The sequence below is a fragment of the Sinohyriopsis cumingii genome, chromosome 11, assembly GCF_028554795.1.
Source record: "Sinohyriopsis cumingii isolate HCF-2022 chromosome 11, ASM2855479v2, whole genome shotgun sequence".
NCBI lineage: Eukaryota > Metazoa > Mollusca > Bivalvia > Unionida > Unionidae > Sinohyriopsis > Sinohyriopsis cumingii.
In genome coordinates this window covers 93934436-94001061 of record NC_142971.1, presented here as the reverse complement: position 1 = coordinate 94001061, position 66626 = coordinate 93934436, and the positions used below count along the sequence as shown (strand labels likewise).

At 35.4% G+C, this 66626-nt stretch overlaps 1 protein-coding gene across 1 annotated transcript; it reads right to left on the bottom strand.

Annotated features, from left to right (window-relative positions):
• Positions 1-14321: 14321 nt before the first annotated feature.
• On the bottom strand, positions 14322-58671 carry LOC149789023 (haloacid dehalogenase-like hydrolase domain-containing 5). Its single transcript, XM_089975185.1, has 8 exons — positions 58514-58671; positions 53853-54065; positions 53317-53520; positions 50917-50953; positions 50026-50200; positions 40286-40331; positions 29336-29475; positions 14322-24828 (listed from the first exon to the last, which is right to left on the bottom strand). Exons 1-8 carry the CDS (start codon positions 58637-58639, stop codon positions 24423-24425), a joined length of 1347 nt encoding a protein of 448 aa, XP_089831311.1. The 5' UTR covers positions 58640-58671; the 3' UTR covers positions 14322-24422.
• Positions 58672-66626: the final 7955 nt, after the last annotated feature.

Below are 66626 nucleotides of genomic sequence, written 5' to 3'. Positions count from 1 at the left end.
GTTTAGTTTTGTTTTCTTAACTCGCCTAATCATAAGACAAAGTGAATGTATGATATGGCTCTGGCCCCATCATGCATCCATCATCAGTAACTTGTACCAACTTCTCAAATATCACTGGATACGTTTTTACCTACCTAATATACTTGCATAAAGGGCTTTCAGATTTGTACAAATGATGTCAAAATGCTATCATGCCATTACTACTAAAAAGTGTTAAAAACCCTTTATGGTATAACGGTACCAATTGCGCAAGTCCAGGTGGGCGGCGCTTAAGGTGTATGGAACATTGTATTCAGAATTAAAGAACAACACTAGCTGTGATTGGTGCATGGCTTAAAAAAATGTTGAGCCTCTTGGCAACATGTGAGTTTGTGTTAATTTCTATCTAGATCATATTTTGTATTTTTTATGATTTTTTTAAAATATGGTACACATGGCTGAAAATGTGCTTGTTGTGACTAGATAACTCTTACCCCTGTCTAGTTCCAGTAGAGTTATCTCTCTTAAATGCAATGGAGTACCTGGTTATGTCATTGTCAAATTGACAATCTAGCATTGTTCTATATGACAGTGTGTGACATGCATGCCCAAGTAGGACAGAAAGTATATTTATTTCACAAAACATTAGCATTGAGGTATATGGAAAAACAATTGGTACCGTGATACCTAAAGGAAAGAATAGCCTCACAGTGTATCCATAGAAACGCATACATGTGGGCGGCATTTATGAACTATACTAGTTTGATGTAGGAAAACAAATGTGTACTGAACAGTTTTGGCCAAATATTGAAAGTTCTTTAAGAATAAAATGTATGAAATCTTCAGAAAATAGCACAAGTTGGCTTTGGATGGGGACTTTGATAACTATAGCTATGATAGATATAGGCTTGTGTTACCTGATGCCTTTATGTATGTGCTGTTACCTCCTAGATTGGAATGCATGCAACAAAATAAGTTATGTAAACATAATATAATTGATTTTGGCCAAATATTGGCTATTTTACCTGCAAAAGATGAAAAAGCATGTGTACAAAAACAGCTATCTTGTTCTTGTAAGGCATGCCATAAACCAGGATAGAGAACACTCTAAGTACACTTGTAGATAGATCACTTGTACCATGTGGGATGTTCTGGCATGAGTAATTTTTAGGTAATTTATTAAGGATATGGTATTTCTTCCCACTTTGATTTGAATTGTCCTGCTCTAATTGTCCTTTTTTTTTTACACTTTCCTGCTTTGAAATTGTTCATGTAGTTAGTTCAGTTCTCTTGCATTCTCTTTTGTTGAAGTAGCAGTGAATACCAACAAACAAGAACAGTTTCCTTAAGTCAGCATTTGCCATTGGCACTTGTATAAGCCCAATTATAATCTACTATTGACTTTCAATTAATCCTATTTCTTTGTGTCAAGCTGCTCTTGTGGAATTTCCATGTTTGGTCCAACATTACAGAATGATAACCATTTTAGTCACACAGTGCGTATTCATTCCATTCAAATCCACACTGTTCTTGAAACTTTGCATCTCATCACAAGAATCCAAATTGGCATAAGATGATATCTGCATGGTTATGGAAGGCTGCACTCTACATGCTGGCATTGTAGAAAATATGAACTATGTGATATGAAAGAGCTGCGTCATCTTAGAAATTAAAATTACATGACTCTTGAGGTCTCCACTAAATATAGGAGTCTAAATGTTGGGTTCTCACTTTATCAGTAATGTGTTTTGAGATAATTTAATTGCAATGAAGTTAATACAGGTTGTTGATGAACTCATCTATATTACATGGATACTGTATTAGAGGTTACCACACCTTATGTATATCATTCAGTTATCTCCCTTACACCAGTCATAACATTTTAAGGAAATAAAATCTCACATTTTCAGTAACTGGTTGTGAAAATAAAGAGAAGATTTGTGAAGCGTTATATTAGCCCTCTATCTTGATGCAAATGTAAGTAGAAGCAATTTAATAATTTCTCACAGTAAAGTTTACAAGTTTGAAAACTGATAAGGTATCTTCTGTTTGGATCTGAGATAAGTTTCTCTCTATCTTATGCCAATTATTATTAAATTCTTATGTAGAAGAAATATACTTTATATGTATCTATATTATCTAAATTATTCACCCTTTCATATTAGATGGAAATGAACACAACTTCACTTGAAATTTGGGTACCTGTAAGGGATGTTATAGCACAGTTGCCATTGGGCTGTCCTTGGACCTGTTGGGCCCTGCCCCATATATTTGTCCAAGGTAAGGTCATCAAACTTTCACTTCTCATTTTCAGCATTGCTGATTTTGCCTCCTTTAATTCCTTTATCATAAGCTACCTCTCCCTTTTAGATAAACACTTTCCTCCTGTTTTTAACTCCATTTGATGTGCTATACTTAGTGTTTATATTTGGCATTTTTCTGTATTTTATTCCCCTAAGTTCACCCCCCAATCCAACATAACCACTTAGAGGCTGTGATTTACTATATTTGGTGACTGATTGGCTTATTGAAACAATTTTGTTCACATTACAAAGGAGGAAAGCTTACTATTTGTGTTACAAAGAGGATGGGTAGGTGGACCTTTGTGTCAGGACTGGTGGTTAGTGACCTCTTGTATCTGCAGATAGTGTAAAGTGGTCAAAGCTTATACTTTATAATAAGATTCGGTCATGTCCACCTGTCTCTGATGTTAAGTTCTGCACCTACCAAACAAATATAAATTCCTTTCTTTTAGGTGAATTGTACATTTTGAAGTAGGACAGGTACATACTATTTGGTACATTGACCTTTGACCTAGTTATTACGTAATATGACATAATGTGATTTATCCCATATCACCTATGTGAAGTTCAATAAGTGCTGATAGGAATAAGATACAAGTCATAGTTGAAAGAATTCATTTTATTTCAAAAGATGATTTTGATGGTGAAGCAAAAGTATGAAAACAATAGTTCAAACAGCTCAATGACATTTCTATACACATTCATATAAGACATAGGTTAGTACCTCATCAAATTGTTTTTCACAAGTGAGACTAAGTATATTTGTTACTTATACAGTCCCGAACTATTTCACAGATTATTGGAAAAATTAAGGTTTGCTATAGGTATAACGGTACCAATTGCGCAAGTCCAGGTGGGCGGCACTTAAGGTGTATGGAACATTGTATTCAGAATTAAAGAACAACACTAGCTGTGATTGGTGCATTATGTAAGAGTTGTACTTTCTGTTTGGCTTAAAAAAATGTTGAGCCTCTTGGCAACATGTGAGTTTGTGTTAATTTCTATCTAGATCATATTTTGTATTTTTTATGATTTTTTTAAAATATGGTACACATGGCTGAAAATGTGCTTGTTGTGACTAGATAACTCTTACCCCTGTCTAGTTCCAGTAGAGTTATCTCTCTTAAATGCAATGGAGTACCTGGTTATGTCATTGTCAAATTGACAATCTAGCATTGTTCTATATGACAGTGTGTGACATGCATGCCCAAGTAGGACAGAAAGTATATTTATTTCACAAAACATTAGCATTGAGGTATATGGAAAAACAATTGGTACCGTGATACCTTATACAACATTTTAATATCAGTAATTCAGTAATACATTACTGTCTATACTCGCTTATAAGTCGAGCCCAACTGCAAACTGCAGAGTCAAATTTGGGTCTGTGCAGCTTGTTAGGAGAAATCAGTAAAACAAACAACATAGACCCTGACCTGCAGGTGTATTATGGTACTGGAGATCAGTATCTTTATTGTTTGCTCTTTGACTTATATAAGCAAATGTATGGTACCAGTCACTGTTGTTAAGCTGACTCTCCTCACAATGGAAAAAACATGTACGTGCTTAGTGCATGATTCTCCTATAGAAATTCATAGAACATGTGCATCAACCTCATCCAGCTTGCCTATATTAGCCCATGCACAGTAGCACATTGCAGTTTTTTTTTTAGACACTCTAAATCTGATATGGGAAAAAATGACTTGCTTGAGAAAAAATGTGTAACAACAGTTTTGCTTTATCATGACTTTTCATTCATATTTCTTTTTAGCTAAAAGTTATCTTGAAGTAGATAATAATCAAAAGTATTACTGATAGTCCAGTGATCATTTATTTTGCACAATGAGCCACCTACCCACCGTGGGTATGGTAAATTACTTGTAGCAATATGTATAATTTACTGACAGGTCATCAGAATTATCAATACAGTGTTTACATTTTAGTGCTTACATGTTGTTTTAGTCTCCTTGTTATTAATGCAATGAGTGTTAATAACATCAACTAATCTTGTAACGATACTTTGCAGAGTTTACCTTTTCCTCCCATTTGTAATTAGGGCTTTTATCATTGATATAATCCATACATAATGTTCCCATGTTTATAATTTGTTTAGTGAAATATGAATAAGCTCAGATGTTTCCCAGGCAAATATTTTACCAAGTCACATTAACATTAGGAATTAATTCTGCTCCTGCAGAATCCAGTCCTCCCATTATTAGCCATGAAAAGCTAGTTTTTATGTTGTATTGACAAAGGGAAGTAGCTCTTACATATTACCTCCCCTTACCCTAATTGGTGGTGCTCTGTTGACCAACTATTGCGTTTTAACTTTTACAGCAAACTGTCAACTGACATTTGAGAAGCTGTGGATTTCTATTGTTCCATCAAATATAGTACCCAATAATGTTAACATTAGTTATTCTGCTACCTCCAAAATTCAGTCCTCCCACAGACTGGAAAAAGTCTTAAGTGTATAAATAAAGGGAAGTAACGCATACACATTACCTCCCATTATCTGCTAGGTGCTGCCATATATACCAGATATTGCCAGTTTTAACTTCTGCTGCAAACTCAACAGGCATCAGACAGTCCTTGAATTTATATATTTTTTTCTGTTAGGTGGCGCTCTACAGTTTTGTATTTTGCATAGGGTTAGAATTTTAAAGAAAAAGAATTTACCTGGCTTTCCTCACTGGTTATACTGGCTATTTAAAAAAGACCTTGTATATCTTAGGTATAATTCAAAGAACCTTTAATTCCCTTTATTTTGATGCATGATTGATGGGTGTAATATGGATTATAGAGTGTACAGCTTGGCCTTACTCCAGATGTGCACCTTTCAAAAAAGTGTGAGCTTTACTTGGCCATTTTCACTTTCTGAACTTCAGAGGTAAGTTGTATAAATTAGAGCTGATAACGTTTTTTTACATTTGATGTATTTGGTAATTCATTCATTTTACTTTCAGAAGCTGGTATTGTCTAGTCTGGCAAAATTCATTTTCCAATTTTAATAGCTGCTATAGATAGTGTACTTTAGACTAATTCAGGCTGATTTTTTTAGCACAAGGGAGCATTCATTTTAGTTAGCAGTGTGCTTAAATCATGTATAATTTCCAAAAGTACAATATCCAAAGAAAAATCATCCACATTACATTAATATAGCATAGAGGTATGCCAACATTCTCTCCATTGTGCATGTTTTAAATGCGAACAACTTCACCGTACATATGTCACTCTCAAAAGTACATAATAACTGGTGAGTGCTCCCATAAAGGGAACATAGGTATTATTATTGTATGATTTAATTTTGATTGTATGGCTGAAACATTTAAGTCGCAAGCATCAAAACAGTCCTTTTGAATAATTCTCCTGCATTTCCCCCAACAGAACAGTATTTATTAGTGCCAGAGTCTCCAACAAATCGAGCCCCCCCCCCCCCCTTTATGATAACAAGTGAGCTATTTTAAAAATGCACATTACATTTTGTAAACATAGCAACCAATGTTAAGCTGAATGACAGGAAGATGAAACTAGCCAGAAGTATTTCTGAGTTATCAAAAATGAATTTTTCAGTTTGAAAAGGGATGGAACAGATCAGGTTCATAAGGTTCAAAGGTCAAAGTGTAAAATATTTGCCTACTGTTTAATATAGAAGAAGCGAATTCGTTTCCTCATCATTTATTATTTCATTGCAAACAATTGAAAAAAAACATTTTCACTATATATTTATTTTACTTATTGCAACAGTTTTAAATTTAGGTTGACTCTATTCCTACATTCTAAGACTTCTAATTTCCCCATAATTATGGTCACTACTCACACAAACATGCCTCATGGCAAATTATGTAAGCAAGAGCAAAACGAGCATAATAGCTTATTTTCATGCTTAACATCAATATGAATATACCATTTTATTCAGAACATCATACATAATTATAAGAAAATTAAAAAAATAATTCCATACATTTTTATATTTGCTTTAAGGTGGCGCTCTACAGTTTTGTATTTTGCAAAGGGTTAGAATTGTAAAGAAAAATTTACCTAGCTTTCCTCACTGGTTATACTGGCTATTTAAAAAAAGACCTCGTATAACTTGAGTATAATTCAAAGAACCTTTAATTCCCTTTATTTTGATGTATGATTGATGGGTGTAATATGGGTTATAGAGTATACAGCTTGGCCTTATTCCAGATGTGCACCTTTCAAAAAAGTGTGAGCTCTACTTGGCCATTTTCACTTTCTGAACTTCAGAGGTAAGTTGTATAAAATAGAGCCGATAACGTTTTTTTACATTTTATATATTTAGTAATTTATTCATTTTACTTTCAGAAGCTGGTATTGTCTAGTCTGGCAAAATTCATTTTCCCTATTTTAATAGCTGCTATGGATAGTGTACTTCAGACTAATTAAAGGCTGATTTTTTTAGTACAAGGGAGCATTCATTTTAGTTAGCAGTGTACTTAAATCATGTATAATTTCCAAAAGTACAATATCCAAAGAAATATCATCCACATTACATTAATATAGCATAGAGGTATGCCAACATTCTCTCCATTGTGCATGTTTTAAATGCGAACAACTTCACCTTACATATGTCACTCTCTCAAAAGTACATAATAAGGTGAGCGCCCCCTTAACCATCCAACACCTATTTTGGTGGTACAGTAAGTGAATCAATCATACTGTATACGGTATACAACCTTTTGTGCAGATTAGTGAAATTTCAGATATTTTGTTCCAATTTGTGACTACTTCATGACATGCATACATGCCAACTTTTATGGTAATTAAAGTTGGCCTGTTGGTCATTTAAAGTGGGAGACTGGGTTTGTAAAGTGTCATTTTTGTCACTCACCAAGTAATTTTATCACTAGTTATATTAATGGAATTCTTCCAATGCATTTCAACATCGTTTTTCTCTCCATGTCAGAAATATTTTGAGGTTGGAATTGCAAACTATACAAAATGCATATTGTTCACCTTTTTTACTCTGGTTATATGCCTACCAGAGGTCTCATGAGGATATTAAAACTAGGAGTCTAGGACTCCTATTTTCGTAAATATACAAGGTCCACAGGAAAAGTTGCACTCCCCTCCCAGAAAATCCAGTCATTGCCACCGAGTTTAATTTTCTACAATCTTTACACCACTAACATATAGCTTCTGCGTGATACATAATTTTGTGAATCCAAGGAAAAAGACCGTATTCCAAAAACTAGGCCAGGCATCACACACTTTCTTGCACTTGGCTACTGTCCCATCTGACCTTAAGTTCTAGCAACATTAGCACTCTTCTCAATCTCATTACAATCTTTATCAACTTGCCATTTAACCCAAAATACTTATCTAAATGTGCAAATAGCATTTTGTCCAAGTCTTGATGTATCTTGATTTTGAAGTCACATGCACCACTTAATTGGTTATACTAGGAAACTTGTTATACTAGGTAAATGTATCTATTTGATGTATTCTTATGATGACCACATGTACATCTCTGGGTGTTTCTGTCTCTGAATGCAGTCATTGTATACATCAGCACATTTTTCCACGCAGCAGATAGTCAGTCTTTGAACTTGCTTGTTGTTGTTGTTGTTGGGTTTAACGCCATTTTTCAGCACAAGATAGGCTATGCATGGTGGCCAGTATAAATGGTGGAGGAAAAACCCTGGAAGACTCAGGGAAGAACCACCGACCCACGAGAAGCTACTGGCAAGCTTTCCCATCTACCCACATTGAACTTGCCACCCGGATATTGTCTCATGTTCTTTTTTATGTTCTCTTCTAATGACAACATGCACATCTAAGGGTCTTTCACCCAATCAATTCTGTCATTATACATTAATATTTTTACTTTTGATAGCCATTGTATTTACAGCTAGAGTGTTGTGTTCTTTGTATTTTCAGATAGTCAGCAACAACATTGTTATTACCATAAACATGCAGGCATTTTAAGATTCAGGAAGACAAATGTGAATCATCCAAAGCCTGGCAGGTGTACTCTTTGTGGACAAAAGACAAATGGTCCAAGGTTCTTCAAAACAGCTCAAGTGCAAAGTTAAAAAGTACTCAAACCAAATCTAATGTTCAAGATATTATAAGTTTAGAAACTCTCTCTTATCTACTTTATCAGGGAATATGCCTCCCCCTCTGCATCTTAAATTGCTTCAACTGGAGGACATATTGCAGAATGTTGACAAATGAATACAATGAAGTTGTGTTGTACAAATCTAGCCAACACACTGTGTACAAGTCCATCCCTGCCCCGACATGATTTAGGGAACAAAGCCATACATTTGGGAGTGTTTATTTTGCTGACAAATTAGGTCAATATTATTATTATGGTGAATTATTTACCTATCCAGCTGCTGACCAACCCATTCAGCCAACAAGCTGACCACAGTAATATATTTGCAGTCTGTGCCGTTTTCAAACATCAATCATTTGTACAATTAACAACGATGTATTGTGCTACCTGGACTGACCTGCCTTCCTTCCAATTTTACAACCAACCCAACAACAACCATAATAACTGTTCAATGTGCGCAAGCGCAGCAGTCTAACCAGCCAAGTCGGTTGGCCATACTGACCCAGCCAACTGTACCAGATCATTATTATAGTTATTAAGCAGTCCAGAATGTCCTAAAACCACCTTTTGTAGCCCTCAGTACAGAAGTATTTTGGCAATGCATGCTGATAAGATGGTGACATCTTTCCCATATAATATGATACGTGCAAGGACATACTCATTGGAGGAAGAGAATCATTCCAAATGTCTCCTGATAGTTCTGACCCTGCCATGGAAAATTTCAGTTTCAGAGGTGACATAAATTTTTTGTAATTCTACCATTTATGAAATGTCCCCAACTGCCAGTTGCAAATACAACAAAGTCATGGCTTTGACGGATACAAACAAAGATGACATGCATCTGTCCTTCTTAAATTTAACCCCGTCTTTGGGGATTATGGTTGTAGCCAGTTGCAAATCAGAAATAAAAGCAACCCTAGTAATATAAAGGATTAACTGTGAAGCCCCTGTTAAACTTGAAAATAGTATGTGTCCCCACCCATCTTCTCCCAATGAAATGGTGAGTCCCAAATGTGAGATGTATTCATTTTTTGATAGAGACAAGCATATATCGTGTCCAGACTGCATCGGATACAGTTTCCACAATGCTGACTTTGTGATGATTCAGAACAATTTGGTTCTGACCAGCACTTACTATGACTCCAGCAGAGAAGTTTGAACTCCAATACCATCCACTCTCTAGCAAGTGTAGTGAAGAACAATAATGATTTTTGCTGTTGTAGGGTTTAACGCCATTTTTTAGCACACAATAGGCTATACATGGTGGCCAGTATTAATGGTGGAGGAAGATCCAGGGAAAACCCCGGAAAGAACCACCGACAATACCAAGTCTGCAACTATTCTTTTCTTTTATGAAATGCTCTGAACAAGACATTTCCTATAGGATTATATGCAAAGTTAGCTTATCCTCAATTGGACAACATCACTTAACATCACACACAGACACATGCACACCCCCTGGGGGGGGCCTCAAACCCCCTCCTCATCGCTGAATATGGCAGGTATACTTGTCTGAGATTGTGGAATGAAGCCTTGTGTATTGATTGGGGGGCTAATTTCACTTTAAAGAGTGAAAGGAGAAAGCTGTTTGAGGTGCTGAGTTTTTTTTTTAATGAGGTATGGTGTTTACACTTGTGTCTCTATAAGAAAACTTTCTACTTCCTTTTGTATACTTTCAGAGTGGTGGGCCTTCTTGCCGGAGCAATTCTGTCCATGACTTTATTTGAGAACTGTTTTCCTCCAAGAGTTTGCTTTATATGAACTAGCTGTGCTGGTTCAACAATTCCATGTTTGATGAAATACCTGCAGTCACAGTTGCTTGGGTAGGTGAGGATAGAACAAAATTGTCATGCAATTTTCCACTGGTTAGCACATCATCTACTGTATCCATGATTTCTCCCACTTGAAGGTGCAATTAGGCATGAAGGGCACTCTGATTCCCTCACTTTCTGCAAGACTTTTTGCATTAGAGGGTTTGATGAAAGGAGTATGCAACTAAACCATTCCAGTTCATGGAAAAGACATCAATTGCTTAGGCTTTTGGATCAAGGACAAAAGAGACAAAGGTGGCCAGCAATGTATTCAACTTCATCACTGATAAATTCACAAGGGGTTAATCTCTGTGGATGAAGATTCATTTGAATTCTGAGGGTTGAAAAGACATTCAGTTTGAAATAAACTCCTCCAGTGGGATGAGTCTGTTAAGATGTCAAGTCTGCCCAGAATGCAGCATAGCTGGATGTAGATTTGTCGAGGATGACACCATCTGAGAAAATCCCAAACAGATGAGAGCTGGGGATTGGTTCCCCCTTGCCTTCTGATCTAATATGCCACAGTGAAGTTACATGACTGAAACAATTCACAATGGCCTTTATCTCCAGGAGACAATGTTCAACAGATGCTCCTACTTAGGGTCCCCACCTCACTGACTTCCCAAAATGAGGACTGGAGGATGGAATGCCTACTTGCCATGCAGAGTTCACTTCATGAAGGATAAATTTGCAATGGAATAGCCACTCTAAACAATGAAATTCTCTCATGAACTGAGATGGAACCTCATGTATCCCAAAAATGGGATTGCTTGATCCAGTTGGCAAAATTTCAGTCACCACTAGGACAGGAGAATCATATGCAGTGGTCTTAAATAAGGGTACTCAAAAAATGATGAGATCCACTGCTGATCTGAGAAGACTCAATGCATGAAAAAATTCCTTGGCCGAGACACGATTTTTTACAAGAACAGAAGACGCTATCAAGATGATCTGAAGGCATGCTATTGAGTGGAAGCATATCTTGTTCTGTCACTGGTAGGGTGGTGCCATTTTATGTGCTGACATATTTCCATTATGCAGATTATCGATGTACATAGACTTATCATCTGTTCAAATCCAGTTCTCATGCTTTAAAAGATAAAGAAACAAATACTTTCAAACTGACTACCTGTATACTGTCAGTGATTTTAATTAAACCTCTTAGGCAGTTTCAGGCTGCTCCATATGATCTGATGCAGGACTCAATGTTTTGCACTGCTTGACTGTTTTAAAAAACATATTATTTTATGTAATTACTTAAATTTGGAAAGCAGTATGGTGTTATCTTCAAAACAGAACAAATAATACAATTCCCTCCTGCATGGAAAATCTTATTAAGTCCAAGGATGTGGGTTATGATACTCAACAACCAAATGATCACAGTGTATTTACTGCAGATGCAAAACAGCTGACACAGCCACATCCACTCGTTTCTGCCAGTGAAAAAGGAAAATATCGAATGCTGTTCTTCCCTTCTACAAATTAAGACAAAGTGACTATAACTCGTATGGATTGGAACTGGCTCCCTTGCCAATTCTGGGCTAATGTTTATTTTATCCATCATTTTCAGTTGATGATTATATATATATATCTCAACATAAAAGGGGGGGCCCAAGTGGCAGAGTGGTCTAAAGCGCTCTCCATCATGCATCACTGCCATCTCACCTCTGTCTGCATAGGTTCAAGTCTCGGGCTTGGCCAATGTGGATATGTGAGAAAGCTTGCCGGTAGCTTCTCGTGGGTTGGTGGTTCTTTCTGGGGTTTTCCCGGGTTCTTCCTCCACCATTAATACTGGCCGCCATGTATAGCCTATCTTGTGCTGAAAAATGGCATTAAACCCTATAACAACAATAACATAAAAGAACACATCCCAAACATGTTCTCCATGTATGACTTAAGTACTTTACTGATCATTTTATGGCCACTTTTGTGTGAAGCTTATTTGTTGCTTTGTAGCCATTTGGATTGACCTTTGATACATTGCTTTCAGTATATCACATGATGAACAAGCTACAGTTAGTTCTGATTGGTAGTTATTATTTTACCCTGGACTCAAACAAACAATAACCACCAATCAGAACTGGATGTAACATTTCACTGTATGAAACATCAGAAATGTGTCCTTCAAATTCAATCTAAATAAAGTAAGGAAGCAAACAACGTATAAGCTTAGCGTAAAAGTGGTTGTTATATTGCTAGTCAAGTTTTGATTATTACACGAGGAACATGTCTGAAATGTCTCCTTTTTGTTGATATCTTATCAGTGACTGAGTTTGCTGCCAGTTTAAAATAACTGACATAGAATTGGCTGGGTGTGGTATGTTTCAAACCAAGCAATTCAGTCACCTTGTGTTAATCAGTAGAAGATGAGTAGTTATCACTAGTGTGTTTTTTAACTGACAGAAATAAGTGTACATGCCTGTGACATGAATTTTCAATTTAAAGAATAAAGAATAAAAAGGCAAACAAGTAATAATTATTAACAAGAAAGATTAAAGTAATTTGTATTGGGTAAGAGTTGTTTTTATTGATTCTTCATCTCTTCTATTGATGTGGGCATCAATATGGACGAAGTATTGGTATGTCAATACATGTATGCTGATTAATTATTTCACTGCCAGTTGTGACATATCCAGGGTTCGTGCCAAACCTGTCCAGGTTTCCACGAATCATCAATGATCCCAGAATGGTAGAGGGGTCATCTGGGACTGGATCATTGTCAAATCTGGTGCCTGAGGTAACATAGCTGGAGCCAGTGCTGAAGGCATGTTGGAGATGGAGATCATTCACTCTTCGATAGTATGCAGGGAATTCCTGAAGTCCAAAATACAGCCAGTGCTAAGGCTAATAATTAAGGATGTCAAGAGCTATCATTAATTATGCCAGGACAAGTTAAGACCAGATATTGATCAACGTACCAAGTCCTTCCTGGCGTATGTTGAGGCTGTGTCGGAGATGATGTTGACTGTAGCCTATCCATATGTAATACTAAAGTCCATTCCTGGTACAGATGGACCACAGGTCCAAGATGGTAATATTGCAATAGGTTCTGCTCAGAAGACATGTTACAGCTGAGGAGTCTGTTAACTGAGATGACACTGGCAGCAATACAGATGGTGTCCATTTATACAGTGGTGTGACTCAATCTTTTGCTCTGTTGTGTACATATGTTGCAGGTATGACCCCAAATGCACCTCATATAACAGCCTTGCCCATTGTGTTCATACCTGTGATTAGTAAGAGTCAGTTACTAGACAGTATTTATATACCAGGTCAAATACTTAGACTGAAATTGGAAAACTTGTCTCTGTTTTAGTGGAGAATGAAAAAGAAATATAGCTGGTGCATACTTTCCTGTATAAGAAGCTCCTTTCAGTCATTCCATATATGCAAAGGCACAATGAGCAAACAGTTTTACAAGGTCTCCAAAGAAAGTGTTTCCTGGCACAAGTAAGGATGGGATCTTCTGTTAGTCCTTATGTTCAAGGGGAGATCACTCATCTGACTTCCACTTATGTGGCATTTGAGTTTTAGCATCTTTGTTTTTGACAAGTTTTTGGAGGACTGTGTTTGTGAGGTAGTGGCTGTATCCCAGTGCATTGTGAATGGACAACGTAACAGATTTACACATGGAAATTAGTTTAATGAAAACAGAGCAAAGCATAATGGACTCCAAATAATCAAAATTTGAGTCTCAGCAGGCACTTGGGTTGAGGATTTTGATGAATATGATGCCTGGTCTCTCAAGACAGGTAGTCTCCCAAAGTAGTGGTCCTTCATATTAGTATATATTATGACTTTCTCCCTTTCAATCCTCAAGAAGGACCTGATAATTACAATGTGTTATAAAAGCGCTCTCCGTTACGGATCACTGCCATCTCACCTCTGTCTGCATGGGTTCGAGTCTCAGATTCAGCCAATGTGGGTATGTGAGAAAGCTTGCCAGTAGCTTCTCATGGGACGGTGGTTCTTTCCGGGTTCTTCCTCCACCATTAATACTGGCCACCATGTATAGGCTATCGTGTGCTGAAAAATGGCGTTAAACCCTATAACAACAACAACAACAAGAATGTGTTATAGAAACATCTAATAAATATAAGTAACAACTGAATGGGATATTAAAATTAAAAGAGTAATAACACATTATGTATTTCAAGGATGGTTCTTGACCACTCATGGAAATAAAATTTTTAATAAAGGCTCTATTTTCAAACAGAATAATACATGGCAAAAAAAGAAGAAACATTGGTCAAGTGCATATAAATAACAAGGGCACAAAACTTTCTTAAATCATCAATCAGTTCATGTAAATAATAATACAATCTTCTCCTATTAGAAATCCAGACAGTAAACCATATAAAAATGTTACTGGTAGTGGGCTTACCATTTTTGAAACTGCTTTTTAAAAAAAAATATTTTTTGAAAAGGATATTTGGGTTGGGACATCACTAAGCCTGGAATTCATATAAGAGACTGATTGTATCATGGTATAGGCTTGAGACAAGAAACTTTTGAACAAACAAGGAAGAGTATGTGCCAACATTGTATAGTAATATCTATGGTGCTAGGTATATTCTGGTAACAGGTTATTTGAAAGCTTAATTTTACAATGATCTTACTATACCTGGATGCATTTACAATCAAAATTCAACAATATAAACTCCTAATGTGTTAATTTAAATGGCTACATATGTGCAAGCCCGCATCATTATAATTGTTCAAATTCAAAAAATGTAAGTTAGCTGAGATTCATACGAGTAAACTAATATAAAAAATTGGATCAATATAAACTGATGATCATATAATAGAAAATTAAATTGCACTAGTTACGGTAGTACAATATTTCTGCCATGATACTCCCAAACAGTTTTAAAAAATGTTGATGGAGAGTTTGTCATTGGTGTCATATATACTCTCTTGCAAGTCAAGTCCAACTGAAAACTGTACAGACCCAGAACTACTGTTGCCTAACATGCTGGAAGATCTGGTTCTATGCAGTCTGTTAGGAGTAATCATTAGAACAAAATAGACCCTGACCTGCAGGTGCAATATATGACAGATCAGGATCTTTGTTATTTGCGATTGGACTAAATGTATAAGTACATATGGTACAAGCCTTTGTATAGAAAATGTACCAAGAATTCAAGAAGGGGATGGTCTTATCATGGGAGGATTTTAGTCAATAATTTAATTATGTATCACTTAAATACAACACTACCTCAATATAATGCCCCTCATTATAAAATGGTTTCTATTATAAGGCAGGCATGTTCATGGATCCCATTTCATCAAGTCCTAATAACATTATATGTACTTCATGATAATGCCATCTCACTATAAGGCAATATACTCTATGGCTCCCATGGACAGTGTTATAATGAGAAAGTACTGTACTTAACATTCAAAAAATATTGGTTTAATGTATAAATAAAGAGTTGCACATAATATTTGATAAATTATCTGTCAAACAAATCAAACTAACTAGATTTTGAAACATTAAAATGTTACTTGCAGGTTGTAGACCTGAACAGATAAATTATACCTGAAAAAAATTGGCAAAACAGAACTGAACACACACAAAAACTAATTTCTTTATACAACTCTAGATTGCAACAACAAACTAAAACTGGCCGTGCTTGATATACTTTTTATGAATCATTCATACTATGGACTATCACTGACTGCATATTTTAACCACTGCTATTAAAACTGACAAAATAATGCTTCTTCAATTAAGCCCTCACAGTAAAATTAAAGTTTGATCGATCTCTCTCTTGTATGTATATATATATATATATATATATATATATATATATATATATATATATATATATATATATATATATATATATATATGTATGTATGTATAAGAGAGAGATGCACAAAGACAGAACTGTAAACTGGACATTTATACATTTGTGGGGAGGGGTGTACAAATTTAACAGTAATGTGATACGGCAAGTATTCTTGAAGAAACATAATTTAAATTAGTTTTTACTTCCTCTGTTGATTACATTCCTCAATCACAATAAGGAGAATGGGTAACAGGAGAAGAATATGCATGAGCATGAAACCTCTACCTTCAAGGAATAAATAGCTGGAATTCCTTTATGAAGGATAAACCATTCTCCTAACATGAAGGCAGCACAAACAACCTGTGGGGTGGTTGTTCCACAGCCACTGGATGACTAGATTAAATTCTTGTCTATGTGACAATGAATGTCTGAGATAGTAACTTAAGATGATTGCGCATACCACTAAACAGCTTCAGTAATGTCTCAGATTGACATGCTGCATTCAAATACAAGGCTTGCATAGAATGCTCTTAAAAGGTGACATTTCCATCTGGTATATCTGTATGACTTCAAAGCATGCTACATGAATTACCCACTTTGAACACAATGCTAGTGCTTGAGGGGTCATATCCTCTATTTCAATGATTACCAAGATAAAGAGAGATGCCGTTGGACCCCATGACCCTTCTCTGAGCATTTTAAGCAGCACTTCAGTGCAAAGACTAACTCATTTCTGCAAAATTTCTGCCTTATTTGGATCAGATGGAATTTATATCATTAAGATAAAGACAAAATTAGAGCGGAAAAAAAATAATCCCCAAACCCCTATGAATCAACTCAGATCATCCATTTGTTTTGTGGGAAAAGATTGATTATATGCTACCCAAAATGAAAGAGTCTGGCAAAATCACTTGGAGCATGGTGGGGTAGCAAGTATTTGGCAGTTGGTAGGAGGCTGGGGGAAGGAGAAACCTTAATATCTACTCTGTTAAATTGCCCCCTAAATTGCAGGGCCCGCTGTTGCCTGAAATTTGACTGAAACTATTGCTTTTGGGTAGCCATCTCTCTTTTGGGTAGTATTTAGCCATCTCTTGAGTAGCATTTAGCCATCTCTCCTGGGTAGTATTTAGCCATCTCTCTTTTGGGTAGTATTTAGCCATCTCTTTTTTGGGAAGTATTTAGCCATCTCTCTTTTGGGTAGTATTTAGCCATCTCTCTTTTTTGCTGATGATCGCTCCATCATGGTTGAAACTTGTGTGGCCTAAATGATTGAAAAGATGGCAAGGGAAGTTTGACAGGTAGCTATCATTACCTAAAATGTCATAGCCTCAATGTGGTTGAGGCTATGAAGTGATCCTCTACCTTGCAATGGAGCAAATAAACCTATTGTCAAAGACAAAAAGATGACTGTATTAAAATCTAATACTAAGCAGAGTTATGTTTTTCAGGAAGTCTGGCTAATGATGGCTAATGACAGCGTTATTAAACCTACATCCGGTAAATTATATTGGTATGTTTACACTAAACATACTTTGTCTGCCATGACAGAGAACACACAAGATTCTCACAGTAATTCATTTTCTATATAAGGTGTGCTATGCCATATTTGGATATTCTATCATATGTTATTCAGTGCATACTATATTTACTATGATCTGTTTACATTTCAAATAAGGATGCAATGTCCTTATATGGCACACACACAAAAACAAGACTGAAAACGGAAGTAGTTATTGGGTGAAATAATATGGCAGATGATTCAAAAGAAAATATCATAAAGAAGGTACACAATGTATGTATTTCTATAATGATATGCAGCAATTATTATATCAAATAAGAGGATTATATAATTTCTTTGAATCAGTATATGTTAGGAACATGTTCAAAATTTTTGACAGCAGGATGAAAGAGCACTGGGTGTGATACATACAGGCTCTTATTAATACCCTGTCCACAAAGCAGTTAGTAATAGCTCACATGCTGCCTGCTTGTGTACATCCTCAGTTCTGTTGCCAAACAGAAATGGTGTGCCAAAAAAGCTGATTGCAGAGTCAAGGAATTCAGTGAAGGTAAGTGTCTCATCTCACCAGATCTGAATTCTCTTAAGACATCATGGCATAAGTCACAGCTCTGTTAATTACCATGACAACATATGCCATGGACTCCAACAAATGATCATTGCCCAATTTTCCAGCATGATTGTATGCTATGCCATATCTAGAAGTAAATGGGTGACCACTATCTTCCACTGTAACTTGGAAGTGGAGTGGAATGCCTCTAGATCCACATTATTTAACACCAGGGTTAGGTTAACATAGTTTACGATGATTATGTCCAACCTCAGCAAGCTGGTACTGTATATGTCCAATAGTGTGTGGTACCAACAGGATGAGAACAATGTTGATATCTAGCATTCTGAGAAAAGGCCCTTGCATTCCCTGGGTCCTGTATCTTGTCTGACATAAGATTAAAACAATTCTTTGATTCTTGTGCAGGGGGTGGACATTAGAGAGGAGGATGTACACCTTCATCTTCCATGTCTATTGAAACCTTAATCCTATAGGATGGGCTTGCAAACAGGACACTCTGAAGGTGGTAAAATCCTGTAAATCTCTTCAATGGCTGCCTTACAGTTTAATTCCATATGGTCTGTGGTGGAGTTTGTGTAAGCCAACTGGTTGAGGTTAGCCCTGCACTCAATATAGGGGTTATCTTTGGACACTGCTTCTCTCTCTGTGAACAGATGATACCTGGCAGCATTGATGAGGGAGTGCATAGCACAACATTTACCCATTCAGTAAGCCGTGAAACTTAACTGAAAGGGTGGCTGGAAAGTGTCATGCATAGCTAACTTGGTATTCAACTGGACAGTCAATAAGTGCTGGCTGGACAGTCAGCATGGCAGACGAACAGATGAAACATATGCCAGAGTGGATGGACTGGCTTGACAGATCCCTGTAAAATTCCACTCAATCGAGCATCCAGCCATTATCTGGCAAAGGGTAGCAGGAAAGTATGCTGGATGGCCAGATTAGCATTCAGCTGGACAGTTGCTCATTGGCAGGCTACAGGCGGCCTGCAGCTGACCCGATTAACACATGCCAAAGTGGATGGACTGGTTGAACAGATCCCTTTAAGACTTTTCATACATATATGAACAGCTAGCCATTATGTGGCACAGCTCACTGATGTGGTGGCCTTCTGGTTGCTAGTAAATAGGAACAGCTGGCCAGGCAACTAAATTGGTCAGCAGCCAGTGTTATAACAGTTGAGGTAGATACTGTAAGCCTTATATTTGATGGGTGGAGGTTGGACCATCATGAGGGTTTAGAGTTAATGCCATTGTATATATGATCATATACATGGGAAAATAAAGATTTTCTTCTCTTCAGAGGGTCAGATTGGAGACATGCAGAATGTCAGAGTTTATGTCTGAAAATAATTGTGCCTGGGGAAAGTATTCAAAGCAGAAATGTAAGAAATCAGCAGTAAACAGCATGTCTCCATACTATTTTGTTTTTAGTTTTTGAAATCTGAAAAAAGAAAAACCTTGTCAAGCCATGAGTGCAGATTAAGGTTGCTAAATTTAATAAATTCACTAACTGCAAAAAATAAAGTGCGTGAATGTTCTTACTATCATTGCTATTTATGTTCAGTTTGTGCTTCAGTGGTACAATAATAAAATACATAACATTGTTTACACAGCAAGTTATTAGATTCTTTCTAAACAGCTTGATATTCACTTCATGAAAATTAAGAGAAAATCAACCATTCAGGTAGAAAAGAACAAAGAGACTAAGTAAAGAAAAAATGATATGCTTCCAGTACTTCAGTAACTCCAGTGATTTACATGCAAATAATGAGGTTCAACCACAAATAATGTTGACTGGGGATACATATAATGAGAAATACTAACTTTGATAGTTACCAATAGTAACAAGAGAGGCAGATATATTTATTCTTTACTAGCTGATATTTAAGGATAACAGTTTTTGAAAGACAACAGAAATCTAAGGATAAAAACATTATGTCAGTTTGTGACCTTAGCTTATGTATTAGATATAGATACATGTATCTATTTTAATTTTTTAACAGATAGGGAACTTAAGAAATTATAACTTATGTTCCAGCCACATTAAATATAATATCCTACTTGTGTTACACATACATTAATTATAATTATCCACTTGTGTTACACATAAACATAATTATCCACTTGTGTTACACATAAATTAAATATAATTATCCACTTGTGTTACACAGAAGTTAAATATAATTATCCACTTGTGCTTCAGTGTCATAAAACCCATCTCCATCTGAATATGCATAAAACTCACTATTTCAATGATACAGCATTTTTTATGCGAATCTTCATTTTTTTTACATTTGATAAACTTCGTATTTTATCAGTACCATATAGCCATTTTCCAGTGCATTATAGACTATATACATGTCAGCTCACTGACCCCCCCAGGAAGCTAATGGCAAGCTTTCAAACAATGTCGGTTGAGCAAAGACTAAAATCCATATAGATAGAGAAGAGATATGTGAGTGATCTGTACATGCATGTGCCTTAGACAACTCGACCAGCCATGGCATCTGTTGAGGTGCCATTAAATACACACACATTCTCTCTCTCTCTCTCTCTCTACTACAGTGTGGTGTAATCAATAACTTATGCCTTTAATCTTTAAATATATCATTTTTACATTCAAGTACCATTCTTTACAAAAAATGTCAGAGTTCCTTTTGATAATGCAAAGAAACATTGTGTAATTATATATAAAAAATGTAATAACTAGGATGAATACTAAAAAGCATTACAGTTTAATTATTCTTTTCCACTTCAAAAATAGGGCAAAAAATCAGTGCTAGACAAACATTTATGATCATCAGGGCCAGTGCGAGGCGATACAGAGCCCTGTGCAAAACTGATACCATCAAAATAAATGACAAGAATGCTATGACAAATAAAAAGATTTTCATTTTAAGAAAAAGAAAAGTTTTTGTTTCACTTTATTTCCTTTGATAATTTGTTGTTGTTGTTGTTGTGGGGTTTAACGCCATTTTTCAGCACGATAGGCTATACATGGCGGCCAGTATTAATGGTGGAGGAAGAACCCGGAAAACCCCGGAAAGAACCACCGACCCACGAGAAGCTACTGGCAAGCTTTCTCACATGCCCATATTGGCTGAATCTTAGACTCGAACCGCCGCAGACAGAGGTGAGATGGCAGTGATCCGTAACGAAGAGCGCTTTAGACCACTCGGCCACTCGGGGCCCCCTTAATAATTTGTACCATTTTTTCTAATTTGACACCCCTCAGAAAATGGCTTCCTGTGCAAGAATACTGCCTACACATAACTTGTGCCAGTCCTGATGATTATCATGCTAGTCCTGATGATTATCATGCTAGTCCTGATGATTATCATGCTAGTAGCTTACATTCATGTATTTCTAGCACAGCCTGCCTTAATCTATCATTTTTGTGTGAAAGCTGTCAATACAGGATCATTGTTCCTAACACTTTGAATAATATTTGTCTTTCCCTGAGTTTTATTTATTTTCAATGAAATAAAATATTTTGCTTGAGATAAGGGCAGTGCAAGTGGTAACATAATGAAATAATTTCACTCTCTGTCATCCTTACTGAAACTTGTCTCAACATTTTAGCTGTATTCCTGATGACACTTTTTCTAATTCTCAACATTGGAAGATGAGCAAAGTTATGCTTAGGGCTGTACCACACTGGGGGGGAGTGTATGTCAAAAGACACTGTATATACTTGCTAATAAGCCACTTCGCGTATAAGCTGACCCTCCAAAACTGAATAAGTAAAAACATTAAAAAGTGCATAACACTTGCATTAGCTGACCCATAAGTCCGAGACGACATTACAAGATGCACAAAGTAAGTTCTAAATGCATTTATTTAGGCAATCACATTGTTAAAATAAAATACGATCTTCAAGCCTAACAAAAAAGAAAGTATGAGCATTAATTTATATCTTGAAAGCCAAACACAAAACTAAAGATGTTAGTCTTAAATGTTAAGTCTTAATTTAAATAATAAACTTATGAGTTATAAAAATTTGTTCACTTGGAATTGCTCAAAATCTGTCTCAGTATCTGAATTAACAAATAGTTTATGAAAATCAGCTTCCAATATGGGCGTGCTGCCATCGTAGATGGCATCAGAGTCATCTCTTGGTGACCATGCTTATATCTGGCCTCATGAAATTTCTGCCTTTCATCAGCTTCACTGCACTTCAACAAACCCAGTCAGACCACATCTTTCATAACCTGTCTTTAAATGGCTTGTTTAGGCAGACATCAGAAGGTTGTAAAACTGATGTTAAACCTCCAGGTAGTACAACCATGTATTTTTCCTTTTCTTTACAGCCTTTTTGATCTTGTGTGCTCAAAACATGTCCCAGACAAGCATTGAAGTTTTTTTAAGAAGTGTACCTGGTCTCATTTTCAGACTTTCTCCAACCATTCAGCTGTTCCATTTTCATCCATCCATCTCTTTTGATGTGCATGAATGATGACACCAACAGGAAATTTCATGCTTTTCAACAGGGTCTACTTTTTAAAAATATTGACAGGAAGAAGCTCTGAATCCTCATATAAAACTGGCCAAAACAACCAGGAAATGTGTTTTTTCATGACTGGTTGATTCTATCAGAATAGTTTTCTCACCAACAGCATTGGCTATTTTGATGTTCAGAAAGTCAAAGGTCATCGCCATCTCAAACATACTTCTGATCTGTGATAGTCTTGAATGAGCATTTCTTTCTGTGTTGGATGATGAACTTCTGAATGATTCAGTTTTTCTTCCAGGTCTTTTGGTAGCTTTTGTGCTATTTTTATGAACTGCCTGAGACAGAAACCATGCCGTTAATAAAACACGAACATCAACCGATTGATGTAACAAATTTTGAAGAATATGCACACTTGTGTTTGTCATCTTTAACCATTTGCATAGCTAACAGTAAGTATATATGGTAGTTTAAAGAAATATGGATGGTGTGAATAGTTGAGACTGTTCTAAATACTTTGAGCTTTATTAGCCTGAGTAAAACTATAGGTGGTGCAGTCAAAATGTATCTTCTGAAACCCCTCACTGATTAATACTGAAATGGTCCAAAGTTTTGTGCAACAGAGGACTACTAGTAATTTTTCTTGTACCATGATTTTAGAACACAGTTATTCAAAGTAAGATGCCGTGAAAATTCATGTTTTTATTATTTCCAATATAATATAAAATGCCATAATTAAATTTTATTTCACTTGCAAAACAGTTAAGATACAGAGATCACTTTTCCAATGGAATTGTCATTGGTGGTAATAATGTTAAGCTTTTTTATTTAGCTTAGATTCTTTGATATTTCTGTATGAACCAAGTTGAAACCTGCTCGATTTATATACCTTGGAGGGTACTACTCACGATGTGCAAAATAGGTCTGAGTGGACTAACTTTTCCCATCCAAACAATTAAAAAGGATCTTGAGCTATCAAATCTGTTGTCCACCACATCACACTTACCAGTAAATGCATGCTTGTATTGGATAAAGTTCTATCATCTAAATCCCCGTTATACAATATCTGAACCACTGCCCATCTCCCAAACTAGTTACCGCTCAGGGCAACTTTTCCACAGTACAAACTCAAGCTAATGAAAATTGTTTTCCTGTTTCTAAACAAGGTTGCTTCTATTGTGTCCTATAAATATATATTTAAAAAAAAAAACTAGAAATGTATTAATGTAACAAGGATGTCACACCACATTGCCCGAAATGACCCTAATTAAAATCTTAACGATAGTGTGATAGAAAATGTATAAATGGATGTGCATAAAGAAGTACAGGCCAACATGGTGAACACCATATGCTACTATGGTGGGGTACAAAACAAAAAAAACAAAACAGTTCTGCTGATACAAAGATATGCAGAATACAGATTTTCTTTGCTCGTTCTACACAAATCTGTCCAGCACAATGACCACAATATTTCAACAAACTAAACAGCTAAATGTGAAATTTCACCATATATTTTTCTGTAAAAAGATTGATTATTCTGTATTGTATCATTTCATGACTCTACTGACAATATGGAGGAAAAATCTTGGTTTATAATGAACCAAAAATTCCAATAACTGAGTTTTAGAAAATCATTCTGCTGTCTTTACTGATTTCTCATTTTCTTTTAAAGTTAACGAAAAGTTAGATGATAACTACAGCAACATAAGACAGATCTGTTTCTTTTATCTTATAACACAAGTCAAGTTCTCGAATTTAACTTCAGATCAATAAAAAAAAGCTGACATTAATGAAGAACATGTGACATGATTTGGAACAAATATCTTGAACGACATGTTAAACATAACAACAAAGATCTAGGAAATATGACATAAAAATCTATTTTAACACCTATTTCAAAGCTATCATCATTTAAATTTTTCTTTGTCAAATACCAAATTGACAGCTTCTAAGACATTTGGCACAACATATTTGGGTTGTGTCAGCTCTGGATCTAGTACAAAGTCTCGGTGGTTGTGATTTGATGCACACTTTGATCCATATGTCACATAGTCCCGTGAGGAGCAATATACACCAGTACACACGAGGATTGACTCACAGCTCTGTGCATAATTCTCATCAACTTCCTCATTGGGTTGTTCATCTACAGGCATAGTAACATCTATCTCATGTGATTCAGACTCCACTTCACTCATTGAAAGGCCACTGCTCTGCAAGGCTTTCTGTTTCACAATTTTGCTCAGACTTCGTGCCTTCTTCTTTAGATATCTATCATACAGATTGGCACCATATATATCTGATCCAGGATTATCACTGGAAAGAGACAACAATTTTTTTCAAGTAAAATGTTTCTTCAATAATGCTTACCCAATCATAGTACCATAAGAAAACTAGCTATACTTTGCAAATCCAGCTCTCCTAGGCTAAAACTTCTTAACTAAAGGTTATTTGCCCACCTAAGTGGCAGCAAGAGTGATCTACCCTTGGTATAGGGCTTGTTGCCAAATCCTGTGTATATATACTTCACTTACTACTGGAGTGGTAAGCAAGCTCTCCATATGGATGTAACTGGGGACTCGGGCTGGGAGTGTGTTATGTGATTACAATCAGGCAAATATTATTAAAGAAACAATTTTTATGAACCAAAAATTGGCTTCTTCAAATATGTGACCCGATAATAATACCTTTGGAGAATAGGTAAGAAATGGAGGGTCTTATATTCCCTTACCCTGCTGAGGCCATTTCAGTTCACCTAATGTATGTGAGACAGCTTTCAGATAACCCAACTAGACAAAAGACTCCATCTGTCAGAGAGTGGCTTCAAAAGGGCAACATTTTTTTCCACTTGCAAATCCAGCATTAATTGTGAAGCCAGATCCATATGAAGCTGCCAAATGACCCAGAAAGGTAATCTGTTGGTCTTACCAGGTCACGCTGAACATTTTGGGATGAAAGATCTCTGAGGGAGAAGCTGGTGAAAGTGGATTTGGATCTCCATCCATGACATGGATAATGTTGGTTAGGTAAGTTTCATTCAAATATAATCTAACTTTGTGAGCCAAAATGCAGAGCAAATTCATTTGATATGGGATTATTTCTGATATGTGGAATGAAATAGCCAATTTTATCCAAGATGAAGGTATCTGTGCTGATATGTTGTTCCTTCCCACTCTGAGGTATAAGAAGGGTGATCTCCCTCAATGCACTGGCTCAATTACTTTTAAGTATCATTTCAGAGTTTGTAATGGATCCTGTTGATGACATTAAGATTAACTGTCCTGAGCAGGGGGATAAATTTCACTACAAAAGTCTGATTCCCCCTGAACAGAGGAGCCTGTTCAAGCAGGAGCCATCATGAGTTATACTGTCCCATCCTAGTGGAATTGCAAGTTGTTCAGGTCCACTGATAAAGCTAGTGTCTCTAATTTTGCAGGCTATCACTTGGGCAAGTAGGAAGCAGACATTTTCTATGAGAGCTGGATGAATGAAGCCACTTAGAACGATTAAAAAAATATCTTATTCAGCCAGGTTAGCACCCATGATATATTAACTTTGGGCACCAATGCATTTGGATATGTCAACTCAAAACTAACAGCAGAAAGGCGAGGTTTTGTTTGATATCCTATCTTTGATAACTACTTACTGTGATGGCGATTGTGTAATGGGACTGGTGCTAAATGTTTCTCATCAAAGAGCTAAAATAGGAAGTTAGGTACTGATGTGATCAGTGGAACAATGTGTTCATGTTCTCACCATTGTGTACTTGCCTTTTCCTGTGTCCACTTCTGGTGCAGGGCTGTCTCGCTTTAGTGACTTTCTCCACCAGTTGCTGAGAGAACTGTTTGTTTGAGAGGGCTTGTTTAATATGATTCTGACATGCAGGTTCAACAGGAATTGGGATGGAACACCTGCCATCTTTTTCCTGTGGATTTCAGTGCAGCTATATGGAACAAAGTCAATGATCCATGAATGTCTTACTTGAGTGGAACAATTAGGATCCAAACTGTTCCAATCTTAGGACAGAGTGTTGACTGCCCAGGCCATCAGATCCAGTGCTGGTGAGACAAATGTTGGGAATTTTGCAATCCCCTTGTTGCCAATAGATCCTCTAGTGGTTGATCCCAGTTGGGACATTATGCAAATTGAAACCAAGGGCTGAAGCAACCATCTTGAGACCACTGCTACTAAAGACCATCTGTCTTGAGAGACTGGGTTCTCAATTTACAGATTTATTAATCATACTGTGTTATGACCTGTCATGAGAGACCACATGTCTTGAGACACCATTATTTTTTGACAGAAGAGGTGGCCTTTCAAGAGAGGTTCTACTGTAAGTGATTTTTCTGGAACAGCAAGTCTGCTAATACCTGTAGCCCACCTGAAATACGATGAATTGTCCATGGATTTGTCATTGAAGACAACAGTTTCAAAATTTCAAATAAGAACACAAAGGTCTGAGGATTTAATTCCCTTTCGCCTTCTGAGATAATTCACATCAGTGGAGATTTACAGATTGATAATGCCCTTACATGTAGATTCTCTAACTACCAATAGAATGCTTTCGATATGGCTTTCATCTCTAGGATATTGATATGCAACAGACAAATCTGAGTGAGTCATTTTCCTCTTGGAATGGTGGTAGATGTGCACCCCAGCTCATTGTGCTCACATCCACACAAATTGTCAACCTGAAGGTTCAAGGGACCACCTGGCATAAGCTAATTGAGGTTGTCCCATTCCAGAGACGGGAACTAAAATAGATTGTTTGTTCCAAGGTGCAAAGTTTCAGCCATCGTTGGGACAACATTATCATTGTAATGACCTTATAAACAGGTGACCTAGGACAGTGATATCTACTGTTGCATTAAATATACCCCCGACAGTGAAGGTCTCTCTAGCTGCGATGGTTCCTTGTAAGGATTAAACCTATAGGCTTCCCTGGGTCACTGACTGTGATAGCTTGGGTTTCTTTGTGGCTGATGAAGAGTGGAGCATCATATTTTGTCAAGATGCCTCAGTGATGGAGTTGGAGCTGTCACTGACTGTGATAGATTGGGTTTCTTTGTGGCTGATGAAAAGTGGAGCATCATATTTTCTCAAGATGCCTCAGTGATGGAGTTGGAGCTGTCACTGACTGTGATAGATTGGGTCTCTTTGTGGCTGATGAAAAGTGGAGCATCATATTTTCTCAAGATGCCTCAGTGATGGAGTTGGAGCTGTCACTGACTGTGATAGATTGGGTTTCTTTGTGGCTGATGAAAAGTGGAGCATCATATTTTGTCAAGATGCCTCAGTGATGGAGTTGGAGCTGTCACTGACTATGATAGATTGGGTCTCTGTGTGGCTGATGAAAAGTGGAGCATCATATTTTGTCAAGATGCCTCAGTGATGGAGTTGGAGCTGTCACTGACTGTGATAGATTGGGTCTCTTTGTGGCTGATGAAGAGCAGAGCATGATAACCAAGGAGAAGTCAGTCATTCCCCACTGAATCATCTGCATGCAAACTAATGATGTCTTTGTCCCTCAATGTATGCTTATGTGCCTATCCCTTTAGTACACCAAGTACTACAGCCCATTGAATTTCTACTTATAATATGCAAGTCTCGTATGTATTTGTTGATTGGCAACTAGGGCAAGCTTCACGTGTAGAGCAGTTGTCAGTCCAATGCTTACAATGTTGACAAAGCGTACACTGGTATTGCTCATGATCTGAATGTGTAAGACAAAACAGAGCATCCTGCTTTATGAACCAGATTGTTATGTGCAGAGCTCACACTAAGACAATTTACCTGTAAAAATTCAACTTACTTGTATGCATTCAACCATGGCGGAAATTATACAACAATGTAACTGAGTTTTTTATAGTACCCCTAATACATACACATAAAACTGCTCCGAAGCATCACTATTGATATTTACAACGAGGATGCCATAACATCAGTGGTATATGTAAGACATGACAAATGGCAGTATTATACAGGTAAAATCAATAAAGTGTCAGATATATAACTACAAAGTGGATGCTAAGACTAGATATTATAGAAAACTTACCTGTATGTATCTTACCATAGTAAAAATTATACAGCACTATTATAAAAGTTTTCTATAAACCTGCACATGTTTAAAAATAGCTGTAGCAATGTATGAGGATGCATTAGCGACCCAATGCAGGTACATACCAAGGGCACCTAAGTGAGTGGTGATGGCAAAGTGATGACAATGAATGACAAAAACTTTGTTCTCAAAGAAAGAAAAAATGTTGGAAAGTTTTAGATGGAGTACACTTCCCTTATCTTCCAACTTGCATTATGGTAGAAGATTTTCAAATACTTGTATGTGAATTGCAATGCCTCTCTGTAGAGAGTCTGCTACATGGCACAAATAGAAGAAGTATTTGCAGGATTGTCACAAACCCCTGTATCAAGGGGAGATCACTCTAACTGCCACCCAGGTGGACAGCTAGCTTTTAGCTTTTTAGTCTTGTAGGGCTGGATTTGCAAGGTAGTAGTAGTTCTCCTAAGGTATTATAATCAGTTAACATATTTGAAGAATAAATTTGCGGTCAAATTAAAATAGTGATTTTGCACTTTGTTCAATTTGATTAAAACTGAGATCTACTTATTAATAGGTAGATGTCACCAGCACCAGTCATGTATGCTGGCCTTTTTATTCACCAATTCAATTACAGCTTTCACACTTCTGGAAGTATAAAACATAATTTTGAACATATGGTTGCTAAAAATACCTCTACATGCCATGAAATACTGTTTTATCTGATACATACAGATACAGGAAGTGGAAAAAATAAGAGGTGCTCACCCAACACTGTAAATGGTTTTGAGTTGCTCAGTGCCCATATTCTTGGCCTGCTGGTCTAGAAGATAGTCAACATGATGATATGTCAGTTCACTGGGTTTTCCCACCAGGCCTGTGTACCTCAACTCTCTACCAGAGATTTTCTGTTGGAATAATGCATACTTAAACTCAGTATATACCAAAAAGAAAATGCATAACAGTGATCTACACAGCACAACATCTGAGTCATAAATAAGCGATATCAAATTTTTCCTATTTGAATATTCATTGAATATTTTAAGATAGGATTATAATATTTGTTGATGTCAATAAAGGTATCAAATCCATCTCCCATTTTTCTCTCAACATTGGTATTTATTGACACCCTCATTCAACATCAAGCAGCAATGAAAACATGTTAAACTCAATCAAAATCTAGTTAAATATTATTTTGAGGGTCTTGAGTAGAAAACTGAACTTGGTCATCAAAATCTAGTTAAATAGTATTTTGCGGGTCTTGAGTAGAAAACTGTGAACTTGGTCATCAAAATCTAGTTAAATAGTATTTTGGGGGTCTTGGGTAAAACACTGTGAACTTCACCATAAAAATCTAATTAAATAGTATTTTTGGAAGGCCTATGTAGAACACTGTGAACATGGTCATCAAAATCTAATTAAGTAAATTGTCTATGGATTCAGACCAAAAATTAAATGAATATAATTTATATTTTCCATGTTTATCTTCCAAATGAATATATCCATAAACATGCTGAAGATGGATGTTAAACAAGTTCAGCTGAAGTCAATCTCAAATATTTTTTGTAAGAAGTTGATTTGTTCACAATTGGAATTATATGAATATGTGGCCAATTTAATTAGATCTGGATATGTCAGATCAACTTGACTGATATGTAAGGAGTTTGTTAACTTTGTTATCAACCTTATTCTATACTGTGCTATGTATAAACTTTTTCACACAGAAAAAAACCCACATTTTTAAGTACTCATGGGCTGCTCTGTTAAGGTGTTTATTTAGAAATGATGCTTTTAGCTAGATGACTGTCCTGAATTTTCATCTTTTTAAATTGTGAAAAGTGAACACAATAAATGTTACCATGAAGCACTGAGAATTATCGCTGCAGCTCTATTTTATAGTCAGTATGCTCTGTGAACTGGTTTCTAACAGTTACCCCAAACAGGGGCACAATAGCCGAAAACTGCCAAAATGTAGCAGCTGAACAGCAATACTCTGGTGTCATGGGGCAGATACTTCATGTGACTTAGCATGGGGCAGATACTTTTTGATGTGACTTATGATGGGGCTGATACTTCCTGATGTGATTTAGCATGGGGCAGATACTTCTTGATGTGACTTAGCATGGAGCTGATACTTCTGGATGTGACTTGGCATGGGGTTGAAACTTCATGATGTGACTTAGGTGGTGCTCTACAGTTTCGTATTTTCCATAGGGTTAGGATTTTAAAGAAAAAGAATTTCCCTGGCTTTCCTCACTGGTTATAATGGCTATTTAAAAAAGATGTATATCTTAAGTATAATTAAAAGAACCTTTAATTCCCTTTATTTTGGTGTATGATTGATGCGTGTACTATGGGTTATAGAGTATACAGCTTGGCCTTACTTCAAATGTACACCTTTCAAAACAGTGCTAGCTCTACTTGGTCATTTTCACTTCCTGAACTTAAGAGGTAAATTGTATAAAAAGAGCCGATAACTTTTTTTTTACATTTTATATATTTGGTAATTCATTCATTGCACTTTCAGAAGGTGGTATTGTCTAGTCTGGCAAAATTCATTTTCCCTATTTTAATAGCTGCTATGTATAGTGTACTTTAGACTAATTCAGGCTGATTTTTTAACACAAGGGAGCAGTCATTTTAGTTAGCAGTGTGCTTAAATCATGTAAAATTTCCAAAAGTACAATATCCAAAGAAATATCATCCACATTACGTTATTGTAGGATATAGGTATGCCAACATTCTCTCCACTATGCATGTTTTAAATGCAAACTACTTCACCATACATACGTCACTCTCTCTAAAGTACATATTAATTGGTGAGCGCCCCCTTAGCATGTGGCTGATATTTCATGATGTGATTTAGCAAGGGCCAACTACTTATTTATGCGACTTAGCTACTTCATCATGTAACGTGGCATTGGACAGATACTTCTTTACGTGACTTAGCAATGATTCCTGAATTTAAGGACTTGAATAACTATATATTATGTTGATTCCATTCTAAATCAACATATATTTATCATAATATATGCTAAGAGGTTTTCAATGTCAACACTATTTCAGTAGATTTAACAAAGAGCTTTAGCTCTTAGTTATGAAGTTTAAAAGCTTCTGCTTTGTAACTATTATCATGCATTCTGAATCAGTTTTCATTACTGGACATTTTGTTGTTTTCAAACCAGGTCAAAACATGGTCAATATCATTCAATTTTGACTGGACAAGATCTATGTTTGGAACAGATCATGTCTGGATTAGATCCATGTTTGGAACATATGCCTGGATCATGTTCATGCTATAAACAGATCGTGTTTGGATCAGATCCATGCTAGGAACAGATCATGCCTGGATCAGATCCATGTTTGGAACACATCATGTTTGGATCAGATCATGCTTAGATCAGATCCATGTTTGGAACAGATCATGTTTGGATGAGAACCATGCTAGGAACAGATCATGCTTCTCTTTACAGCAAAGATCTGATCCAATCCAAACTTAATAATAATACTGACCATGTTTGCCATGTCATCCACAAAAGGGCAGATTATCTATTGGTGTGCCCAAAGGTAGGTGATTAATGCTGTTGTTGTAAGGTTTAAAACCATTTTTCAGCTCAAGATAGGTTAATAATGATGGAGAAAGAATCCAGGAAAACCCTGGAAAGAAACACCAACCCATGTGAAGTTAATGACAAGCTTTTTCACATAACCATATTAGCTGAATCCAAGACTCTGAACCCACACTGACAGAGGTGAGATGGCAGTGATTATGCCTGGATCAGATCCATGTTTGGAACAGATCATGCCTGGAACAGATCCATGCAGGGAACAGAAGGCTCGGTTGCCTGCCCCAGTCTCTTCATTCTATACACTTGGTCATTCTCAAGTGTCATAGATCAACATCCAGTGTCTCACCAATTGGATGCTGACGATACTCATGTATAGAACTGTTGCTACCCAGCTGAAGTTGATGCTACCATCCAATGCATAGTGGGTTGCATTTCTGATGTGAAGTCATGCATAATATTGATCCACCAACAAGATTGCTGCCATGTATATATGGTCTTAACACAGCTCCACTCAGTTCAATGAACTTGGTGTAAAAACTGGTGTTAAATATGCTAATACCAGTAGACATAATTTATACTGTGGATTTATGACAATATTAAGTTAGTGTAAGTGAAATTTTATGTGCACATGTTCATGTATTCAAGTGAATTTGGAAACCTGTTCAAAACAAAGGATTTTTGGTTATCCAAGATGGCTACCGAAGTGGATATACTTGAAACTGAACTACACCTACCATATCTGAACTTCAGCTGATACCAACTCAAACACATTATGCAAGTTTCATTCAAAAGCTTATGGATATGTGCTAGTCATAAATAAGGATTTGATATACTTTTGCTATCACTGCTATGAACAAGCTGAAAATATCAGAATCATGGAAACATATTTAAATACCAGCCTTGTAGGTTCCTTACTCAACACATTCAGCTCAACCTTTTCTGCATCATTCTCTGGCTTTAGTATGTCTGATATACCTGAAGATCAGAGCCACATAGATAATCCCATGCAGGAAAGTCATGTTCAGAATAAAAATGAAAACAATGGTGCAGATGATGATTTGGGGTTATCCAATATAGCTGACATTTATCCATAATTCTTGAGGGTCAAACATAATAAATACATTATCCCTGTGAATACAGATCCACAAAAGTTTGAGTTTGTAAAACAGATATTGGATTCAGAACCTTGCATGACTTCATGCAGTTCAAGTGTACAAAATGGTATTATCTACAGAACACAAGAGAAAAACACTGTGACAGCTACATTGTATAAAACAACATGTGGCCTACACATACAGGGGCTAAACAGTTTTCCATGGTTAAATCATATTATCTGTAAATGTAGACAGGATGAGAATACCCATGCAAAAGGCAGTTATATGCTGACATCTACACCAGTAACTAGATGTAGTACCAAACATGAAACAGCTCCTAAGGTCTTTGACCTAATTGACTCAGGCAATAAAATTAACACCCCTCCTGAGTGTCAAGCAATTACACGCTCCATAAATCATGACCACAACAGTGATGGCTTAAGCCTTAATGATTTCTTCATGTGTGTACATCAAAAAACAATTAGGAAATTGGAGGCCCAAATCGAAGAATTAAAACTACAGTTACATGCTATTAAATCAGCACAGGGAAAGGTTAATGAGCAAGTAACCTCATGTGAAACAGCAATTCAGACAGACTCCCAAATATCAACAGTATCAGATGCTCAGACACAGACAATCCCAGTACCAGCCAAAAGAAAATGTAAAATAACCATGCAAATAAAAACTGATACCCAGAGTAATCCTGCACTGCAAACAACAGTACCCCCTTCTCTGTCATGTGCCACACCTACACCAGCAATAAGTGTACATCCACGGCCCGCAGTTCAGACAAGTCTGTTACCTTCACCAACAACTGCATTTCCCAGTGCTCAGACAAATGTGTCAAAATCAACACGAGTAGTTCACACAACTGAAACACCAATTTCAGCACCCCTTCCTCCAAGATGTGTGTCTGAAATACAAGCCAGAGTCCAACACGTGACATCACAAGCCAGAAAAGATAGGACTCTAATAATTGGCTCCTCAATTTTGAAAAGTATAATACCAAGGAGACTTTTTAAAACAGATGTACAGACTCTAAGAGGTGCAAAAATCAACAACATTACAGACAGAATAATGAACAGTGACCTAACCAAATACAAACAAATTATTATTTTAGTAGGTGGAAATGATGCCTGTGAGGGAAGGTCACTAAATCAACTCAAAACGGATTTTGAAAGTTTATTGTATGCTGCTAGGTATTGCAGCCCAAATACATGTAAATTAATGATATCAGGACTACCTCCTCGTGTGGACATCAAGGCCAAAGAAATAAATGATCTGATAATTGACCTATGTGAAGACTTCAACCTACAGTACATTCCACAATATACATCTTTCTTTCTTCAGAATCAGGATGTCAACCTTAGTCTCTACCACAGAGACAAAATTCATCTAAGCAGAAAAGGAACCTCTCAGCTACTGAGAAATATTAACATGTATGCCCCCATTTTCAGGCGCTTTCATGAAGAATGCTGTCTCAACTGTGGAGAAACTGGGCACATGACACAGTTATGCCATCATGGCAAACAGATCGAGTGTTTCAGGTGCCATAAATATGGACACAAACAAAGACTTTGTCCATCAATGTATACACATTAGGAAGCTGGCAAAGAGGAGAATGCCAATGCTTCATTTACAAAAAATCTAAATGTACCCAGTGGGACTCTTGACTCTAACTATTCAATGGACACTATTGTAGATGCAAATGTAAATGGATTTTCAGGGTTTGTATGTGACTTTGAAGCTGCTAATATATATGAACATTTAAATATAGAAATAGGATGTCAGAATAATAAAAGTAGTATGGAGACAATCTCAGTGAGTACCCCATTGCATGATGACATACATATAATTGATATAAAACTAAATACAAAAGGTTTTAACATAGGTCACTTAAATGTACAAGGTATAGTGGGAAAGATAGACCAGATTAAGTTAATGTTGTCTTCCAAGGAAAATAATATATGTGTTTTAGGACTCACTGAAACCAAATTAAATGCTAACCACAATGATGATCTATTTCACTGTCAAGGCTACAATAAACCATTGCGTAGGGACAGAGAGACAGCGGCGGGGGGGGGGTCTTGTTGTATACATCAGGGAAGATGTAAATGTAAAAAGGTGACTTGACTTGGAGTCACATGAAATTGAGAGTATCTGGGTGGAAATTTTTCAAAATAATGCAAAATCTTTCCTAGCTGGTTTCATTTATAGACCACCTTCCTTCAAAGCATTTTGGAATGATAACTTTTTGAAACAAATGGAAAATGTTCTAGCACAGGAGAAAGAAACATATATACTCGGAGATATAAATAAGGACCTTCTCAATACTCAAATAAGGAACAAATGGATCGAATTTATTGAATCATTAGGCCTAGACCAGCTGGTAAATGAGCCTACAAGGGTAACAGAAAAATCGAGCACTCTTATTGATCACATTTATACCAACCTGTCAGACAATGTGGCTTGTGTTAATGTACCGAATGTTGGTCTTAGTGACCACTATCCTACTTTTTTGACAAGAATGGTTAAATGCAAGAAAAATAAGAAAAATACACATAAAACGATCTCTTACAGATCATTCAAAAACTTTAATGAAGAACAATTTCTCAATGACCTATATAAAGTTCCATGGAATATGATCCAAAATTTGGATGACACAGATGAAGCCATGAGGGTGTGGACGGACTTATTCATGGATGTAGTATCTAAGCATGCACCACTGAAAGTACATCGAGTAAAGACTGAAATTCAACCTAATTGGCTTACTACTGAAATCCTAGATGCTATGAAAACACAAGACAAATTCAAGGCTATGGAAAACCATGCACAATGTAAAGTATGGAGAAATAAAATAACAAGTATGATTAAAAAAGCTAAAAAAGACTTATTATCAATCATTGCTTGAAAACAAAAAGAGCAACACAAACTCCATTTGGAAAGTCTTCAATGAACTCACTGGAGGAACGCACAAAAAACAGACAAATAAAATTCACTCACTTCTGGTAAATGACACCATAGTCACTGATGAAACTGACATTGCAAATGTTTTCAATGATTTTTTCATCAACATTACCACAAAGTTAAAAGAGCCAGTGATAGAAAACAACTTTAATGAACTGAAAAAGTTCTGCAGCAGCAAAATCTCTAAGGAGGTATGTTTCTCTATCCCACCAGTGTCAAAAAACTTTGTTAAAACATGTCTCAGTGAACTTGATACCAAGAAAGCTACAGGACTTGATCAGATTGGTCCACGACTCATTAACTCTTCTGCCTTTGCTATTGTAGATAGCATAACATTCATAATTAATTTAAGTATTGCAACCTCATCTGTCCCTAAAATATGGAAAACTGCAAAAGTAACTCCTATTCACAAATCTGGTTCTAAGGATGATGCTGATAACTACCGACCAATCTCAATACTACCAAACTTGACAAAATTGATTGAAAAACATGTCCATGACTCATTCATGTCATATTTAACCAAACACTTGCTGTTACACCCTAATCAATCAGGCTTTAGACAGAACCATTCCTGTGAGACTGCCTTGATCTCCCTAACTGATAAATGGCTTCAAGCACTTGACCAAGGTAGAATAATAGGAACTGTATTTGTAGATTTCAGGAACGCTTTTGACATAGTGGATCATGAAATCCTTTTGAAGAAACTGAAAATCTACCAGTGTGATGAAAGAACAATTAGGTGGTTTACTTCATACTTAAATGAGAGAACACAACATGTTTACATAAATAATGTTCTGTCTGAACCTGAAACAATCAGATATGGAGTACCACAAGGCTCAATTCTAGGTCCATTACTATTCAGTTTATTTATTAATGACCTACCACTTTTACTAAGAGTCTCAATATCATCTACAGATCTCTATGCAGATGACACAACATTGTCAGACATCCAAAACACAAAGCATGAGCTCGAAATTTCTTTACAGAATGCACTAAACAAACTGGAAAACTGGTGCACATGTAATGGCATGGTGGCAAATACTGGTAAAACTAAAATATTACTTATCTCAACATGGCAAAGAAGGACAAATCTTGATAGTGATGAACTATGTCTGACATGGAAGGATACAAATCTGCAAATGGTCTGTCATGATAGACTACTTGGTGTTCTGGTAGATAATAACCTATCATGGACTGAACATATCAAACATATCAATAAAAAAGTCAATTCAAGTTTATGGCTTCTCAGTAGGATAAGACATTTTCTCCCTAAAAGGCACAGAAAACTATTTTATAACAGTTACATACAACCCTATTTGGACTAATGTAGTACAGTATGGGGTAATTCAAATGATAAAAACATAGCAAAGCTGGCACATCTTCAAAAAAGAGCATTTGGGCTAATATCAATCCAGAAAGAAAGCAAGGGAAGTTTAGCTGGTAGGTTAAAAATATTACCTATTAAAGACCGAATCTGTTTGAGAAAGGCCAAATTAATGTACAGGATATCTCATAATAGTGCTCCTGAATATTTACAATCACTATTCCAGTATAGGCTACCTGGTAATACTCCCCACCTGCGATCCATGTCTACCAAACAGTATAAAATTCCCAAACCAAAAAAGGAGTTATTCAAAAAAAGTTTCCAATACTCTGGAACTCTGCTCTGGAATAGTATTCCAGTTGAGATTAGAAATGCCCACTCTATTTCCTTTTTCCAAACCCAATACATCCAGTGGCTTCAGAGATGCAGCTTAAATAAATGAATTCCTTTGTATGAGGGCCTCTAGGTAGATTAGTTTTTAGCTAATTGTGTTACCCTCTTTAAATAAGGTCATTATTATTATTATTATTATTATTATTATGTGATCCATAATGGTGAGAGCTTTAGACCACTCTGACACTCAGGGCCCCAGGTCATTAGTGAATGTCAGAAAAACAGTAGTAAACCTAAAATAGATCCTGGAGGAACACCTGTAGTTACAGGCAGTATATCAAATTAAACATTTGCTACATTAACTTGCTGACACCTGTTAGTAAGCTAAGACCTAAACCAAGTAATTGTTATAGGGTGAAACCTATAAAGCTTGACATGTTCAAATTGTGATGAACGCATTAAAGTTAATACATTTGGGACATACAGTGAAAAGTAAAACCTACTTTAGCAGGCACCTTCATATAAAGGACACCTGCTCTAAATCAACATTTATGAATCACTTTGCTTAGTTTTACTAAAAGATTTATCATTTAATAACTAAAACCTGTCTGAAAAGAAGAAACATTTTTTGCTGTTTCTCTTTGGCTCTTGGTGTCTTTTAATTCAATAATACTGTGACTATTTTGAAAACCATGACAGAATGTTCAAGGGGTCTGATTTTAAAAAAAGAAAAGAAGAGCCATCTCTATTGTCAAGGAAAGTAAAAACAAGAACTCAAACTGTAAAGCTCCAACATGTACCCATTGACTGGTACCATGAAACTATAGTATGCTACTGATTTTTTTTCTTTCGATTCATCATTCAGTTTTTTGTATCCTACATCACATGACACAAACTTCCCTTTGGGATTTATATCATATGATCAATAATTATGTTCTCTTTTTATGCTTTTAAAACAAGCATTCATACTTGTCATACTGCACCAGTTTCCATACAGAACCAATTATCACATGATCATTACTTAGAGGGTTTGCGCCTATTGCCATACAGAATCAGCCATAACATAATCATTTCTTGAGGGTCTAAAGTAGTTGTCATACAGAACCAGTTATCACATAATCATTTCTTGAGGGTCTGCACCTATTGCCATACAGAACCAGTTATTATATAATCATTACCATACTCATTACCTGGAGGATCTACATCAATTGCCATATAGAACTAGTAATCACAATTTAATAACTTATTTATGCATAACAATAGCAGTCACTTTAACTAGTCTACATGTCTACAGTAACTTTCGCGAATAGTCGTCAAGTCCAGAAATGATGACTGTTGTATTATCCTAAACCTGAAATGGTTCGTCCTTTAACGACAGTCAGGTGCAACATGATTTTAAGTTTAACAAAATCCCTCTCCTCTAATATTTTCAGTCATATAACATCCAACAGTCACATCGATACAGCCCATTCTTTTAAATATCTGGCACCATTTATTTTCAATTTAGACTAGTCTGCTACATATGTAGAATCAAAATAGAATGAATCTATGACAAGTGATTTCACATTCAAGAATCCCCTCTGTTTTCTTGGAACTGTTTAATGTAAAATTAATGCAAAAATTACCATATTTACATATGTGGTCCATTTTTATTAGATTTCCCTTATATTTCGATATTTCAGTGACAAATTTCATACTCTATAGTTGTCAATTTCATTAATTTGTTTTCCTAACATGGTGTAAGAAGTGCATGTTGTGTTGCCTTTGCCAGGACAAAAATGTGTGTTGGGTTGGGTATCCCTCTAATAAAAAGTGTCCAGTAAACAAACATGAGAGCAGCAGCCCTGAATTGAACAGCTAATACTCACTCCTGGGCCAAAAATGGCATAAGTTAAACAGGACATTTATATTGTGCTTTCTTTTACTTGAATTGTAGTACATATTTTAATTTTATTTAGAATATTTCTTAATTAGTACTTACTGCTGCTGATGACGAAAGGTACTGACCTAGTTAATGTTATCAGGATCTTAAAACAATATGTTTAAGTTGTGAGAAAATGGCACATGAACCATGGACAGGCACGAAGTAAGGACAGTCTAGCTTTAAATATCAGTGTAATTTCTTAAAAAGGTCATGCGAGAAAGTAGAGAAGTGTCTTTCCTTTATTATTATACTGCACATGTATGACAATTAAATTGTAAGCAGCCATATGAGCCCCTGTGATGATGAACAGATGTGCACACGACACAAGCCTTGAAATATAATCATTATTTTGTGTCTCGATCTAAACTTGGAATAATTTCTTTTTAAATGGGTACCTGGTTGTTCATTTTCTTACCTGGGTTATTATTAACAGGCGGGTATCCGAGTACTCGTTGATATCTTTAGTTGTGGACTTGGATAAAGTACTAGAAATAGCCTAATACTCACCTGATAAAGTGACTCGAGACAGTGAAGAAAACAACCATGTCCAAACCTGGAAAGAAAGAAATAGCATATAAATTACAACCTGCAAAGTTCCACAAATCCTATAACTCTTAACAAATACTCCATTAGGGATGCCAAAACTTTTTCAAAAACAAAACTTTGAAATGTTATCCATTCTGTTTCAGAAACTGCAGAGCATTTCATGTTCTAAATGTGATTTAAAATAAAAAAAGAATTTTAAGCAATTATCCATAATTAAACCCAAAGAAATTTTGTTTCAAATTTTGACTCAAATGCAGCATCTACTAAAACAGTAACTGGTAAAATTGTAAATGTATACATAGCAAAGGGATACAATTGGTGAATTTTCAATCATACTCATTACACAGCAGATCAGAACATCACTAAAACTTTGCCAGGAAACCAGAATTTCATTCATTATTTGAAAAATTTAAAGTTTAAAGTTGTTTAGTAACTTAAATTCCCAAAGAATTTATAGTTAAAGTTTTCTTTCTTTTCCATAATATTTCTTTAGTAATGATATAAAAATAACTTGAAGTTAAAAATTTTGTACATGGTTTTGATAAATGTTTAAAATATAGATCTACTGATCAGGCCCTTTACATTCTTAAGTTGTATATGACCATTTTGTTCATGACATCTGTTTACATTGGTTGTCTCCAATTATGTACATACAACATTGGTTGCATTGATTGTATTAATTGGGTAGTAGTCACCAAAGAAATCTCTCTCTCTCATGTGTGTGTGTTTGTGTTTAAATGCTATTAACTCTGTCTCATAAAAGGATTATGTATATTAGTAAATCAGCAACATTAAAGATAAGACAAGTCTAAAGTTAGATGGGTCAAAATAGTTTACAGAATTTCTGTCTTTCCAGCAACTCTTTGTGAAAAAGTAGGTTAAATGTTGGGGAAAATAAGGTTATTTCATCTGGGGAACATTCTGAACAGTAGCATTCTCTTTAGTCCAGGTTGGGTCATTGGTTCTTTCTGGTGGTTTTCCCGGGTTCTTCCTCCACCATCAATACTGGGTTACCTCTATGCTCTTAAGCTGTGTATAACCATTTTGGTCATAACAGGATGCATTTTGCCAAATGTCTTCAAATGAACACAACAGAAAATATTCATTGTAATTAATTCCAACTATCAGATGCAAGCATATTACCTTATTGTAATTACAAAAAGGTAAAAATATTAACCAGCTGCAGCTGCTAAAACAAGCAATTTAATTATTGTTTCCAAAACTTCACCAAATACTGTATTGAGAAAGTCTAGAAGACATAATTTTGAACTGTTCCTTTAAATATGTAGTAACTTAAAGGTAATATTAGTGACCACTGCAGTTTCAACAGATGACCACTATGGCATATCTGTGCATATGCTCATGTACATATATTGGGATTGCTTCAAAATAAATAAAACCTGTCAACTGCAACAACGCATGGGAAAAGGCAAAACTGAACTATGTACACATGTGACCTTTGTATACAGGTTCACCTTTCTGAATTGGTTTTTGAACAAATACCATGCAGTGAATATTATTATTATTATTATTATTATTATCATCAATAGATCTTTTATATGTACACGATTTAAAGAAAATCATAAAATACAAATACCTGTTGATCTTACTCAAATTCATATTCCACATGTCAAGATTACTGTATCCTGCTTACTTTAATCCAGCCAGCTTAAAAATTAAACACTCTTAAAATAATCACTTATCTCAGTTTGTTTTATGCACCTTGACAAAACACTAATTCCACTATTGACAACTACACAGAACTGTAAACAAAGGACTGACTCTTTGTTCAGCCAACTTAAATACATTAGACTTGCAAACAGCAGTTCACACTTCAAAAATAATATCTGGATTATAAAGTTACTCAACTTTCTGAAATCAAAAGACAATTGGCTTCTGCACGAGGCTTGTGATGAACTGGGAATCAAAAGTCTTATATGACTATGCTTTGTGACCAATGAATCAAAACTGCCATTGCAGACAAGTTTTTAAATGCTGAATGACCATATGAAATGGGATTTAAGTCAAATCTCTTCTCAATGATGAACTTTAAAAAAAATGAGCTATAACTTTATTCCACAGGCAAACAGATGGAGATATTGGTTAAACCTGTCACACAGGGTACAACAGGCAAATTCCATTTGTGCTGCAATTACATAACTACTTTCCCCACAATTCAGCAAATGAATTGCTTTCACTCATTACTACCATAGTAATGTAAACTACTTTGCTTTGAATTTCAACCAAATGATACCTGTAAGTTACCATGACAATGTGACTAGAATACACAGAATACAAAAAATAAGAAATATTTGCACATCAGTCTCATCCAAGTAAAGTTTAGTTTGCATACACAAAGCAGTCACTGTATATATATATATATATATATATATATATATATATATATATATATATATATATATATATGCATGCTCCAGTGACCACCTAAGGCAATGAGAAACCATTCTTTGGGGGAATTAGAATAGCTCTTGTGACCAAGTGACTGATTTAAATAGGTCACCATCTGAACAGGTTTGACTGTACCTTTGAAATGTTTTGGACTTGTCATAGTTGCAGAAACTATTCATAAACACAATAATGTAATGTGGGTATTCCTATCAGTTTTTATTAATTACACTGTATAATTTCAACTAGGCGCATCTGCAGTTATACAACCCAAATATATGGTGAAATTACTGAAATGGGAATATAAACCTTAAACACCCAGCTCTGCATCACATAAACCCCACCTGAATTTGCTTTGCTATGGTTGCTCATGCAGTGTGCAATCAATTTTCAACACAAAACTGAAACAAAATGGGGATAGCAGGAACATTTTGGAAAAAGTATGAAAAATTGAAAGAATGACAAACTGTAGGTAAAAGTAGGGCTGCTGGAAGACTGGAATTTGAGAAATTCTGGCTTCGTAGACTATGATGTAATCCATTTGATAGAATAAATTATCTCCCAAAGAATAGGTTAAAAATTATCTCCCAAAGTATGGATTAAATTATCTCCCAGAGTAAAAAAAAAGAAGTCAGAATTGCAGTAATTGCAGATATTCCTATCTATGCTATTTAAAACACTAATTTATAGGTGCACTTTTTGACCTGGAGGGATTTGGAAACAACTATAATCCATACATGTGATGGTCCAAGAATGGTTGCTCAAGAACATGATTATTTTGAGTAAAGGTAGGCTGGTGATTTCTCTTCCTTGGGTAATTACTGTTTTACAGTACCATAACCAGTCTCCAAAATTTAAGTATGCCTCTCGTGGTGACCTTTATATCTGGCATTAACCAGTCATGAACCACTGGATGACAACAAGAAGTAGTTTATTATACATGGTTGATTCTACACACATGTATAAAATTAACACCTGGCATGAATAGCATCAAAAGACCTGGGGGTAAAGCTGCAAACATTAACAAGTGTAAAGAAGCTCAGTTTAGTTTACTACCTGTAAACCTGTACAAAACAGGTGAACATATAAACCATGCAAGTGGCTGCCAATGAAACAGAAGACTACTGTTCCAATTAAATTGTTTCAACATACCTGCTTAAGAGGACTGTTTAGAAGGATTTTTCTGTTCATTCTTTTCTTAAAGTATGAACCATTTTCACATTGAATTTGGCATTGCTAGTAGAAATTCAGCATTGGTTATTGAATGTACTTGCTTGTAAGACAAATCCAACTGCATTGACCCAGATCTGCCATAATTGCAATTTTTATCATGTACACCAAAATATCAGCAGGAAACAATATCACAATCATGCTATGTATGTTGTACTGAAACAGTTATATAGTCCTGTTACAATAAAAGATGAAGTATATAGAGTAAATGAAACAGCTGCAACATGAGCAACATATGTCCGCATCATGCACATTATAAAAACTGTTCAGTAAGCCTAATGGGTTGATACTAGGAAAGGCTGAGTATCTGTTTTTCTTAAACTGCATCATTTTGGATTAAGTTACTGTAAGCAGGTACAAACTAAAAATAATCTGTAAATATTTCAGTCTAGCCTGTATATAGCTCATCTAAATGTATTTCAACATTTGTAACCAAACTTATCATAAACTCTAGCCAACACAGTCTAAATCTAGCCTGTATGTATCTCATCTAAATGTATTTGCACATTTGTAACCAAACTTATCATAAACTCTAGCCAACACAGTCTAAATCTAGCCTGTATGTATCTCATCTAAATGTATTTGCACATTTGTAACCAAACTTATCATAAACTCTAGCCAACACAGTCTAAATCTAGCCTGTATGTATCTCATCTAAATGTATTTACACATTTGTACCCAAACTTATCATAAACTCTAGCCAACACAATCTAAATCTAGCCTGTATGTATCTCATCTAAATGTATTTGCACATTTGTAACCAAACTTATCATAAACTCTAGCCAACACAGTCTAAATCTAGCCTGTATGTATCTCATCTAAATGTATTTATACATTTGTACCCAAACTTATCATAAACCCTAGCCAACACAGTCTAAATCTAGCCTGTATGTATCTCATCTAAATGTATTTGCACATTTGTAACCAAACTTATCATAAACTCTAGCCAACAAAGTCTAAATCTAGCCTGTATGTATCTCATCTAAATGTATTTGCACATTTGTAACCAAACTTATCATAAACCCTAGCCAACAAAGTCTAAATCTAGCCTGTATGTATCTCATCTAAATGTATTTACACATTTGTAACCAAACTTATCATAAACTCTAGCCAACAAGTCTAAATCTAGCCTGTATGCATCTCATCTAAATGTATTTACACATTTGTAACCAAACTTATCATAAACCCTAGCCAACATAATCTAAATCTAGCCTGTATGTATCTCATCTAAATGTATTTGCACATTTGTAACCAAACTTATCATAAACTCTAGCCAACACAGTCTAAATCTAGCCTGTATGTATCTCATCTAAATGTATTTACACATTTGTACCCAAACTTATCATAAACCCTAGCCAACACAGTCTAAATCTAGCCTGTATGTATCTCATCTAAATGTATTTGCACATTTGTAACCAAACTTATCATAAACTCTAGCCAACAAAGTCTAAATCTAGCCTGTATGTATCTCATCTAAATGTATTTGCACATTTGTAACCAAACTTATCATAAACCCTAGCCAACACAGTCTAAATCTAGCCTGTATGTATCTCATCTAAATGTATTTACACATTTGTAACCAAACTTATCATAAACCCTAGCCAACAAAGTCTAAATCTAGCCTGTATGTATCTCATCTAAATGTATTTACACATTTGTAACCAAACTTATCATAAACTCTAGCCAACAAGTCTAAATCTAGCCTGTATGCATCTCATCTAAATGTATTTACACATTTGTAACCAAACTTATCATAAACCCTAGCCAACAAAGTCTAAATCTAGCCTGTATGTATCTCATCTAAATGTATTTGCACATTTGTAACCAAACTTATCATAAACTCTAGCCAACACAGTCTAAATCTAGCCTGTATGTATCTCATCTAAATGTATTTGCACATTTGTAACCAAACTTATCATAAACTCTAGCCAACAGTCTAAATCTAGCCTGTATGTATCTCATCTAAATGTATTTACACATTTGTAACCAAACTTATCATAAACTCTAGCCAACAAAGTCTAAATCTAGCCTGTATGTATCTCATCTAAATGTATTTACACATTTGTAACCAAACTTATCATAAACCCTAGCCAACACAGTCTAAATCTAGCCTGCATGTATCTCATCTAAATGTATTTGCACATTTGTAACCAAACTTATCATAAACACTAGCCAACACAATCTAAATCTAGCCTGTATGTATCTCATCTAAATGTATTTGCACATTTGTAACCAAACTTATCATAAACTCTAGCCAACACAGTCTAAATCTAGCCTGCATGTATCTCATCTAAATGTATCTGCACATTTGTAACCAAACTTATCATAAACACTAGCCAACACAATCTAAATCTAGCCTGTATGTATCTCATCTAAATGTATTTGCACATTTGTAACCAAACTTATCATAAACTCTAGCCAACAAAGTCTAAATCTAGCCTGTATGTATCTCATCTAAATGTATTTGCACATTTGTAACCAAACTTATCATAAACTCTAGCCAACAAAGTCTAAATCTAGCCTGTATGTATCTCATCTAAATGTATTTGCACATTTGTAACCAGACTTATCATAAACTCTAGCCAACACAGTCTAAATCTAGCCTGTATGTATCTCATCTAAATGTATTTGCACATTTGTAACCAAACTTATCATAAACTCTAGCCAACAAAGTCTAAATCTAGCCTGTATGTATCTCATCTAAATGTATTTGCACATTTGTAACCAAACTTATCATAAACTCTAGCCAACACAGTCTAAATCTAGCCTGTATGTATCTCATCTAAATGTATTTGCACATTTGTAACCAAACTTATCATAAACCCTAGCCAACACAGTCTAAATCTAGCCTGTATGTATCTCATCTAAATGTATTTACACATTTGTAACCAAACTTATCATAAACCCTAGCCAACAAAGTCTAAATCTAGCCTGTATGTATCTCATCTAAATGTATTTACACATTTGTAACCAAACTTATCATAAACTCTAGCTAACAAGTCTAAATCTAGCCTGTATGCATCTCATCTAAATGTATTTACACATTTGTAACCAAACTTATCATAAACCCTAGCCAACAAAGTCTAAATCTAGCCTGCATGTATCTCATCTAAATGTATTTGCACATTTGTAACCAAACTTATCATAAACACTAGCCAACACAATCTAAATCTAGCCTGTATGTATCTCATCTAAATGTATTTGCACATTTGTAACCAAACTTATCATAAACTCTAGCCAACAAAGTCTAAATCTAGCCTGTATGTATCTCATCTAAATGTATTTGCACATTTGTAACCAAACTTATCATAAACTCTAGCCAACAAAGTCTAAATCTAGCCTGTATGTATCTCATCTAAATGTATTTACACATTTGTAACCAAACTTATCATAAACTCTAGCCAACAAAGTCTAAATCTAGCCTGTATGTATCTCATCTAAATGTATTTGCACATTTGTAACCAGACTTATCATAAACTCTAGCCAACACAGTCTAAATCTAGCCTGTATGTATCTCATCTAAATGTATTTGCACATTTGTAACCAAACTTATCATAAACACTAGCCAACACAATCTAAATCTAGCCTGTATGTATCTCATCTAAATGTATTTGCACATTTGTAACCAAACTTATCATAAACTCTAGCCAACAAAGTCTAAATCTAGCCTGTATGTATCTCATCTAAATGTATTTGCACATTTGTAACCAAACTTATCATAAACTCTAGCCAACACAGTCTAAATCTAGCCTGTATGTATCTCATCTAAATGTATTTGCACATTTGTAACCAAACTTATCATAAACCCTAGCCAACACAGTCTAAATCTAGCCTGTATGTATCTCATCTAAATGTATTTACACATTTGTAACCAAACTTATCATAAACCCTAGCCAACAAAGTCTAAATCTAGCCTGTATGTATCTCATCTAAATGTATTTACACATTTGTAACCAAACTTATCATAAACTCTAGCCAACAAGTCTAAATCTAGCCTGTATGCATCTCATCTAAATGTATTTACACATTTGTAACCAAACTTATCATAAACCCTAGCCAACAAAGTCTAAATCTAGCCTGTATGTATCTCATCTAAATGTATTTACACATTTGTAACCAAACTTATCATAAACCCTAGCCAACACAATCTAAATGCCCAACCAGGTGGTGACTCTGAGACCTTTGATTACCAGAGGCTAAAATTTTGTTGTCTTACACTGCTGGCTAATGGATTTTTCCAAGTGCTGTGTTGGAGTACAATGTCAAACATCTGGCTGCTATGTATCCAGATTATACAAATTACTAACCAAATCTCCAAAACCTTTTACTTAGTACAATGTACATATCTATCTAAACATAATTTGCTGATTACAGTGCCAACAAAGAACTGTGTAAAAGAAAGTCAGAAACAAATATAATCAAACATAATTTCATACCATTATAATGGTATTTTCCTCTTTTTAAACATGCTCGTCAGGTGCTCTTTTACATCCTTTAATCACTTTATATACTTATATCTGGTCATTTGTGCTCCCTGGGTGTAGTGAATGCTTGATTCTACCCGTGTACCACACTTAATGGTAGTATTTGATAACTGTCACATGTGAACATGTTCTATTGCTACTTGACTGCATAAGGGGCCAAGCAAACTAAAATTATCAGCAATCAAAATATATGAAAAACAAAGCAAAAGTGGCTTGATTAATTAGCAGTTTTTTAAATAGTTTTGGTGTACTATTCTTACTCAAACCAGATCCTTGCAAACAACTCTCCCTTTTTTGTTTTTAATCCAGCGAGTCAATACAAATAAATTCAATGAAAGGCAATTTATCAACATTAGTTTCTTTTTCACGAACTCATTAAATGACAGGCTATACATGGTGACCAGTTTATCTGGTAGAGGATGAACCTGGGAAAACCCCAGGAAGAACCACTGACCCACAGGAAGCTACTGGCAAGCTTTCTTAAATAACCACACTGGCTAAGCCATAGACATAGACACACATAGACTGAGGCAAGATGGCAGTGATCAGTAAAGGGAAGCACCATAGATCCACTTGGTCATCTAGGGCCCATTCTAGTAAAGAATTTTAGTATTTAATTATCTTAAAAACATTTCTTAAACAATTTTTGGTCCTTTTTCCACTCTTAAAACATTGCCAAATGACAAGAAAATGTAATATTTACCTAATCACCAATACATATACCAATCAAATGTACATGTCCAAACACTTACATTCATAGCTCTAGTTTTCACCAAAAATTAGGTCATCCCAATTACTGACTATCTGGACTAAATCTATGTCTCCTGATGGGTCCAGGCAATCAGTGTTTTACTGAATATTTTGTATTACCTGATTTTAGCCTATGTTTGACAAAATTACATTTATAGGAAAGACATTTCAAAGAAACTGTTCATATAGTCTATTCGCTTTTATCAAGCATTGATTTATCTGACAATCACTTTGACTGGATATACTTACTGGGATTTATTCAATAAAATTTAGTCTCATTAATATGACAAAACAGATAATCATGCCATAAGGTCAATGAGTTGACCCAGCTAGTAAGCTGAACCTCACCTACTCAGACATCTTCTAGACTTCACAAAGGTTATGGAATCTTTGCTTTCTACTCGTGGTAAAAGATTTAACTTCAAGTGAACATAGTAGCCAATGTTTCTGGTGTAACACAGGAGAGTAATGTGGACTTCTATGTCAATGTAGAAAAGAATGCTAGTGACTTGTGGATTATATTTTTGACCTATTGTTTAATTTTTTTCTTTCCATTTCTATTTATCAAACATATGAACATAAAAAGCATTTCCATTTATTTGCATATTCTTATTTATAACTTGATTTTTTTAACAAATATTCAATACATAAATCCGGATTGTCTTAAATTTGTCTCTCTGAATCAATGTCATTCCCTATCTCATACCAATATTTACACTGTTAATCTCAATGTCATTCCCTATCTCATACTATCTCCAATCACTTCAGCATACTCAACACAAGCTGGTTCTGAGAAGTAACACTGAATTTATAGTACTGCTTTGGTGTTACCTAGGTATACAGGCCTCTGCCATCCATAGTAGGTCCATATTACAGGCAAGAACAGGGATGTGAGGATATGGAATCTCTGTAGAGGCTGCATTGGGCTTTCCATTTGTCAACAGACAGTCGATAATTAACTGAAGATTTGTCTCCCACCTCACTGGCTCTCCAAATAAAATAACAGCTGAAAATTATAACCAAAATAAAAGATTATATTTCTTCAATGACCAGGTAAATTTCAGCAAATTTAGCACAGGCATTTTTTGTATAGGTCAACCATTCTCAAAACAATAGCACTGTAAATGCCACTTTAACACAGATATTTTGTGTTTTAAAAAAATTCCTTTTAAGTATGTACATGAATTACAATTTATTTTATGTGTACATAGAAACTTAACATAGAATGAAAGTGGTTATAGAGGGTTTATACTGGGGTTTTGGACTAAATGTTACCTTTTAAACTGATGCTTTCTTTAACAGTAATTCCTTGTTTTTGACATTTAAAACTCTTGGAAACTTAATAAATGAATAAACACTTTAGTCCTACAAGCGACTTCTGTGATCAGACAGGCTGAATACAAACTGTCCAATTCAAGTTTGAATTGTCACTGGCAGTCAGACAACTAGTACTATTCAGCTGTTGCCTCAAAGCTTTCCTACATGCTCCATGAAACATTGGCATAAAGCGTACTGTGTATGGGCCCTATTTAAGCGACTTTTATTAATAAGCTTCCTTTTCCATTCCAAGCATGTAATGTTAATCCACTGCTCCAATGTCTTATCTAAACATTCTCAAACATACAGGACTAGTAACATCTCTTCATCCATAAATCAGTACAACTGTGATGAAAATTACTGCACTGATAGTTGATGATTATTACATATGTTATCATTATTTACCTTCAATTCTTGGAAAGTACTCTTCAAATCCACATGGCTGAAAGAGATCAAGTGCTCTGAGATTCAGTGTGATCTGTAATAAACTGTATCAAAATAGTCTAAAAATGTGAAACACAACTCTTGTAATTTATCATAAATAATTTATCCAATTACATTGTATTCTATTCACTTAACTCTGTGTAATTTATCATAAAACAGACTTCATGTTCATTTATCCAATTATAATAGTCACTTAAAAAATAATGCCATGGTTATAGAATTTTATTTCATGGGGGGGGATTGACACTAAATGAATGAATCATATAACTAGCATGTAAACCAAAAATAAGCAAAACAACCCTCTATAAAAAATTCTTTGCAGATTATTGAAGCATGGACCTTTTTTCTCATCTAGGTCTGTAAAGAATGCACGCAGAATCATGTCTCTAAAAAGTGCGGTAATACTGCACAGTACTTCTTGCCAATTTTGTTCTTTCTTTTGCCACAGTTTACATCTGTTTCAGGTAATAGTATTTCAACCTGCTGTTTTCATAGCTGTTTCTGAACTAGCACATCTACATATGTAAAAGTGCTTTCTTTACAAACCACAATGATTAAAATAAATATTCTTTAGTACTAGGCTGCAGACTCTCTATCAAAACCAACTGGATAAGACAAAATTTACAGAACTCAACAATAGACAAAACATTCTTTCTTCAACATTCCAGTTTCATGTTTTGTAAAGTCATGCCCAGGCCAGTCTAAGTCAGCTGTGTTAGTGTGCCCTGGGAAGCATGATATAGCCAGCCAAAGATGTTAAATGACCCATGAAACCAACAATAACATTTTTTAAAAATATATCCATAACAGTTCCATCTCTGCTGTTTTAATGATTATGTCTTTGTAAACAAACAAAAAAAAAAGTAAAAATTGCAGCCTTTTAATAAGGTATGGAAGCAGCTGACACCAGTTCAAAAATACACTTAAGATATCTGTTTTTTGAATTGATAGAAGTAATATTTCACTGATGAAGTGGAAATATTGTCTGGGCATTTGTGACAAATCCACAAGTGGCAATACAATGTTTCCACTTCATGAGTGAAATATTTCCTTAAAAACTACACAAAAATTGTGTATTTTCTTTCATTATATTTTTGAAGGCTAAAACCTTCAACTTGCATGGATTTGCTGTTCCATTCTGTGTCAATGCAATTAACAGCTGCATTACTATGTCAATAAAAAAAAGAGTTCTGATATTTTCCACTAATTTTAGGACAGGAATTTTTTTTCTACAAATTTAGATTGTACATTACATATAATTCTTCAATATATGTATTTTGTCAAATAAATGACTATTTTCATGGCAAACTGAAGATGCATTTATTTTCATTAACTCATTTCTTGCATAAATTCATACAGTAAACATGACTGGGGTGGATACAGACTATTGCAGAAACATAAGACACCATGGTTCAACAGGCTTCAAAGGGTAACATCATTAGGCAACAGATTTTAATGATTGTTAGTTTAGCTGTAGGGCTTTTGGTTTCTATTTCTGTTTATTTCTGCATTCAGACCCAAACTGTTGTGTTGGCAAGCTTGCAGTTTATTTCAATAACAGATGATGTATCCTAATTTCGACTGCCCGTTAATTTTATGTGCAATCAATACATATCAATGCTTAATTTTTCATAAATTGTGGTGAGAGTTAAAATTGCTACTTAAACAATTTATTTTACCATATTTAATCAAGAGATTTTCTTAAAATGTAACAGGTGTTATGAAGGTACAGGACTCAGAATAATCAGCAGCAACCGGTCATTCAATGACCATGATACATGTCTTAACTAATTATAAAAAGTTAATACTTGAAGCCACCTTTTTGTTTTTTGGGATTCATTTTTTAAGCATTCTTTATGGTGCATTCTGATTGATTACATTAAGTTAAACTAGAACGTCAATGGTTTTGACACATTTTAAGATCCAATCATTCTAATAAGAGAGAGAGAGAGAGAGAGAGAGAGAGAGAGAGATGGAAACAAAATGAAACAGGCCCATGGAAATACTGGTCTGAAAAAATTTCATAAGGGCAGAGATCCTTCCTATATGGAAAAAGAAAGTAGTTCCAAAAGTGGCATTGCCACTGTGGTGATATCATTATCCCCCCACTGATATTTCATTATGAGACATATAACAAGATCAATGCAGCAATATAGGATAAAATTTATTACAGTCCTGTTCAAGTAGGTGTCTACAATATTACATTTGTGAAAGAATATTTCTAAGCTGGGTGTTGGTAGATAATGTGAACACTACTACTGGTGTCTATAGGTTTGCTTGTCATGTATGCAATCCAGTGTTAATATACTGGAAACTCTAGATTCTGCCCTGTAATTTAGACAGATTACATACGTATCTTACCGCTGACTTTCTTCGCTTATGATCCACCATGTCTAACGATGGAAAGTGGTGTCTGAATTGATCTATAGTAGTAACATTGGTAAAACCCAGTGCTCGTGCTATTTCTTGAATAGGTCCTTGCCCTGATGCTAAGATATGCTTATCGTGAAACTGTTTAAACATCCTCAATGGACTGTGTGACATCACAACCTGGTCCTCATGAACCTTTGGAAAAAAATAAAACAAAATTTTGGAATTTGTTTTGTAAACATCCTTACAGATAGAATGGTACATTATGCCATAATGGACCGACTGTGAAGATGCAAACATGACAATAAGCATTTACATGCCTGTATAAGCCTGAGGGGGTTGGGTGGAGGATCAAAATTTGCATTTTAAAGATACAGTAATATGGAATGTAGCCTTTCTGCCAACACCAACTGCCCTCCCCCCTTGAAAAATAGAAAAACAACAGAGAATACTACTGTGACATCTACTCGTATATCTATATCTATGCTGATATAATATCATTTATGTCGGAACACCATACTTCTTACCTTAATATCAAGAAGCTGTGATAACTGTTGGGCCTTTCTTTGTCGTAGTGTATTTCCAGCATTGGTCACAAATAATACTGGGACACGAAAGTTTCCATTTATGTCAACTAGTTTGCAGAATGCTTCTCTAGCAGATGGAAGGACAGTTTTGCCACGACATATCACTCCGTCAATGTCAAATAGGAAACCAAAATCTATATCACTTCTAGCTGTCTGAAAAAGGTTAAATAACATAGATACAAGCAAGCACGATCTTAGATACCATTAGAACTGGATAGGGTGTAGATATACTATTAAGACAGGGTAGGATATAGGCCGATAAATCAGCCACTCACCCATCATGATACTGATGTTGAGTTAAGGGGCTGATATCACCAAGGCTGCATATCTTGAGCTGAGACGCATCAGCTCAATTCGCAAATATCTTTCAGTTGATGCCACTAAAACACTTGTGTGTTCATTAGTACTTTCAAGATTGGACTATTGTAACTCAATTCTGTCTGGTTCATCTCAGTATCTACTCCAGAAACTTCAAAATACAGCTGCTCGGATCATACTTAGAGTACCACGATCAGAGTACACCTCCCCGCTGCTCTGTACCCTACACTGGCTATCCATTTGATCCAGAATCAAACACAAAATTTGTTCTCTGTGCTACGTTTCACTGTCGGACTCTAGTCCAACATACCTATCTGATCTCACCCATGTGTACACACCAGCAAGATACTTACGCTCCTTTTCTGACAATCGTATACTCATTATTCCCACTATGAAAACAAAGTCATATGGACAGCATTCTTTTGCATACCAGGGCCCAGCAACGTGGAATGAATTGCCCACTGAACTTAGACACAAAGACACAGTGATCTCATTCAAGAGGGCTCTAAAAACTCACTTATTTCGACTGCAAGAACAAACTTAAAGACCTAATAATGTTTCCTACCTGAAATATTGTCAGCATGTTTTTTTATATATTTTTTAATGTTTTTCTAATTTCATGGTGTTTGTTTTTGTAATAAAAATATTATATGTTTTTTATCTTACTGACACTGACTTGATGGTTAAATGAGTACATATGTAACTTACTATAAATTTACAATTTCAAACTACAATGAAGATGCTACTAAGTGTATCTGAATAAAACCAAGTGTGCAGTATAATTCTTATCCATGCAGTGGCAATCTGAAGTCACACTTTGCTAAATAAGATTAACTTTTCTCACCGAGGTGGCTACTCTTTTTTGACCTGCCACTGTATTTCCAGAACACTCAAATATACAGGGAAAATTAGTACCATAAATACTCTCTTACAAGTCGAGTCAAATTGCAAACAACAAAGATTCTGATCTGCCATAGCATTATTTGCCTGAAGACCAGAACATTAGGCGATGACAAGTCTGGGTCTAGAGTTGGACTCAACTTATAAGCAAATATATATGGTAAGCATCTTAGAAATGTCTAATAATGTTGCCAATGAATGAAATTAAATCCAGACTAGATACAACATTCTGAAAATGTCTAACTAATTTTGTTTAAAAAATTGTTTGTGGTTAGAACAATCTCTTTTATCAGCAGGGAAAATACAGAGTAAGTCAGGTCATGGAAAATAAGCTATTTTTCTTGTAGGCCTTAAATGTCAAATTTTCTTAACCTCTTTATTCAAAATAAACTACTGCAATAATCTAATTGTTTGCAGGTATCTTGCCATTAAAAGGAAAGCAATAAACTGGAACAGACAAACTGACATCTTCACTAGCCAAGGTTCCGATAACCATATCTACACCTGGACAGATTGAACAGCTATATCGGTGCTATGTCATAGCGACATCTATTGGATTTCATGTGTTGTCTTCCCTAGTATGTAATGCCAACTAACCAATAGCATGGTGCATTGTACATAGGCAAAAAATGGTGGCAATTGACCAGAACAGGATTACAATAAGGTTATCGGAACCTTGGCTAGCGAAGATTGCAAACTTATAAATCACACTTTCATGACAATGTACCTATAACGTTCATCTGTGGGATTCATTTTATATCAATGAGTGTATTACCTTTTACATTTTATACATAATTATCATAGAAGTGATAAGTATTTCAAGCTGTACCACTGATCTAGAAATGAGATTGCAAAGTACATATATAGCTGTACAAATATGTACAAACTGGCTAATCTCAAAATAATGTTCAGCTGATATTATCCTTCAAATAAATGTATTAGCTTCACACAATTTTCTTATATGCATACAAATTTTAAGTCATTCATGAGATGTACAAGTAGTGAAATAAGTCTTTTATTAAGGCCCAAAAAGATGGGTGTTTCCTACTGAACTAGTTTTAAAATTAGGATATGTATGTTTTCAAAACAAAAAATAAAACATTTTATACTTTATAATGTACTGCACTATGAACTCCGAGTACTGGGCAAAACCAAATAAATTAGATGCACAAATCATATTCGGGAATTTAAATTTTTTGAAAAATTTATCCCAGGGAAAAAAAGTGCTAGGGTCAACAACAAAAACAGGAATGATTGGCTGACCATAAAGATGTTTTTGTTGGCATTACTCCCCTTATTTATCTTGTATTGCCCAATTCATCACAAGCTAAAACAAAGAAAATACACAAGTAATTTAAATGTCAAAATCTGCCCATTTTGGATCCAAGACAAGAACTGGTTAATGATAAAAAATGGTGGGATGTGAGTGCAGGGATCGTCCTGGGCTTCGCCAATGTTGCAAATTGCGATTTTTTTTCCTTATTGGCGACAAAAATATCCCATCTGGCGATTTTTTTGGCGACATACTTTTTGGTTATTTAATTTGTACATACAATCATGGATTTGGACTGGATAAATTAAAAGGCAGAATGAAAGGAAGCCACAAACTTGACTAAGCAATGCATTGGAATCAATCTGTTACACAAACGATCCTTTGTTCTTATTGACAACCCCATCTTTACAGTGCATTGTTACATCATAATCTGCTTATGCTGACATCTGGGCTGAGGACTGTATGCTGCGATACAGTCAATCATGCTACCGCACTATACCTACAACTGACCGACTTCTGATGAACCTCATAAAAACTGACATCAGAAATAAGCTCTGCATCTCATCTCTCGAGAATTTAATGAGAATCAGCATGTACAGATGTGAAAAATTAGACTTTGAAACTGCATTCAACAAGTGGGCAGCCCTAAAATCGCGACGGATCTTCATGTAACACTTTGTAACATTTTGTTAATGCTTAAAGTATTAACTAACCCATCTTTTGTAATTTTCATTGCCTGTTACATTAATAGACTAAATTAACACTTGGAAAAATGTACACTACTTGTTTTGGCGACACTTTTTGAAAATTGGCGACAAAATATTGAGGTTGGCGATTTTTTTTGCGACAGCTTTTTAAACGCCAGGACCATCCCTGGAGTGCATCATTTACATAATTTTTTTAAACATTAAACAGGGTTCTTTCTGTCATTTTTATTTTTATTTTCACAATCCATTGTAAATTGTTCATACTTTAGTAAAAAGAAATCTTTTACCACAAAAATACAGTTTTCAAATTTTTAATGTGAAAACATCATGCATAAACAATATTAGAAATCAAATTAATAGGGCTTCTGATATAACTAAATATTTACAAATTGTATGCAAATAAATTTACATAAGATGTAAGAACTTTGTAAATATATTCAAAATGTGCAAAAATGTTCATTTTAAGTAACGACTTAACCTTCATCTATTTCTATTATGGCAGATTTGGTCAATATAAAACTGCAACCAGAACAAACTCTGATGTTCCGTGTGTTTTATATGATGAAAATACACAAGTTTAATTCCATGTGATTGTTTAAATATATTAAACTCATGGACTGGGAAGAACACATTGATCTGTTGTAATGGATGCTGCTATTGGATACTGGAACAGTGTTTGAGGTCTTTGTTTTACACGTTTCATGGCGTCTGACTGATACATAGAATTCCATGCTTCTAACTAATGTTTACTTGTACAGTTTTCTAAAGAACTAATTTTATGCCATTATATACATGGGCGATGAGTGTATTACCCAAATACAAGGATCATACAGGTACAAGAACCGCAACTAAATTTGCCAAACAGCAATGTCCAAATTGCTATATCAGCGTTTTATGTCATCTCTGTATCCAAATGTAAACATTCTTCCCAGATAACCATTTAAAAAGAAGAGTTGTCTTAGATATTTCCAAGTTTACTTTAAACAAAACTCACTTAATTCACAAAAGCATATGGAAACCACTTAAAAAGTAAATGTGTGTATCTTATAACAGACTGGAGTAGCATGTAAGAAAGTCGATGAATATTATCAAAAATCTATCCTGAACAATGGAAAATGTCGTAGGACTAACTGCATGAAATAGAATGAGCTCTTGTTGCAAGGAAAGGTATCATCTAGATCAGTTTGTTTCTTTGCTTGTTTTTGCAAAAAAATACTATTGCATTATGATTTTATTGAACACAGCTCGATAAGATTATTCTGACGTTCACTGACACAAATCAGCTGATTATTGTAAAAGACTACTACTGTTAAAAGTGCTTTCGAATTTTGAAGGTGAAGGTCGAATTTCCTGTAGTCGATGAATTTTTAATTGAATTGTAAATTAAAACGAAATTACTTTACCTTTCCATGAATACCTTTCCTTTGTAATGTGTTAAAACTCCAATTATGAGAAGAAAACAGTTGCGACAGAGATCGTTTAAAGTGTGTACGTGAACTGGACTTGATCAAAGTGCCTGTAGTCGCCATTTTCTTAGTTGGCGTCCTTGGCCTTGCACGAAGGCGTGTCCAGAACTAACCAATCAAATAACATCATTACATACGTCAATGGATGATCTAATCTATGTTTGTCGTACACATGTATAAGCTTATTTACACTCGCCACACTGAACATACATCGCTATTATTACATTAACGTCGAGATTTTCAACAAGTCTCGTAATAAAATAAGAAATGAAATAAAACATTTTCTCTTTCACGGAAAGAAGTTTGTCCTTTATAGTCTTAAACCAAGTAACAGAAAAGAGCGAAAACCTAAAGGTTGTGGAAAATTCAACAAATATGTTATTTCCCTCGAATACAAAATGAAAATTAAAAATAACTTTCAGTAATACGAATTATTCCAAGTAGTCCGAAAAGATTAATCACAAGTCCAAATGTATAAAGTTCCTACTGAATTCTAGTGGTATTTCGAATAAGTTCCAATATTGAATGTGTTGACGTGCCTATTGTCTCGAACATGCTAATGTGCCAATGGCCTGGAGTCTGGTGATGTGCTACGGGTCTTTTGATGTATTACAATAATATTATCCAATTTTTTGTCTGAAATCACGATAATTCCAAATAATTGTTCCAGTCCACGAATTTAATAGATGAGTACATTGTATTTCCAGTGAATATTCTTTAGAATAAATAATTCCAGCCACATGAAACACTAAACACAGCAATAAGATCGATTCTGCCCCAGATGTTAAATGCAGGAATGAATAATTTCTCAAGTAAACAGCATTATCTAAGAAGTTAAGACACAAAAGTAGAACCAGGATGAGGGTCAAGCGTTCATTTCTAGAATATTTAAAGTTGTCACCAAGATAAGGTCTGTTACTAAAATCATAATAAAGAACACGGAAAACATCAGTTAGACTAGGTTTATCATGTGGGAATTCCAATGTCCTAGACTAAGATCAATATAAACATATTTACTTCTATTGATAATGATCCTAATATTTAATCCATACTCACAGAGAAGCATTAATTATGTATTGCTTGTTTACAAAATACACGTTACAGGTCGGGTACACAATGAGCTTGGTTTTGGACAAGGTCAAGTCTAAAGTATAATTATCCATATCTTTAAACATGGAGAAAAAACCCTAACAAATACAAATTAAATATATATATAACACTATCCAAGTCCTTCATTGATTTCAATAAATGTTGTTCTGAACTAGTGGATTTGGCAAATCTTTCAACTCTCATATCCAACTACACAAAGAAGCAGAAGTATTTCGTGAACAATAGCACGAAGAGAACAAGGAGAAAGCAAGAAGAAGTACGAAGGGAAGGTTTGAATTGTAAAGGACACAAGGAAGGGAGTAAAAAAAAAATGTTGTGTATGCTACAAGCTATTCAGGCGGACTTACATCATCTGAGACAAATCTATCCGACTTCTTCAGTTAAACCCAAGAAAAAGAGACATCCACAAGCCAAGATTTCTAAACCATCACTCTCACTGCCAATAACATGTACCAATAGCTTGGAATAGTGTTGATATATCACAACAACAAAACGAGTACTTTGTGAGCCAAAATAAATAAACACAAATTGCCTGATATTTAATGAATGTAATTATGTTTAGAATATTTTTAGAAGTAATTATAAATTATAAATCAAATTATAAAGAAAATTAAATGATATAGTCCAGAATTCTTTTTCAACGTTAATACCGGATATATTTCATAACGTGGTACCAAAAACTATATGTATATATAGTTTTTGGTACCACAAGATGAAATATATCCGGTAGTAAGGTAGGAAAAGAAAATGATATTTTTATTATATATCAAACTTGCGTCAAAATCGAAGCTTAGAAGATTACAATGAATTGCAATACAAACACAGACACAATGGAATTCATCTTCTACCAAATAAGCATTATCTTTCTGGCATAATTCAAACTACATATTATTTCTCTCAATTGTACTATGCCTACCTGTCTCTAAAGTCAGCATATGCGCTGAGCACCTAAATTCAGCAACAAACTTCTTACATAAAATACGATAATCCAAATGAGAGATATTTTCTCATTCTAATTCAGCTAATACGAGCATTAATGTAATTTGTTAATATCACATTGACAGCTTTGAAAAGCCGAATCATTAATTCTTTGCAAAAATAGTGAGAGAGAAAAAAATTGTTTTTTTTTTTGTTGTTGTTGTTTCCAACATATTCATTTAATCAGACAAACGTAAAACCGAAGCGAAATGACATGTCTTTAATTTTGATAGCCCAGGTGACACGGTTGCTTTCATCTTATCTTTTCAACATTAAATAGCATTGGTTGGATCGAGAGTTCAAGGCATTGTTACTACCTTCAGTTGTATTTAATACCTCGCAAAAATACAAGGTTCCGCACTTACCCATCACAATTGCATTATTGATAGCTTTAGTAACACCTAAAAGCTGTTTACAAAAGTTGTATTGTACAATTTCAATATCTCTACTAAATTCACAACCCAAACGTTCTGACTCATAGGAAGTACTTTGTCTTATCACTGAATCAAAACTTTGAAAAGCACAATCATCACTAAACTAGCCAAATCGTTTTTGATAATTCAAAATCATTGAAGTTGCTCTCTTTGCCTGAACCGCTTGTGTCTACTTTGCTTTTGTCCAAACCAACTTTGAGGCAAAAATAGACCCATATACTTCAAGTAAGGTACACACTCAGTACGTCTTTCTTTGAAAAACCAAACCTCCCTTTTGCTTGACATACCTCCCATTTCTGAAAACAATGATTTTAGTTTAATCGAGAATGACCATCATACCAGTTTTTATCACAGAAACGTTCAATAACGTTTATTTAGTTCTGAAGAAGATTTACTGTATCAGCGCTATTAGCAACATCATCAGAGTAAAGTATTGCAAGAATATCACAAATATCTTCTGAGATAAATACACCTCTGTTACAATCGAGCTTAAGCTATGTAAATACACCTCTGTTACAATCGAGCTTAAGCTATGTAAATACACCTCTGTTACAATCGAGCTTAAGCTGTGTAATCAAATCGTTAATAAAACGGGAAAACACGACAGAGCTCAGAACACAACCTTGTCTTTTACCTAATGTATATTCGAAGTAAGTAGTTAAGCAATTAGGTGTTCGGATACATCATTTCAGGTTTTTATACATATCTATTAAAATATTTATTATTTTACCATTAATACCATTATGTATTAATGACGACAAAGGCAATACAATCTCTCTATTCTTTTAGATATATATTTTTGAGCTAAAGCCTGAATATTAAACATATTATCGCATGCAGAGTATTTTTTTTACCTAAATCATGATGGTGCTTCATCAGTAGTGAAGTGGGGCGATATAGCCTCAAGGGGACTTTAATGTTAAAAAGGGGTATATGCCTTATAGCCTCAATGGAAATTTTACATGGGAAAATTTTGAATGCCTTATAGCCTCAAGGGGAATTTAACATGGTGGGAAGGGTCTGTATAGCCTCAAAGGGAATTTAACATGAGGTATAGATTGTGGGACTGTATAGCCTCAAGAGAAATTTAACATGGGAAATTTAACATGAGGAATGGGCCTGTTGAGGGTCAATGGAAATTTAACATGGTGGGACTGTAGATCGTCAAGGGAAATGGAACATGATGCGGCTGTCTAGGGACAATGATGGTAGAAGGCCAAACACAACAGAGACAGAGACAGACATACACTAGTACAAGCCTGAGATTTATATATAAAGCATTACCAAGACCTGAAATTTTGCTGGGGTGTTCAAAAATTTGCATAATTGTAATGATGCTATAAATAGCTATAATCAAGGAAACGCTCAACGACAAAATGGATGTGACTAAAAGTAACGCTAAAATGACGAAATTGTCCCAGAATTTAAAGGAGAATAAACATATCCCCGAAAATTAAGTTACAATGGTTTATACTAAAATGGATAAACATAGTAACTACTTACAATATCAACTTGTGTGACGATCGTGGATAAACACCCATGTATCTATTTATAGCTATAATCAGCTGAAATTCCTATGAAATCTCATTATCTATTTATAGCTACAACTTGTGTGAAATTCCTTTGGAAAACCCCACTATCTTTTTATAGCCTCAGCTTGAGTGACGTTCCTGTTTATGAACTCTAGTATATATGATTAGCTACAACCTCTGGAAAACCCCAAGTTCATATTTATAGTCTCAAAATTTCCAGCGTCAGTGACGTCACTGTACTGGACACTAGGGGATAAATGGCAACAGTGCTGCAAGTGGCTGACCTGAATAAGCGCTACTGTAGGTAGGTAGGTAGAATGTATTTGATAGGGATAAAGGGAGTTTTATAGGGACAAACACAGACCAATACACACACACACACAGAGACGTACGCGCGCAGACATACGCACAAACACAAACACACACACAACAGAGGGAAGAAGAATAAACAAACCTAAAATATACTATTTACACAGGGAAGAGGAAAACAACAAACAAATATACTATCCACACACGGGAAGAAAAAGAAAAAAAATAATAAACAAATATACTATCCACACGATCTTACACTAACAGACACACACACATAGAGGGAAGAATAAAACCAAACTTAAAATATACTATTCACACAGACGGAAGCGGAAAAAAAAACAAAACATACTATCCACACGGAAGAGAGGGAAAACAAATCCAAATATACTATTCACACAAACGTACACGAACACATGCAAACGTAATATCTACTATCAGTACAAGAGTACGCGAACGCATACAAACCCCAAATATACTATCCACACACGGGAGGAAGAAGAAAAAAAACCCCAAATATACTATCTACACAACGTACGCGAATACACATACAGACACACACACACACACACACACACACACACACATACACACACACACACATGGAAGAGGAAAAAAACAAACCACAAATATACTATCAACACAGAAGGGAGATAATACAAACCGCAAATATACTATCTACACATGGAAGAGGAAGAATACAAATCAGATACCTGCTATCCACACGGAGATGAGATGTAAAAAAATAAACCCCATATCTACAATCCACGCAGAGGGAAGAAGAAACAAATAACCCAATATACACTATCCTCAAAGAGGGAAGAGGAAAAAGCCATAATATACTAACCACACAGGGGGAAGAAGAAAACCATTATACACTATCCACACGGAGTGAAGAAATAACCTTTTATATATACTATCAACACAGAGTGAAGAAGAAAAAGTTTTTTGAAAGCACCTAAGCCCTCAACTGCAATGACCAACTCTGCCAAACACCTACACCCCACCCCCACACTACAAAACCCATTTAACCCGTTATTTTATGGCATCAGTGTGTGATGTTAGGAAACATCAAGACACAAAATGATGGATGAATAGACTGACTATTGTTTACCGACTTGCATGCCTAAAGAGCGTGCGTGAAGGAAAACATCCTTCTATTTCAATTCTAACTAAAACATGATCCAGAGGGATAGAGAGAGTGAAAGAGCACAATTTCATGAAGTGTGAGTAAAGACAAAACACGCCATCCTTATTATAGAATGTCAAGACCAAGAGACACTTACGTTTTCTCTCTGGTCTATCCTCTTTTAGAAGGTAGTATGAAATTTCACATCAGGGCCAACGTATCGGCTCACATTGTCAATTTTTCCATTTCCATGTCTTCACTGACACAAGTTCTTCCTCATCTTCAATTTTTTCTTCTTCTAAATCTCTCTTCTCTTTTTCGTCCTTTCTACCGACAACGATATTAGGTATCTTGACTTTTGTCTCTCTTTCTTAGACGAAGCAGGTATTCTGGAGACAAATGGGTACATTTACCTTTGCAGATATAGCATACTTCATCAGCACTTACACACTTTCGTATGAGTCTCATCAAATCAACGACCAAAAGAGTAAGTTTTGTTGCCACTTTCGCCTGTGAATTATGCTTTCGTATGACTTTTAGCAAATATTTGACCAGAAGGTCGATCTTTGCTGACTCTTCCATCTTCTTGATCGTTTGAGTGGAATGAATACTCTGACTCTAAGACACTCTCCATATATACAGGGACCAGCTGCATATGAAACCTAGTCAAATGTAATTTTGCAATAAGATGAAACGATTTCATTGAGAAAGCAAAAGGCAATGACGTGCCGTGTCGCCTCACACAAGAGCTAAAGTGTTGGCTCAAATCCGTGTCAGCGATTTCGAAGACGACATAACTGAGCTTTAATCAATGCTCTCCAATTATGCCACAAAACCATGAGTCCTGATTCACGCCAAAAGAAATCTCGTTCGGTGAATAAAAAATAGTATCACATTTGAGAAACGCAAAAGCGAACTTCCAGAAAACTGAGAACGACGGCTTACACCTACAACGTGAAATGTATGAGTTCAAGTAATGCGTAAAACTTAGTCAAATTACATTTTTTATAGTCAAGACGAAACGATCTATTTTCGAAGAAGAAGCAGACACCAAGCGACAATGGCGATCCGTGTCACACAACACTTTTCAAAATGTATTATTCGAGGTTTGTTCTAGCGATCTGCACGGTTAAATTAAATGTTGATGTATTTTGCAGTAAGACTGACACAATTTCTATGGGATCGCCCATGGTACGATTGTTCGTGCATTAGTTTAATTTTTTTAAATATTTTTTTATATAAATCGCCTAGAGGATAGACCCAGTAAAGCATGGCCATTCTCGTCACTGTGTGAATAGCTACTCAAGTCAATTCGAAGTGAACGCGGTAAGAAAATAAGTATAGCCAATTTAATGGCTTACAACGGGTTATGCATTGTTTTGTTATAAGGCTGTGTGGCATAATAATCCCTACGCTCTTGCGTTGTTACCATTACAGTGCAGACAGACTGGAATGTGAACTTACAAGCCCTCTTTGTGTATTGTACCATTTCTTCTTACCACATCAAAATACTGAGCGTCACATGACCATTTTGTTAATATCTCACTTAAACATTTTAACATAAACACTCACACTCACATCGGTAGAGTCAGAACAGACGTGTTACAGTATTGAGGGGCATGTTGTCTTTTTTTTCTTTTTCTTTCTTCAAACTAATAAATTTGGGGTTTGTATGAAATAAAGAAGCGAAAGTACAGTGAACCTCAAGGATGATGACCCAATCTGTCTGTCTATTGATACGTGTATTTACTTAAGAAGAAATATGACCTCTAAAACACAAAGAGATACGGCAAGCATGATTAGAATGAACACAACGATGTTTTCCTTCATGCTCGTGTAATTTAGAGTTTCAATCCTCTTTCAAGACAAACTTGGTCTCCTTTTGTAGAGCTTGAAATAAACCAAGAAGGAGAAAGAAGAATGGACGGAGAAGTACAGACTTCATAAACAGCAGAGAGAGCAGCAGCAGCAGCATGAACCTGACAGCGGCTTTGTCGATTGTAGTATCGACACCAGAGTTCTTCTTCTCTTTCCGATGAAGCAGACCTTATCCTGTGAGAAAGCCTGTCGTCAGAGGAGGCCGCCATCTTATAACCTAAAAGATCGCCATAGCTTCAAGTTCACAAAAAAGCCCTTTTCAGGGCTACCCCATACTCTCGAAAAGAAAAAACATTCTACTGCCTATGATATGCTAGTCAGTTAGAAAAAAAAAATAGCAGAAGTGAGTCTATAAGCACATGATTTCTTTATCTTGGTTAGAAAGTGTGACTCTAAGTCCTTCGTTTCCGTCGCTTATCAAAATTTTTAAAATAGTGATGGTCAGTAAAAAGTGAGTGAGTGTTTCTTTTAGGTCTGTGCAATTTTTTGGTGATAATATGGATAATGTAAGTTCGGGTACAACGAAATTAAAAGAATTAGGCCCAGAACTCGGTGTGGAGTGAAGAAATATACGCAACAGCAGCGGGAGCAAGAAATGCAGACCCAGCCAGTTAGCACACCACCCACCTCGAGACCACAAATAACATCTAGTCAACAGCCGACTATACCTAACAAACAGT

Bases quoted from the DNA above. Each gene is read 5' to 3' on its own strand.
- LOC149789023 (XM_089975185.1), bottom strand. From the start codon at position 58,639: ATGGCGACTACAGGCACTTTGATCAAGTCCAGTTCACGTACACACTTT. The intron at 40,332-50,025 runs GTAACACCAAAG...CTTTCTTTCCAG, and splicing joins GCAGAGGCCTGTATACCTAG to GTTTGGACATGGTTGTTTTC. The intron at 29,476-40,285 runs GTGAGTATTAGG...TTATTCCAACAG, and splicing joins GTCTCGAGTCACTTTATCAG to AAAATCTCTGGTAGAGAGTT.